This window comes from Sesamum indicum, linkage group LG7 (assembly GCF_026168435.1).
Source record: "Sesamum indicum cultivar Baizhima isolate 11 linkage group LG7, ASM2616843v1, whole genome shotgun sequence".
Taxonomy (NCBI): domain Eukaryota; kingdom Viridiplantae; phylum Streptophyta; class Magnoliopsida; order Lamiales; family Pedaliaceae; genus Sesamum; species Sesamum indicum.
This window is the reverse complement of record NC_142663.1, coordinates 8,318,647-8,374,011: the sequence shown is the minus strand read 5'-3', so window position 1 is coordinate 8,374,011 and position 55,365 is coordinate 8,318,647. Positions and strand designations below refer to the sequence as shown.

General features: G+C 34.0%; 6 protein-coding genes and 2 long non-coding RNA genes across 8 annotated transcripts; 5 read left to right on the top strand and 3 right to left on the bottom strand.

The window, feature by feature from the left end:
* Positions 1–586: 586 nt before the first annotated feature.
* Positions 587–4,965, top strand: RR18 (response regulator 18). The gene is made up of 6 exons (XM_011085713.3): positions 587–1,177; positions 2,016–2,168; positions 2,354–2,743; positions 2,836–2,912; positions 3,204–4,430; positions 4,685–4,965. The coding sequence occupies exons 1-6, from the start codon at positions 1,042–1,044 to the stop codon at positions 4,751–4,753; spliced, it is 2,052 nt and encodes a 683-aa protein (XP_011084015.1). The 5' UTR covers positions 587–1,041; the 3' UTR covers positions 4,754–4,965.
* A 936-nt stretch (positions 4,966–5,901) lies between these two features.
* On the bottom strand, positions 5,902–11,449 carry NKS1 (ubiquitin-associated protein (DUF1068)). Its single transcript, XM_011085712.3, has 3 exons — positions 11,077–11,449; positions 7,012–7,035; positions 5,902–6,538 (listed from the first exon to the last, which is right to left on the bottom strand). The coding sequence occupies exons 1-3, from the start codon at positions 11,267–11,269 to the stop codon at positions 6,237–6,239; spliced, it is 519 nt and encodes a 172-aa protein (XP_011084014.1). The 5' UTR covers positions 11,270–11,449; the 3' UTR covers positions 5,902–6,236.
* Positions 11,450–16,047: 4,598 nt separating this feature from the next.
* YKT61 (SNARE-like superfamily protein) lies at positions 16,048–22,704 on the top strand. Its single transcript, XM_011085710.3, has 6 exons — positions 16,048–16,529; positions 19,125–19,222; positions 19,296–19,400; positions 19,537–19,602; positions 20,810–20,896; positions 22,269–22,704. The coding sequence occupies exons 1-6, from the start codon at positions 16,334–16,336 to the stop codon at positions 22,317–22,319; spliced, it is 603 nt and encodes a 200-aa protein (XP_011084012.1). The 5' UTR covers positions 16,048–16,333; the 3' UTR covers positions 22,320–22,704.
* A 3,687-nt stretch (positions 22,705–26,391) lies between these two features.
* On the top strand, positions 26,392–28,048 carry UGT89B1 (UDP-glucosyl transferase 89B1). The gene has a single exon (XM_011085709.3). It carries the CDS (start codon positions 26,502–26,504, stop codon positions 27,924–27,926), a length of 1,425 nt encoding a protein of 474 aa, XP_011084011.2. The 5' UTR covers positions 26,392–26,501; the 3' UTR covers positions 27,927–28,048.
* A 6,156-nt stretch (positions 28,049–34,204) lies between these two features.
* On the bottom strand, positions 34,205–36,132 carry TIL (temperature-induced lipocalin). Its single transcript, XM_011085708.3, has 2 exons — positions 35,481–36,132; positions 34,205–34,825 (listed from the first exon to the last, which is right to left on the bottom strand). Exons 1-2 carry the CDS (start codon positions 35,835–35,837, stop codon positions 34,646–34,648), a joined length of 537 nt encoding a protein of 178 aa, XP_011084010.1. The 5' UTR covers positions 35,838–36,132; the 3' UTR covers positions 34,205–34,645.
* Positions 36,133–38,584: 2,452 nt separating this feature from the next.
* Positions 38,585–42,945, top strand: SVL4 (SHV3-like 4). Its single transcript, XM_011085707.3, has 10 exons — positions 38,585–38,715; positions 39,430–39,545; positions 39,628–39,924; positions 40,081–40,196; positions 40,314–40,812; positions 40,907–40,948; positions 41,049–41,324; positions 41,430–41,566; positions 41,672–42,152; positions 42,237–42,945. Exons 2-10 carry the CDS (start codon positions 39,443–39,445, stop codon positions 42,542–42,544), a joined length of 2,259 nt encoding a protein of 752 aa, XP_011084009.1. The 5' UTR covers positions 38,585–38,715; positions 39,430–39,442; the 3' UTR covers positions 42,545–42,945.
* Positions 42,946–45,498: 2,553 nt separating this feature from the next.
* On the top strand, positions 45,499–48,230 carry LOC110012299 (uncharacterized). Its single transcript, XR_002287398.2, has 2 exons — positions 45,499–47,416; positions 47,665–48,230. It is a non-coding gene; the product is annotated as an uncharacterized LOC110012299 (long non-coding RNA).
* On the bottom strand, positions 46,808–47,786 carry LOC148787528 (uncharacterized). The gene is made up of 2 exons (XR_016066320.1): positions 47,648–47,786; positions 46,808–47,479 (listed from the first exon to the last, which is right to left on the bottom strand). It is a non-coding gene; the product is annotated as an uncharacterized LOC148787528 (long non-coding RNA).
* Positions 48,231–55,365: the final 7,135 nt, after the last annotated feature.

Sequence of the window (55,365 nt, the reverse complement as noted above, 5' to 3'; positions counted from 1 at the left end):
AAATGGGAATATCATTTGCATTCAAGTCCCAAATTATTACCAAGATTCTGAGTAGATTGGTTCTACAGTAATTTGCCGACCAGCGTCTGGAAAGACTCCACTACCCTCCAAAGTGCATTACTGCATAGCCAAATTCTGGGGGGCAGGAATGGTATTTCGGAGGAACATCATTGATGAAGACAACCTTAGCATTTCCAAAAGAGCATTATCGGAGTTTGAATGCGGGGTTGGAGAAAGACAACGTGGGAAAAGGGCTTTGCTGTGACGTCTTGTACTTTGAGTGGAGGTACAATACATGTGTTGCCTGATGAGAGAGATGGATCAAGATCTCAAAATGAGTGTGGTGCATGGATCTCTTGGTGGACATGAGGAGCAGTGGATGAGTTCCCGAAAAGTCTTCCACTTCCAAAATTGCATGCTCCATCTGATTAGGAGAGAGGAAAAAGTTACTATAAACAAACTTTCATTATTCGACTACATAAAGTTCCATTATACAATCCCATTATATGTACATGCATATACATACATCAATCTGTATCTATATCCGTATACTACAATAATATACACTCCTTTTTTTCAGTATTCAGTAGTGTATCAGAAGGGTAGAAAAAGAGAAAGTAAACAGCCAAGAAAAGAGTTCTATAAGGAAGAGAGAGAGAGACAGAGAGAGGGAGAGAGAGAGAGAGACAGAGAGAGGGAGAGAGAGAGAGAGGGGGACTTGGGCTGAAAGTTGAAACCATTCACTATTCTCTAGCCATCACCATCATCATTGTACATATGTACAGCTTTTACTTACTACAACTAAGTCTTTACCCTGTCTCCCTCCAGACACACAATCAGGGTGTATGTTGTGTTTTCTGATTGTGATCTCTCTCAGTTTGTGTCAATTCTTCAATTCTTGATATTGGGAGAAGCTTTTTGCATCTGGGTTTTTCTTGAAGAGTTCAAGAAAGTGAGTTACTAGTGTTAAAGACTCGACTTTTAGCCCCTCTCATCTTTATATTCCTCATCTCGGCTCTCCGGATTTGTGGGCTACGAGAAATGACTGTGGAGAAAATTAGGGGTGACAATGAAAATAGTGACAATTTCCCAGTTGGGCTACGAGTTCTTGCTGTTGATGATGACCCAATTTGCTTGAAATTACTGGAAACTTTGCTCAGGAAATGCCAGTATCATGGTATGTTTTACTTCTGTTCCCGTTTCGACTGTTCTTCTTTTCCTTGATTTGTGGGACTAGTTTTCAAGATTCATTACGAACTTCCCGACTTGGCCGTTTTTCTCGAACTTTACTTGAAATCTCGACTAATGCAACTTCTTTGTTTCAACAAATCTTGGTTCAGAGTTGCTTATTTCTTTGTCATTACTTTTCAATCTTGTGAAGATTCTTTATCTGCACTTGTATTTTTATATGTATGCTCCCATGAGTCTCGGATTTCTGAAGCTGTGGTGTTGGGTAATGCTTCAATCTTTTATGAGCTAATGCTTTAATTTTAGTACATTAGGTTCTGGATTTTGTGGATCCAATTTTCAACTTTCCCAATTGATGTTCTTTTGACATTGAGAAGTGCTGATTTCAGCTTTGTTTTGGTTCCGTTTAATCTATAAATACCTACTGCCTTGGCTGGTTTTGGATTCTTGTTTTCTATTTAAACCTGATATTTAGCAAAATATTGTGTTTAACGAACTTGTGAGCAAGGTGAAATTTGTCCCTTTTTCCTGTTTTTTTTTCCTTGGTCTCAATGTTCCTTTTCTTTCTATTTTATGAATCCCGTAATTTTCATTTCGGTTATAAATGATAAAAGTTACTGGCCAAGTTCTTTGTTAGATGCTGTGGACCTCAAGGATGGTCTGTTTGCTACAGTAGAGGAATCACATTGTGCTAATCCAAGGATTTGTAGTGCACTTGTGTCTTAAGAATAAGAATCATGGTGGTCTTCAATGCGTGCATTTCATCCATAGGTATTTGTAATTAACTAAGTCAAAGTTTCACGCGAATGGTTCTTTTGGATTCACAGTTACGACGACGAGTCAGGCGAGGATGGCACTGAAGATGTTAAGGGAAAACAAAGACCGATTTGACCTGGTGATCAGTGATGTCCATATGCCAGACATGGATGGTTTTAAACTTCTTGAACTTGTTGGTCTTGAAATGGATCTACCTGTGATTAGTATGTTCCCATTCCTTTTCCTTCTCGTCTTCTTTGGTAATGTACTAAAGATTTAGACCAACTAACCTTCAGATATCCCTTTTGGGCTTTGAGTTTTGCTCCTGCCCACAATTTTGATTGATGAATTGCATGGATAATCATAAATGTTCATTATGGAATTTCTTTGTAATGCTGTGTTGTTGCAGTGTTGTCTGCAAATGGTGATCCCAAACTTGTAATGAAAGGGGTTACTCATGGTGCCTGTGACTATTTGGTCAAACCCGTTCGAATTGAGGAACTAAGGAATATATGGCAACATGTAATCAGAAGAAAAAAATTTGACTCAAGGAACCAGAATAAGTCTGCCGAACATGTAAAGTCACATCACGCTAGCAGAGAAGGTCACGGGTCTGCAACGATGGGTAATGCAGATCAGAGTGGGAAATTTAATAGAAAGAGGAAGGATGAAGAAGATGAAAGTGAAGATAATGGGAATGAAAGTGAAGACCCTGCAACACAAAAGAAGCCTCGGGTTGTCTGGTCTATAGAGCTTCATAGGAAGTTTGTTGCAGCTGTTAACCAGTTGGGAATTGAAAGTAAGTTCTTCCAACCCCCACTTACGTGATTTTGCATGTTTTTCTATATGCTTAAACCTTCTAACGTCTGTTACTTCATATATCCTTTACAGAGGCTGTTCCTAAAAGGATTCTTGACCTGATGAATGTCGAAGGGCTTACACGGGAAAATGTGGCAAGCCATCTCCAGGCACTAATTTTTTCTTCTCTGCTTCTTGTTTTTGCATTTGGTTAATGAAATATCTTTTCATCTGTCAGTAATGGACAAGAAAATTAGAATGAAGTGCTAAGTTAGTATCAGTAGTCAAGTATTCGGTGGTTCCAGTAGATTATATACTCAGTCCCAAATACTCCCTAGCAATGCTTCTAGCTGCTGAAAGTTGGTTAGCGTTGTTGGATTTTGCAGGATAGAGCTGCAAAGAATGGAGGAAAAGTTGAGCAATCCTTTGATCTTAACGTAATGACTTGTTTTACTTTGCAGAAGTACAGGCTTTACCTGAAAAGGATTAGTTCAGTTGCAACCCAGCAAGCGAACATGGTTGCCGCGCTCGGTGTTAAGGATTCCCCTTTCATGCGGATTGGTCCATTCGAGGGGCTCGGAGATTTTCGAACTTTGGCCGGACCAGGTAGACTTGCAAATGCTGGGTTATCACCTTATACAACTGGGGGTATGCTTGGTCGGCTAAATACTCCCGCTAATGTTAACCTTCATAATCTTACTCCACCGGCGCTACTCCAACCGACTCATGCCCAAAACATCACTGCTATTGGAGAAATGCATCCGATCCTTTCACCCACAAATCAAAGTCCAAGTTTATTTCAAGGAATGCCATCGTCGTTGGAACTGGATCAGTTACAACAGAACAAGTGCTCCACTGGAATCGTAAATTTCAATGCCGTAGACGATTCAAGGATGTATACAGCTTCCAATGCGTTCACGGACACAGGAACAGCAATTGGCAGCTCAACCAGTATCGTAAATGGCATCCAAGGTACTCCCGTGATGCTACACGGGAACTCCCAACAAACGCTGAGTGGTGGAGGATTTGGGTGTCACTCTTCTCACAACATGACCTCTTTCAGCTTGGAATCTCTTACTGCTGGTGTCAATGGCTCCTCTAATTTGCTGGATCCTGGTAGCATTGAATCATGTAAAGTTCAGCCAAACTCAGTACTTTCGACTGACCCATTTCACAGTCAGTTGCCCTTGAATGGCGTGAGAGAAAATAATTTCTCCAATGGTTCTTATTTACACAACAATCCTGTTGATATTTCCACCACCATGGCTTTGCCTTTTGAAGATTCAAGAGAGATGCAGTGCCAAGAAAGTTTGGTTGGGAATGTGCAGAATATTACTCAAACACCAAGCCAAAAGTGGTGTGAACAAGGGCAGAACTATTCTCACAGTTCAAAAACTACATTCGGTTCCTCAGACTCTTACATTCCTGCAAACGGCGCTGTGTCTCCCTTGAGCCGGAGTATGGGCCAGGATAGCGAAATCTTCAACCAGAAGACTGGCATGTTCATAAACAGCAGATCGACTGGAGGTGCTTCAAATCTTATGCAAAAGAATGAGAATGAAAAGTTGGCAACAGAATCAAGAGCAAGGTCGAACGAGAACTTCCTTTTGGAGCAACCAAAGTCGCGAGGATTCGTACCTCGTAGTTATGATTCATTGGATGCTATGATGAATGCTATGATCAAACGGGTATGACGAATGCCAGTAGTGATATCTGCACCAGCATACAGAACTTCACATGCATCTGATTTCCTTCGATTTCTTGTCTCTTCCTCGACTTGCACATCTTGCCTCTTATTTTAGTGCATGCATGGACGATCTTTGGTCATCACAAATGCGTTCTTTATCTTTGAAAATACTGCCTGAGACTCCCTCAAAGTCATCGGATTTTCTTTATCTGATTCTCGATCAGTATTAACATCCCTTGTTTTCTTGATGCATAGGAACAAGATGAAGCTATACCGAACTGCGACTTTGGATTTGATGATTACTCTTTCGGAGCAGCTATGTGAGGCTGCTGCCTACAAAGGCTTCCGCTAAACTTTGTCTATATGTGATCTGTCTTTTTAGTTCAGAATCTTTGTAGGATGTCTGATTTTATTCCTGTTTAGTTTTAATTTTTTTCCATCCCCAGTTGCAATTGAAAATTGCATCCTAGTTACTGTGTTGAGAAACTCGGAACTCGTTCTTAGTCGGATAAATTATGAATAAGGCAGTTCGGTAAGCACCATGCTTTCAAGTATGTTTTTTGGTCGATTATCAGCTGTGGCGGGGGCTACGCTCAAGCTTCCTTAAATGATCGAAACGTCTTCCAACATGGTGAAAATAACTAAACATTCCAAAGATCCGTGCACTCTTGGATTTGAATCTGCCCAGTTGACATCATTATTTTCATAACTGTTTGATTATTTTTAAATCGAATAATTATGTCGGATTGTAAATGTCAAGCTTTCCTTTTGTTTTTACACCATTACTCTTAAACTATTCTCATTCCAAGAACACTAACTTAAATATTGAAGGATTATTGTTAGAATTTATTCAATATTGTTCTTACTGACCTTTTTGTGAACGTAGGTTGCTTGAACCAAGCAAAAGTTGGGAAGTAAGAGCCCAGATTACTCAAGCATTGTGATTACTTGGATCTAAGTTCATAAAATGGCACATGATTTTTGCGTTGTTATGACAACACATACATGGGAAATTTTGTCTGATCATGGAAATAATGTATATTGGACTAATTTAAGAAGTTCTTGAGATACTTATTTAGAAATAAAAATAGTAGTAGGAATTTAATTTCACTAGTCTTACGTTTCTTTCATTTTTCTCTTAGAGGATGTTTGTCTAAACTTATTTAAAACATCATATAAATTCACTAATTTTACAAAATGTTTTAAGACTTGTAAGATGTTAATAAACGACATTTTGTGATTCATATGATCAAAATTGAAAGAGTTTGTTGAAATCTTAACAATAAGTTAGGAACTTCTTACCAAACAACTTCAACAGTTTATAAGCTCTCAAATCTTATAGAAATGTTTTGATCAGCTTATAAGTTCCCCAAACATCCTTCTCGATATAGAACTATGAGAAGTGCATGGTGAGATGCTACAATGAAAAGTTATCCTCAGAAAATTAGCTAAACATAAAGGAAGGCTTCCTATGCAACAAACCTTGCAATTTCTTGTAATGTAGAGCATTCAAATCCCTTATAAATTACATGGGATGCCAACAATGATATTTGTCTGAGACATATTTATAGTTTGGAGTACTTAGTATACTATCAGTGTAGCTGGGCTCTACTTGTGTGAGCCATATATTTAACCAAGACAGCATGAATATTGAATACAAGTAGCACGAAGAGAATACCAAATGAAATGATCAGAGATTTTTCTGCAAAATTTGCTTGCTCGATACTCTTTTAGTTCTCGTCTTTCCTGGATTCACATGTAGACAGCATTAGCAGAAAACAGAAATATATAAAATTTCTGTATGTAACTATTCCCCTTCCCAACCAAGTTGCCGTGCTCTTTGTTCCCACAATGTCGTCATTTTCTTCTCCTTAGTGAGCAGCACCTGGGCTCGTTCTCTGGCTCCCTCACAAGTTTCTGTAGCAGCATTGCATTTCTCGGCTTCCCTCTGATACTGGGAAGCCAATCTTTTTGCCTCACCTAATGTAATGTTCATATGATGAGAGTGCTCTTCGCCTACCGTTTCTTGCAACTTTAGCTCTTCGGACAGTAAGTCCACAAATTGCTTCTCCATCTCTTCTTTGAGATCAGGGTCATCTTTTCCACAATCTATGCCAATTGAGAATTTTCATCATGTTGTAGTTGAAAAAACTTAAAGAAATACTGAATAGAGTTGCACTCAGATGCAAAACGTCTGTAGTTACTCTCCCAGGCTTTAAATAGCATGATATCAATCCAACATTTGGAAGATTGTTACTTTATCAAATATCATGTAAACTGAACTTTTAGCCAAATTTTGATCATCTTCATATGTATCATTAAAAGGAGCTTAAAATATCTACCAAAATAACAGGAAATAAAATGAGCTCAAAACGTTGAAGCATTATTACTCAAACTTCTAATTCAGTCAAAGCGAGACCAGAAAAGCAAGCAAAGTAGGTGCCATCTTTTTAGAATCTTTAGAATAAGTTGTCGAATTATCCACGATGAAAATGAAATCCTATTTTTTCATGCACACCCATAAAAGGATGCTCGCAAGGTGAAAGGAGTAGTAAAGAGAGGAAATCTTCCTACAGACTAACCTGTAACAGAGAGATTAGCCAAGCCTGCAAGAAAAAGAAAAAACAAATTACAAAGTGTCAAAGTTGGGTTCTCTAATTCCACAAGACCAAATTAGACTGCAATTTATAAATACATCCAAAAAGAAGAAGGATAAATGGCAAGAGTAAAAGCGAGAAGAATTACTAATGTCTAGTAAAGAATAAGATACAGGATTTCGTCTATTAAAACAAAGCTGTCAGTTTAATAGGTAACTTTCAATACTTTTTAATTTATTGCTTGAAAGTCAGAGAAGGAAGAGGGAAAGTAAAGACCTAACTGATTACAGTTCTCGATAGCACAAATTCAATTTCAATTCTCTCATTTCCCCTCCCCTCAAGCAGCAAGCCGGAGGATGGTTTCTAATAACACAGTAACCCATCTTTAACAGGTATAGGGATAATTACACTATTATTCCGTGTTAAGATAGCTAAGATAATGAACTCAACTTATGCGTCCCTATACTGATTATTTCATAATTCACGGACTCTCGGCTTACAAAAATAAAACATAGCAACCAATAACCAGTGGAGTTCCATGATACTAATACTTTACTAAGAAAGCACTTGTCATCGACAAAGATACACATCTGACACAAATAATGGGCACAACAGTTTATGTCGTGATGATTACTTATTGAAATAATATTTGTCAAATTAGAAACCATGGATATAGTGGTGCATGGATGCAGTATTAGATGTCCAATAAACTCAGCTCTACATGGAAGCTAAAGTAAGTGATACTCTATCCTTTCTCTTGTGCTAAAACTTTCCTTGAAATATCCCTAACTCTATTAGCAATCAGTATATAACTCGATGTGATGAATGTTTTTCTTTTTCATATCTTGTCTTTACATTTGCATAAGTGTGTCTGTGATATTTTCATTTAGTTGCACAAGGAACCAATTCATATATGACCTCAAAGAATCGTTGTGCAAAAGGATAAAAAGAAATAACACATTGAAGACGTATAACATATGCTTTTAATATTACAAACATTACAAATACTCCCTATTGCTATTAAACATTAGACGTGTCTTTTCACTAATTCCATCAACTTGACTGAATTTCAGCGGTCAAGGGGGGAGGGCACTAGTAATATTTGTATTAAGAGCAGAGGTTTGTGTAATTATGAGTACAACCTTAACAAGTCAAGCTATTCTGTGATGAAGATCGTCCAAAAGGATGGTGCTTGAGGAAGTGAACAAACAGAAATACAGGTTACCATGCACATATGATAAGAGAAAGGATAAGAACAAGAAATGCAAACGATCAAGTAGAAAGCTTAAAGAACTATTTGGTATCAACTATCTAAATCATGAATCTGATGAAGGACCCCCACCGTTCCGGTGGTTTCTTTTTTAAAAAAAAAAAAAAAAATTCTGATGAAGGAGATCCCATTTACACATGCATTTTAACTTGCAAGAGAATAAAGAACAAACCCCACTGGATCTATCTCACACCTGTAGAACATCAATAGTATGGCTACTTATCAATAAGGTTCGCACTATACTGGCTTCCTTCTAGAATGTCATTTAAGATCTGTAAAAAGGTCATCTATACAAAGTATAAAGTGTGCGAACAAAAGCATATCTCCAAGCTAACAAAAGCCCAAAGATTACATAAGCTATTAATATCCTTGCTAATCTGTATTCTGGATTTGCATCAAAAAGAAAGGAAGTCTATTATCTCAGAATTAACCAAGGCACCCTCACTAATAACTTCTAAGGACATAGTACTGAAGTACTGGGGGACCATAGTTGCTAATAGCGCATGGCACACCATGGCGCAAGGGTCCTCTTGAGCCATGGCGCATGGCGCAATGCGTGCCTTCTTAAAGCATGGTGCACATATACAAAAATAAATTATATATTTCATACATCAATATATTTCACATAAAAATGCACAAACAATTAAATATAAACACTAGAAATTATTTTAATCATCATACTATAAAAGAAATATGCAAAACAACAAGTCTTACGGAAAACAAAGAGTTCGAAATATGCAAAACCATTAAACAAATCCTAGATAGTCAAAATGAAAATAAACATAAAATATCCATCACTCATAGTAGAATATCTTCTCTCCTTTCTTTTAGGAAAGGTGTAAAACAGTAAAACCCTAATGTCTTCCCCCTTCAGCTTATTTTTTGTGTAAATTTCTATAATTTTTCTTTAAAAAAAAAAAACTAAACTAAAGGCTGGCTTGGAAACCTAGCCTTTATTTATGCTGGGGGAAGCCCAACATTTGAAAAAACTGGGTTTCGCCCAGCTTTTTTCAAGCCCCAGCCTAAAAGGGCTGGGGCTTGCATATGGCACGACTCTGCGCCAAGAACAATGGCGCAGCATGGTGGGCCATGGCGTCACCATTTGCAAGGGATATGCCATTATATAAAAATGGCGTTGAGGCCCGCACCTTGCATTTACAACTATGCGGTGGACCGTGGAGCTTCTCATGTAGTGATGATAACAGACGACTGTCCTAATTGCTTGATTTCCACTTAAGGATAGCTGAGAAAAATAATGTATGAAATAAAAGAAATTACCCAGTGATTGAGTTCTGAAAGATCATGGAAGTGTATGCCAGAGATAGGATTCCCACGTAATCCAAAGCATAATTGACATAAATCTACATGTATAGAGCTAACTAGATTATCTAGAGGCTGACTAAAAACAAAGAGGATGGTTTTGCAACTTCCAACGTGATCCAATCGATCATTTTTACAGTCAGGTGTATTTTCCTCAGTTATGTGTCTGTCATAATAGTCACATAGAACCACATTTAAAGAAAAAACATTGTCTTATTATCCTTTCTCTTTCCTCGACCTCACCATGCTTCTCTCAAGCTCTCTTTTTATGCAGTTAGCTGAAAGCTGAAACCAAACTAGGTATCCATTCTTTCCAAACTAGATCAAAAGAGAAGTGAGACCTCCCTTCCTCATTCATTATATTTCAGAATAGCAAAGTACTTTCAACTGTCTCTCAAACTTAACTCATCTTACTAATAATAATCCCAATAGTTTAATATAGGTCGTCTTCTACTAACATTTAAGCTACAGTACTCAGACATTATTCAAGCAGCTGAGGCAACTGCCAATTCCCTGTGTATCTATTACTTCAACGTCAACAACTTTATCCAGGAGACCGATTTTGATAATCGAACCATCATACAAGATAACAGCAAGTATATTGCCATAAACCTTTTTACATCAGAGAAGTACTAATATGTTGAATGTGTGCTATAAAATCGAAAGCTTTTTTAATGCTAAGAATCTTGATCATGAACCTAGGAAAGTATATGCATGGGAAAGAGTGGGGAAATAAAGCATGCCTCTATTCATTTTAAGAACATCAACACCCTGACCCTCATTGTCGGACTGATTGGACAGTCACCTACATTATCATCAATTTTCTTGCAGCTTAATATCAAACACCCATTTAAGGAAAATCAGAAAGTTGAGTGCTAGTGGACATATGACCAATAAATATAAAATTAATGTAAGAGCCAAAACAACTACTTATCTGTACCCTAGGTAGCTCAACTAATCAGCACTTTAGTACAACAATAAGAACTTTTGTTATTCGTTTTGTTGCTGAAGTGCGATGAAAAGCTACAAAATTTGCGTAACTGGCAAACAGTTTTTGCCACTTCTAGAAATCCAAGCTGGATCTTGGTGTTGAATTCAATGCAAGCCATCGATTACCAGTAATAATGCAAGCCAAACACAAACACAACTTGGTATTATAATGAGATCCAACAGTTCTCATGAATCCCATTACCACCATGCTAGTTATAGTTCCCCAACCCCCCTCCCACCCTACTGACCCCCCTGAACAAAAGAAAAGGAGCAGCGTAACAGAAATATATACACCACCCTACGATGGAAGGCAAACATGATCTGTTGTCACACAAATTTATAGGATTTCAGCTGTTAGGGCGAGTTCATAGAAGAAAACAGCTTAGATATGACAATAGCAGAAAAAGTACACGAATCCCCAAGAACCCAGAAACTATAATCACAAACAAGAAATCAGAAATTGGTCATACCAGGAACAATCTGAAAAAGGGATTGAGGGGGAGCACAATTGCAAATGCATGGAGCACAAGCTGCCGAAACCCCTTCCAATTTCAAACCTTTCTTGAATTTAAAATACAAAGCCGGCCCAGATACACAGAGTGCAGAAACCACTGCAAAAATCACCAAGCAACACCGCAAGCAAGCCCCGGATCTCCTACTCATCTCTCTCTCCCCTCCTCAGTCTCAGTGTGTGCGTCTGTGTGTGTTGGAAGAATACGAGATCTAACAGTGGTTCATCGCATTAAATTAAATGGGCATCCCGGATCTATCTGCCCTGCAACCTATTTATCAACGCGGACGGTAGAATTGTTTACTCTTTTGTAATGGTTTGTGAAATCTTGGAAACAGTCCTCCTTCAACCCAATTCTCATTTCTCAAATATTACAAAGTACTACTCCAAGTATTTGTATTTACTTTACCTGCCCCTGTGATCCACCTGGTTAAACCTGTATTTCAAGTGTAAACACGATTTTATATCATTTTGCTCTTTTTTAATAATTTTCTCATATTAAACAAACGTTTTCATAAAAGTTATAATCTGTATTTTTCAATTTCTTTATAATATTTTCATCTAATTAGTACTTATCCTCGTTAAATATTTTTTTTTAATTTCTTCAACTAATCTTAAGAATGTTAATTTTAGAATTTAACTACAATTTATATTTTTATAATCAATTATGAAATTCACAATTACTTTTTCTTAAAAAATTAATTATTTCAAAATCTACCTAAGAAAATCTAATATTCGCTGTAATTAATATTTTAAAAATTAAAATATAGACCGAACCAAATAAATTATGGGGTTATTAGATCATCGGTCTAATTATTTGAATCAATATAAAAGAAAAATTAATTGACCTGGCCGTAAAAGCACGCAAACACACATAAATATGCATATCTTTATATTATTATAAAGAAAAGAGATGCTATAAACACAAAATGACGATTTTGACAGTGGTGTACTAATTTTTTATGATCCAAAAAATGCCCTTCAACCGATAAGATTATTAATTTATTCAACTTCTCAAATTTTATATTAACTTAACTACCCAATTATAATATTTTATTTTTATTTATAATATATAAAAAATTATTTATTATATGCACGCTAGGACGGCTAATATAGAAAAGTGTCTTTGCACTCGCAAACGGTGGTTTATGTTACCATGTCAAAAGAAATTAGTTGATAATACCCTTAAATTAATTTCTTTTTGCTTTTCCATTTCTTTCATTTTTCTTTTTTCAAAATGTGACATATTGGTTTGTATTATTATTCTTGATGTGCACAAAAATAGGTTGGCTAAAAGAGTCCTAAGCAGCCCAAGAAGAAGAAAAAATGCAAGGGTCATGATGCTCCCAAGGGGTCTAGTTCGGAGAAAGCTCAAGAGGCCTAGACAGACCTCCTCAAAAAACAGAAGTCCAACCGGCCTAATCTACGAGGGCCCTAATTCAAGAGGTCTCACAGGCTCATAAGGAGGCCTAAACAGACACCCCCAAAAAATAGGGGACCAGCGGACACCTGGCAACCCCCCTAAAGAGAAGGACTATAAACCATAATAGACTTGAAGTCCAGTTGGGAGAAGGCTCCTCAACCACCTCCCTGAAAATCTAAGGGGGACTAAACCTTATCCTTCAGAAGATTGCAACATACTACAACAACCTCCCCGAATCTGGGGGGTATCCTCCAGCTAACCCTCAAATTTGAGGAGTATCAACCAGTCACTGGAGGACTTTGCATCAAATTTGAGGGAAGGTCAGCATTATCCAACAACTTTGAGGGTATGATCCTTCGAATTCATGATCTTCTCCAACAATCTTGTGGTTGTCTATAAATAAAGCACTTTCCTAATAGGAGAAAAACAATTCCAACACTTCCACATTAACAAATTCAAAGGGACACTCATCCATGCCCTCACACGTTCATATATTCTTCACTTAAATCTACCTACTATATTTTTTACCCTTTTTACTACCATGTTAGCTTAATGGAGTATTATAATATCATACTTAAAAATTGATATTTATTGTACACAAAATCTAAGAATCTCACTTTTTGTAAGTGTTTATTTTATTTTATGTGAATTACTGTAATTTATTCGTTCTTAATTATTTCTTGAGTTGATATAATTTGCTTACTCATTTTAATCATATTAATATATTAGTTGAATCTATATATAATTTAAAAAAAAAGCCATACACCATAGAATAATGATTTAGAAAAATTCAAATTTTATATGGAAAAAAAGGTTCATGTTTCAAATAAAATTTACTTGACTAAATTAGATAATTTAAATTTTAAATATACATAATTAGAATTAAATCAATAATTATTAATTAGTTTAATTCAATTAGTTATAACTTATAAGTTAACCCAAATTTTAAGTTGAATTTTATAAAAATGATTTTTTTTAATTTTTTAAATTATTTAATGCGAATTAAGTGGATCGGATTGAAATAATGCACTCATCCTTTTCAATCTTTTTCAGTTCATATCAATTTTTAAAATGAACCGAACTGTCGGTTGATATTCGATTAGATTGATCGAACGGCCAGATTTGATCCAATTTTAAAACCACCGACGTCAATAGAATTCCATAGCCAATCCAAGACACGTCACCTCGGGCAAAGGAAAGACAAACAATTGGAAGTTGGACTCGTCACTCACCATAGAATTTAAGAATAATTACCTTCACACCCCTAATTTATAATTTATTTATATAAAGCACTCATTTTTTGTTTTTGTAATAATAAAAATTACCCCAACAACAAAAAATAAGAATACAGTAAAACCTCCATAAATTAATACTCTATAAATTAATAAACTCTCTAAAATAATAAAATCTTCCGGTCCCGACTTGGGCCTTTATAAAAAATCATCAAATTTGATAAGATAATAAGATAATAATTTTTCAGAAAATTCCTTTATAAATATTAGGTCCCATTAAAACTCTAAATTAATAATTCATAAATATTACAATTATAAATATTATGGTAATTTACTAAAATATGAAGTTTGTAATGCTTTACGCATTTGATCATTCATGGATGATTTTGCGATGCCTTTTAGAAGAAAAGACATGGTTAGATGTCATGAATTGTTTTATTTTCATATTGAGATTTAAGTATATGTTTCATCATCATGCATGAATATATTTAATTGGCTATAATAGTTATTTAAGTGCAACGAATTAATGTAAACATGTATATTTAAGTAATTTCAATGAATTGATACATGCGTCTACGAATATAATAGTTAATTGTATACAATATAAATATATTTAATTAGTTACAAAGAATTGATTGATGCATGAACATAATCAATGAAATATATATGAATTCATTTATTTTCAATACATATGTACTAAATTTGTTAAATTTAAAAAGTCTCTCTTTTAATTAATAAAATATTAATTTATCGATAAATTAATATCTCTCTAAATTAATAAAAATTCATGGTCCCAAGATTATTAATTTATAGAGGTTTTACTGTAGTTCTGTGAAATATTTAATGGTCCAAATCAACTAAGGCCCAACCAATCCCTCTTGGATGGCTAGTCTCTAATCAAAGTTGCTTGACCCAATTGAAATCCGTCTATCCGACCCGCTTACCTGGTTTGACTTCTACCTCTTTCTTTTTCTGTCAAACACTAAAAATTTAAGTGCAAATTCATATTTACCTTCGATTGACTTATTACGGGTTTATTGAATATCAAACAAATAGTTTCTCTTACCAAACTACTTTTATACATTTTCACATGATAATGCATATGAGGAGGTATCTTCATTTTATAAGAATAGTTTGGTTAAAAAAGATTTATTTTACCTACATTAAATCAGTAATAAGTAATTTCGAAATTTTTTTATTTTGTTTTGTTGCTATTTTAGTAAATATAATGAATTTTGACTAATCAATAAATTTATTTGTTAGACAAAAATAAACATTAGGAGTATTAAATATAATTTTTTAAATTATAAAAAATATACGTATAATTGCATCAAACGATAGGGAAACAGTGTAAGTATCCGTAATTAAAAAGAAAATAAATCGCCACGCAAGATTCTTACTTTTTACCTCACCTAAAAGCTAATAAAATTCTTGGGTGGGAAAAATCCGAAACTAGAGCATAGTGTCTGATTTTATTTTTGACCCATCTCCAACATGGACCAAAGCATAGTAAATATTTGCTTTGATTTGTTTTGAAAGTTCTGGTGGTGTTTTGAAATATTTTGGAACAGTGCCCCATTTATTTTTTGTCAAAATAAGTCTACACTAATTATAAACCCTACAATTAAAAAAATTATATATATACTCATACATATAATAATTATATATAAAAAAGACATGATTTGATAACGAACAGTAGTTTTTGTCTCCCACTAAACAATAGCAAACATACCATACTTATTTTATAGGAAAAAGTATTATTTTAGTCCTCTAAGTATGCCTAATTTTAATTTTAGTTCGATAACTATATCCATTTTTATTTAGGTCCAGTAACTTATGAAATTGCTTACTTTTAATCATCTGGCAGATTTTCGGACAATTTTACCCCTATGCAACTTTTGAAAGGTAGTTTTAGTCCATATGTACTTATAGGGGTAAAATTGTTCGAAAATGTGCCAGACTAAAAGTAAGCAATTTCGTAAGTTACTGGGTCTAAACAAAAATGGACATAGTTATCGGACTAAAATTAAAATTAAGCATACTTAGCGGATTAAAATAATACTTTTTTCTATTTTATATTATCTCCAAAAATAAATTCAAACATATACACTATCTCTAATACATACTTATTTATCTTTATTTTTATCTCTCTATTTTCACAAAATCACGTCAAAATAAATTAAAAATAAAACCAAACATAATTGAGTATTTTAGCAAGAACAGAACTATTTCTTGTTTGAATTCTCCCAATCGACATGAGGACGTGGCAGTAAGGTACAATCCAATTGCACAACTTTCCAAGAACGCACCGCACCGTATCTGATTCTTGAACCAGTAACCTTCCCCCTCTTGAAGCCATAATCAATCTTCACCTCTCTAATACACACACGTACAGCCAGCATGCTTACATTTCTGGGTTTACTTTCTTAATCAGGAAGCAAAGAAAGGTTCCTGTTGACATTGAATTCTCTCCCATTTGGTAGCTAGTAATCTCGTACGTTGGAACAGAAAGAACGAGGAAGGGATAGAAAGAAGAAGAGAATAGGAAAAGGGTCTTGAAGATGGTGAAGATCACGGCTTTGATGTTACTAAAATGCAGCCCGGAGGGTTCTGATCCCATTATATTAGCAAACGCTTCGGATCTCAGCAGTTTCGGGTTCTTTCAACGGCCCAGCGTTAGGGAGTTCCTTGTTTTCGTGGGTCGGACCGTGTCTAAACGGACTCCGCCGGGGCAGCGCCAGTCTGTCCAGCACGAAGGTCCATTACGATAACACTTTTTCGTGTTCTCCGTTTTCTTCAATCTGTGTTTTCTGTCTGTTAGTTTATGCGTAACTTGATGATTTGAAGGGATTATGCTTGGTTTTGATTCATGTAGGTTAGTATTCTGAAGGAACTATGTAGCTTGGTTGTTTTGGTTTCGCTTTTTGTTAATTGCTTTCTGCTAATTTATACATTTTTTTGCTTTGGTTGGGAATTGAATTATGGAAATATAGTTTGGGTACTCTGTTTTTTAAGGTTTCTCTTGAAAATGGCTTAGGAATTTTGTTTGCGCTATTCTCTAATCTGTTCTCTTTTGGGGGTTCTCAATCGCTGGAAACCTGGACCTGTTTCTGATTGATTGTATCCTTTATCTGTGTCTGATATTACAATGTAGTTGGTATTATCTCGATTATATTTGATCTTGAATTGTGGTTTATTGGCTTTTCATTCATTTTGTCCATGATGGTAATGATCAGGGGTCTGACCTCTCACCTATAAAGTTTAGCACTGACAAATAAACTCCATGAAGGAAGAGAGGTGACAGGATGAGGGAATAAAAAGTTAAACATGGAAGTCATAGAATGTCATTCTTATTGGGACTACACATGGCAAGAGACAAAGAAACATTTTTTATTTATTTTTTACCTGTAGGTTTCCCAAATTTTCCTCCAACCTATTCGGATTTTTTGAAGCAACTGCCATGGGGCTATACCTTATGATATGATTGGTTTTTGGTGAATGTTAAAGTTGATAAGAATTTTTTGCACCATGTGACATGAATTCAGCATTGGTATTAAGTACACATGTAATTTGTTATGCCTTTGAACAGAAATAGTTAATTAGTCATTTTTGGCCTTTGTTGTTGACTAAAGTTATGAGAGGAAGTGGCATCAAGCTTGCTGGAAACAATTGGTTGTCGTTAGTGAGGATAACCAATGTAATACAATTTTAACATATTTGGTAGGGATGAATGACCCATGACCAAGAGGGCAGTGGGGAAGATTATCATCTGGTTATGGCTTGCTGCTGATATCCGGAATGTGCTTGATGTTTTCCAAGATCTGGTATTTATAAATTTTGAGAATATGGTTTACTTGTTTTGACCCAGTTATTGGGGTTTACTTTTGGTAGAACCTGATGCATGGATTTAGACAAGGAACAAATGAATTTAACCTTGCCTGCTGAACCATTTTTCCTTGTTTTCCCAGATTTTTATGAAGTATGTGATGAAAGGTCATATGTTGGCTTTACAAAACATGACATTTTGATTCATTTGCAAGATAACAGATTACAATTTTAATTTGATAAATGAAATGGTCTGTTATTGGTTATGGACATTGTGTTCCTGGGAAAAAGATGAGTTTTTATTACGCAACCATGTAGGCAGGCTCTATTGGTGTATTATATTGATTTTTTGTTTTGTTTTTCCTTTTCTGTTTTTTGCCCTTTGGTTCTGCCCTTTTGTTTTGTTTTTGTGGTTTTTCCTCTCTCTCTTTTGTTTTTTCAAATACAAATTTGATCGGGAGGTTGTCTTATGAGGACTCAAGTTAGATTTCTGACTTTAAGAACATGGAGGGCACTATTTAATGAGTTCTTTTAAGCACATAAAGAATAGGAAGCACACTGCTTACACTTTCTTCTCAAATGTGGGACGGAGGTATTATTAAGCAAATTTGTATGATGTTTTGCTTTTTTTTCTGACCGTACTCAAGTTTTCTTGGGTTTTAAGTGACATGGTGCATTTTTTCACCTCACATGTTCTTGTCAGGTCCGTGCATTGACCTCTTTTAGCAGCTGTGATATGTTGCCCACTTTCTCTCTCTTCTCAATTGACTCACACATACACACTCTCTCGAACTCAATTCCAATTTCTTGAAAATTATCCCCAAATTCGAAATGTGACCTCATTCCAAGCTTTAAGTTGAACCCTCAAACACATTTGCATCTCTTACAATGTCTACTCCACAAACTTGTTGCTCATTTAAGGTTTTTAGCTAAAATTAACCCAGGGAAACACCTTTTCCATCTCAAAATCAAGATGCAAAGAAAACTGTCCAATAACTCACACAAAGTTTGCGAAACATGTTCTTCACTGTACCAAAATTTATAAGGAGGAGCACTATTTAGTTGTATAAGGTATTTGAAAAACAAACAATTTTATGTGGCAACTTTTGATTAGCTTTAGCTTTGTGGTCCTATTGTTCATTGTTTATACCAAGCTTCTGAAAGGAACCGGGTATTATTTCATTTTTATAAGAGGAACCCCACTTGAAATATACGTAGAATCATATAGGAGTGACTATTGTAACCATCACTTTGGGAAGAGATGGCTGACTAGCTCCCCAATACAGCTATCACTGGTTCCAGCTCTCCTTGAATTTTTATTTGTGCTTGATTTGTATTTTACCTACGTGTTTTTAGGTTTTCAGCATACAGAAGGGTTTATTTTGTCAGCTAACATTGTTTAAGTTCATGTCGACTGATTGTTGGTAGAAGACTTTGTGTTTATCAAGAAATTTACTTGACTTCTATGAGGCACAAATGATTCCCTGAATTTGTAAAAGATTGACATCTTGGTTATTTACGAAACAGAATACAAAGTGCATTCGTACAATCGAAATGGCTTGTGTGCATTGGGTTTTATGGATGATCACTACCCTGTCCGAAGTGCATTTTCATTGCTCAACCAGGTAGACGCTGTATTTGCACATACTATGCTGAAAGCATTTTTATTTCTTGAATAATTTGAGACTTCTTTGTCAGGTCTTAGATGAATACCAAAAGAACTTTGGCGATTCATGGAAAACTGTACAAGCTGATAATTCCGAACAATGGCCCTATCTAGATGAGGCACTGGTCAAATTTCAGGTACTTAAGTCTTTCTCCATGCTGTTGATTGGAAATTTGAGGCATGTATAATCATCAATAGAAATGATTGGTAGGAGTTTTGAGCACTCTGTCCAATCTTGCTATTCGTGTACGTTATGAGCTTCTAACTGTTTAGGACCCTGCTGAGGCCGACAAGCTGCTAAAAGTCCAGCGGGAGTTGGATGAAACAAAAATTATTATTGTGAGTATTTTTCTCTTGCTTCTACCAAAGTTTCCTGCCCATATAGGTGTGTCTCCGTGCCATTGTTTATTACCTTGATTATCATAGTTAGCTGACATTCATTGACTGGCATGATATTTTTGTTTGTCTGCTACAAGGAAAACTAAAACATGAAAAAGAGATCCTTGCTTAAGAGCCCAACAGATCTTCACCCATCAACCCGACATTGATGCACACGTCTGAGTCACTTGGCAGTCTTGGGATACCTGGTTTTGGACAAAATACTCACTTTCTGCTTTCTGATGCTATTGCATATGCATGAGAACCTGAAAGCATAGTTTTACATGAAGGAGGCACTATATATCTCTAGGTTTTGGGGGCTATTTTAGCAATAAGCGGTGATCTGTTCAATGAAATATAGGATTTGGAAATAAGAACTAGGAAACTCCATAATGGGTTAATAAGTAGTTGATAGCTAGTGCTGCAGCTTGATTTTGTCAAACAGGAAATCAACTTTTTGTAATCAAAAGCTACCCAAAATGTCTCCAATAGAATCATCTATTTTGAATAGGCCATAATTTATTCAAAGGCAAACTTGATAGGAAATAAGAGCATTACATGTTTCACTTATTTGTCCTCCTATTTTCTATGTTTGTAGAATATGTTGGTTGCATATTCCTCCTTTTCTGATAGCTAACAATTATAGCTAGTTGTTTGAAATTGATATACTACAGCATAAATTGTTCTTGCGGGTTATTTACTATATGGATGGTGCAGATACTCACTGATGTCTGCCATGGTGCTTGCAACTACTCCGAATAATATATCTAACATCCTAAGCAATAACACTTGGGCCGTTTACCAGATGTTATTTGATTTTTATATGCTTTCCATGATATTAAGTCTATTGCTGTGTTTAAAACTTTCAGAAGCTTAAGTTGAAGGTTTTTAAGTGATGGCTCATGTGTAGCTGTTTATTAACAATGGCTGTTGTATATTACAAGTTGATGTAACTTTTATTAGCACTGGCCAAGTAGTCACCTAAATGTATCGTTGTTTACAAGCTAAAAAGTATGGTCTTAAGATTGTCAGATACCTCTAACTCCTCTAACTCTTGGATAAAGTAGTGCTGTTCAATTGTTCAATTAATCTCTTATGGCATTGCTTCTTCATTCTTTTTATCCTTGTTGGTCATAATATCATACAATATATTTGGCCTTTATCTCAGCACAAGACTATTGACAGTGTTCTAGAACGGGGTGTGAAGCTAGACAGTTTGGTTGAGAAGAGTTCAGATCTCAGTGCAGCTTCTCAGGTATGTATGCCTAGTTAGATTTTATCTGAAATATTTTCCAGTCTGTGAATAGAGCACATGCAACTAGTTCTTAATTTTCTGCATATTCACTCTAAAGAATGAGCAAATGCACTTAATTTTACCTTTCATCTAATATATTTCAATTAAAAATAAATGTTGCTAGACATGCAACTTATATTGGAATAGTGTTTCTGGATTTTGAGTTCCTGGAAATTTCTCTACTGCTGTGGCAAAAAATTTTCATTATGATCCATGATGATCACTGAAGAAATGATTGGTTGGGCATCTCATATTTGCTGGGGCTGACTGCTGAAGTTTTTCGACCTATCTCTTGGTTTAGAACCTATTGCAAAGCAGTGAAATTGTTTGGCTGATTGAATTTCTCAGAAGAGGCAAAAGATACTTCTCTATATGCACAATTTTTTCTTTGTGAGTTGAGCGATTGAGGTTCTGTAGTTTTAATCTTCTGGTTTTACCTTTCATGCTAAGAAAATAAACTAAATTGTACTATAAATTTGTCTATTAAAATGAATCAACAATGACTCCACTGTGCCATTGTGTTGAAAACCAATTTGTGTTTCCTTTTTTTGTTTGTTGGAGCTGGGTCCAGATCGTAAGTCGGCCTTGTGGCTTAACTTGATCAGGGATTTTACATGGACTCATGGTTGAGCGCAAGCGCTGTTACTAGTATGTGGGCTTTTAATTACGTTTATATCTTTTTACTTTTTTAAATAAGGTCATAACAAATAGATGATAATGAACTTATATTTAGTAAAACTTGAATTCCCATTATAATTTTATGAGATTTATCATTTCACATGCCAGAATTATATATAGAAAACCTTAGCGGCTTTAAGAGCCTCTGCCTATTTTTTGTCGCCATGTCAAGATCCAAATTTGTTTGCTTAAGATTACAATTCTTCCAGTGATACATCAGGTTTTTTATGCGGTCTATCACTTTGTGTTTCACAGAGAATTTCTTGTATGGGATTCAGGTTTGGTACAGTGTTGTAGTTCTATTTTTGCTGAATCCAGTACTGAGCTTAAACCTTTTTCAGTTTTCTGAATCTCGATTTGCGCTGGATAAAACTGTTGAAAATCGAGCTATGAACTAATACTAAGAACTTGCAGCCCGGTATTGCTTTAATGTGGAAGAAAAAAATACTGTTCCCCCCCATAAATTCGGCTTTGTCGTGTTCATGGCTTAAAATAGTTATTTATTCAACAACCCTTTAGTTTTGTTTATGCTGCAGTAACAATGTTTGACACAATTTCTATATGGCCACATTTTATGTGCACTTTACGACAGTTTCCAACTGATTGAACTTTTCTTGGCCCTAATTCTACAACTTCATTGGAATTCTTGGAACAGATGTTTTACAAGCAGGCTAAGAGAACCAATCAGTGTTGTACGGTCTTGTAAATGCTGCAGACAAAACAGGATCATCTCATCTTGTTTATGGCTTACTTGCTCCATTGTCGCCGTGAAGTTTGATAGAGTTGTTCATATCTTTCCTATAATGTCATGTAGCTGAAGTTTTGGTTTTTTCGGTCTCCATCTTCCACGACCGGGTGAATTTGGAGAAACGTCGTGGCAATTGGCACTGCTGCTGTCTAACAAGACTCATCTTTGGTACTTCCTTATCTTTGAATGCTCTTACATGCAACACTCTTTGCCTGTCTGCCCTTGCTGAGACTATTACTTCTGCTTAAGCATGGAGGGAAATTATTTTGGTATGTGTTCGGTTAGTCTAAATAAACGTCTGCATTAAGGAAAAGGAGAGGAAATAAAAGTTTTTAGAGATCAATTGTTTGCAATAGCTTCTGTTTTTATGATAGGAAATTTTAAATAGATTGAGAAAGTTGCAAGTTTATATATTACAAAACTTGAGAGTATTTGAAAATCTATATCTATTTTTGTACTATAATAAACATGTGAAACTCCTAAGTATTTGTTTTCCATTGTAAAAAGACGCTCATAATGGTACAAATTAATGTATAACATAAAATCAAACATGAGTTTAATAGGTGGCAAAAGATGAATAAAAACGAACAGAAAACATAACAACGAAAATATACGTTTTTATGATTTTTTTTCTGGATTTGTAGAGGGTTAAAGTGTTGAACCCCTTCAAATCTAGCACAACCACACCATGGGAAGATGGATCTAACTCTCCTGCTAGAAATTATTAGATCCAGTGAAAGAAATCTAAATCGTTTTGTAGTATCGTTTAGTATAAATGATTTTTTTTTTATTCTCAACCTAATATGCTTCAAGAAGAACTCAAAATCATGAAAAAAGGGGGAAAAATTCGTCGCCCTTGCTGCCTTAAGAAAGAGAGCCAAAAAACAAAATTAGTAGAGATTTTATGAGATAGTGTAATAGTGTGTTCAAAAACAAAAAAAAAAAAAACTTATGTTTGAGGGTTATATATTAATTTTGGTACAGTAAAGAAAATGTTTTGCAAATTTCAGTTATGAATTCCAATAATAATTACTGAATTATCAAATGAAACTTGCATAATAATTTACTAGTATGACCCTAAACTATTCACGAAAATTTATAAATTTTATAGTATTTTTATAAAGTTTAACTTAAGTATGTTATATTTTAATGACCGTCTTGATATGTACACTATGCAAATTTACTTACACTGAAACTCAATATTGAATACTTTATAAAGTTTATGTATAGAACACTTGGAAAAATTATATATTTTCTTATTCAATTAGTAAAATACAAATGTAAAACATATTATATAAATTCTCTTATTCATATTAAATGATCATTTACTAAAGTTTTAAAGTAAGAATGAAAAAGCATTAGCAACAATTTTTTTATTTCCTTCAAAGAAAAAGATCGACAATATTTGAAACGAATAAAAAAATGAAGATATATATATTTTAAAATTATATGCTTTACAATGAAAATATATAATAAAAAACTGAAAATGGTACGAACATAACATAATAAAAAAAATTAGCAGCTGCCTTCATGCTAATAAATTGTCTGAGAGGGCCCAAAACTGAAACCAAACATAAGGTTTTTGTTTCTATCCCGTCTGTAATCCGTCTCTGAAGGCAAACTTTTTATTTGTTATTTCTGTCTCTAATTCGATATGTAAATTCTTAAATATTTCTGTCTTTGATTCCGTCTTTAAGCTCCAAGAATTTTTGTCTCTAATTGTATGACAAATTTTTTAATTTTTTTATTAATATTACTATCCTACTCATTATGCCTACAAATGAATCCAATCACTATCAAAATATGAACTTTCGAAATCAACAACAATCAATAACCAAAAAGACGCTCAATAATACAACCACCAATGATATAATCGAAGTCATTACACCATCCAAACACAACGAAGTAATATAAATATCTGAACACCCAAACCAACAACAACTAACAGTAAGTCATTATACCATCTAAACACAACCAAATTATATCAACATCTGACCTCCCAAACCAACAACGACTAACAATAACAAAAATCAAGGGATCATACAACAAAAAACAACACAAATTAAGTCATAAACAACTAACAACAAAGAAATTAACAATTTTTCCTGATTTTGTCCATCTTAATATAATTTTAGCTTTTTTTATATTATTTGCTTCGAATAATTAAATTGGCCCAAAGAAGCTCAAATAATGGGATGCAAAAATGAAGAATGTTTAGGGTCACAAGAGGGATGCAGGCCAAGAGTCTCTCAACCAAAATAATGGCCCGACCACCACCAAAGAGCCTCCACGGGTCACCTTGGCATCCACATCTGACCAGGTCAACTAGATGCCCCACATGGCCAATGTAGCTCCAGCCAAGAGAACTCAGGATTCTGGCTGCACTGCCAAGGACCCAAGGACACCTTATTTACAAAGGACGTTCTTACACAAAACATTATTCTTACCTAAATGAGGCATTTGTATCCCCATAGAATGAGGCATCTTGGCAGCCAACGAAAACCTCCCCCCGTGTGGGTCTAGACTTATCATAACTGTGGGGGGAAGTTGCCTCTAAATCTCGATTTTTTCATCCAAGGATAACTTTCAATTACACGTGCATACGAGAAACACGTGCTCTGCTACATTTAACTATTTTCCTTCGCCAACTTCCATATTGTTTCTTTTCTCGATGTTCACATTAGTGCTTTTAAAATCGGTATGAACTGATCAAAATTGATGACCCAAAAATCGGCCAAAAATCGATTTTGACCCTATTTTTTTTTAAAATTAATAATATAGTGAAATATAAATTATTTTACATACAATATATATATATATATATTAAATAAAGTAAAACATTATCATAATACTTGAAATAGAAAATTCAGTATCCTCAGTATTTGTTCATTTTTCTAAATTTACCTGATATTTTAAGTTAGTTTTATTTAAATTTGGATTGAATTATCTTTATTTCAAATCATATTACAGTTTTTATTCTATTTAATATACATATGCTATGTATAAAAAATTATATAACATATTTTATTGAAGAAAAGATTTTGTATATATATAAAGCAAAACAGAAACAAATTTAAAAAGTGAAAATTTAAGGGTGCTAATTTATTGAGTTATTGGTCTGATCGATTCAATAGAATTGAAAAAATTGATTAATTCGAAATATATTATATATATGTATATGTATTGATAGTATTTGATTGTATATCAATTGATTAAATAAATATAATTTATAACAAATTTAATAATAAAAAACCATCGAATCTTTTGGAGGAAGCAAATTCAATCAAAATTTAAACTAACAAAAATTTAAAATTTAAAATCCCACAAACTTGATTTTAAAAAAAGTTAAAAAAAGATTGGAGAAAAGGAGAGGAAAGTAGACGAAGGCTATTAGAAATAACCCATTATCCGACGTTCAAGAAGTATAAGTCAAACTTAAACACTTTAGACTATAAAGATTGAAATGCTTCAATCAAACTTATTGTCTTGCATTGAGAAAACATAATCCAAGTTAAGCATTTTGGGCTGTAATATGAAAAAACTCAAGCCTAACAATTATTTCAAATCAAATAAATAACAATTTTATAGTTTATTGAAATAAACTCAGACATACAAAAATGTATTGTATTATATTAAATAAAATGTAACATTCAATTATCTAAGTACTTTCGACATGCGATTCTCCAAACCGGAGGATCTAATAGTATCAACTTTTTCGGGAATTTTTAATTAGATCAGGTTTAATTAGATTTGAATCAATTAAATATTATTTATTGTGTAATTGTTATACAATTCAAGAAAAATAATCAATTTTATACTTTATTATATTTATTTTATAATTGTTCGATTTTGTCATACCATTTAATAAAAAGAGTTTACTGTAATTTACCTTTTCTATGATATTATAAATAAATAAATTATTTTTTATAAAAAATAATAATAATTTATTCCTTTTATGTTTTTTAAATACAAGTATATCTCAAACTTCGTGGGTTTTTCCCTTAAAGAAAGTGACCAGTTTTTCCAACTTTTTCTTAAATCTGCTTTTCACCCACTTCGATCTAACACACTTCTCTCTCTCTCTCTCTCTCTCTCTCTCACACACACAGACACACACACACACACACACACGAGGAACGGATGGCGGAGTCCGGCGCACACATCCTGATCTTCCCCTATCCTGCGCAGGGGCACATGATACCCCTTCTCGACTTCACTCACCAGCTCGCCGCCCGCGGCCTCACCATAACCATTCTCGTCACTCCAAAAAACCTCCCTCAGCTCAGCCCCCTCCTCTCCACCCACCCCCACTCCATCACCCCTCTCGTCCTCCCCTTACCGGAGCACCCAGCCATCCCCCCCGGCGTCGAGAATACTGTCGACCTTCCCGCCAGTGGATTCCGCTCTATGATGTGCGCCTTGGCCGACCTGCACAATCCTATCGTCCACTGGTTCCGCAACCACCCCTCGCCGCCGTCCGCCATCGTCTCCGATATGTTCTTGGGGTGGACCCACCACCTCGCCCGCCAGCTCGGTATCCGCCGCTACGCCTTTTTCCCCTCCGGCGCTTTTGCCATTTCCTTTATCTATTCCTTGTGGCGAGAAATGCCGCAGAGGAAAAATTACAGTGATGACAATGAGATGGTTGGGTTTCCTCGGATTCCGAATTCCCCATGTTACCCTTGGTGGCAGCTGTCACCTGTTTTCCGGAGTTACATCAAAGGAGACCCGAATTCGGAGTTTATGAGAGATTCGTTTCTGGCTAACGGGTCGAGCTACGGGTTGGTTTTCAACTCGTTTGCCGGGTTGGAAGGGGCTCATTTGAACTATTTGAAGAAGGAATTGGGCCATGATCGGGTTTGGTCCATTGGGCCTATGTTGCCTCCTGATGATGTTGCGCCCAACGAGAGAGGTGGGTCCAGCTCCACCTCGATCAGCGAAATACGTTCGTGGCTGGATACGTGTCAAGATCACAGTGTGGTGTACGTATGCTTCGGAAGCCAAGCAGTGCTGACTAATAAGCAAATGAAGGAGTTGGCTTTAGGGTTGGAGAAGAGTGGAGTCAAATTCATCCTAGCGGTCAAGGGTGCAACGAAGGGACACGTGGAGGAAGATTACGGCTCCATCCCATCAGGGTTCAAGGATCGTGTGGCGGGAAGGGGGCTCGTGATCAAAGGGTGGGCCCCTCAAGTGTTGATATTGAGGCACAGGGCTGTTTGTGCGTTTCTGACACACTGTGGGTGGAACTCGACACTAGAGAGTATTGGGGCCGGAATGCCGATGCTTGCATGGCCGATGGGTGCCGATCAATTTATAAACGCGACTCTCTTGGTGGACCAATTGGATGTCGCAATTAGGGTGTGTGAAGGGGCTGAAACCGTGCTTGATTCAGATGATTTAGCGCGATGCCTAGCTGAAGTCATGAGCGAGAAGTGGACGAAGAGGAGGGATCGTGCCGCGGCGTTGGGCAAGGCTGCGATGGATGCCGTAAGAGAAGGTGGAAGCTCTTTCAACGAATTGGGTGATATTGTAATGCATTTGTCTGAAAAATGTACAACATATTGAACTTGAGATGCATCGTGACGATTTTATCTTGATCGGAGGTAACAAGTTGAAGTTGGATGCATTTCACTATGTATTCATCATCTATGAAGACTAAAGTGAATAAAGGAGTTTTTGTTTCTCCATTCTCATAATCAAACACGATTAGCTATTGTCTCTCGCTCGATATATTTGCTTTGTTACTTTATCTCTATTTTTGTTAGAGTTCGTTTGGTACAAGCGAGAAAAATGAAAATATGAAAGGAGGATTTCTCAAGTGAGAGGATAATAAAATGAAAGGAGAAGAGAAAGTGAAAAGACAAAAGGTTTGAAAAAAATAATAGTTTAACTTCAAATTGTTTTGTACTGTTGGAAGAGAGGTAAATTTTAAATACTTCTCCTGTTTGGTAAAAAACGACTGATTTTTGTAATTTTATCGATTAATCATTTTTTTTATTTTATATTTGAAAATAAACAAGTTAATATTATACTAATATAATTTTGGTATATAAAAAATTTCTAAATCTTATTAGTAAAGATACTCTTTTCCGATTAATCATTTTTCCTCAAGTGCTTTCATTCAATTAACCCAAATCTAACATCAAGATCCAAAGATTTTAGAATTGTGTTAAATTTTGACACATCAAATTTATTATTCTTAAAAAAATTGTATATTAAATTTAATAAAAGATAAAATAAACATCCAACCATATTAAAATTAAAAGATGCTAAAATATGAAGAGCCTGAGCGATAAATGGGGAGGGTATATTTGCACTACTTGGAAGGTTGCTTTCAATTTTGGCCGCATTCCACGGTCTATTTTGCCCGCTAACCAAATATTCAATTCACTACATTTGGATGGTCCATAATTGACTCATATTCTATTTTTTTAATCTATAATAACAAAATAGGAAAATGACTTCCATATTCAATGATTAATAATATCACCGTATTAATTTTTCGTAAAATAAAAAAATATTTTTCATGATAAATACAATAATTGATAAATTACACATTTAGTACACATTTTAGGAAAATTATTGAATTTAGTACATATTTTAAGAAAATTGTGGACGCCTGATATCCGGGGCATATTGATATCTACAAATGTGGGTTATATTTGGGTGGCAACTCTCTAATGTATGGTAAAATCATACCATATGGCTGCTAGCAAAATTGAAAGAAAGGAAATTTTGTAAGTTTAGTGCATTATTAATATTAGGGTAAATTATATTTTGTCATCCATCAAAACTTTTTTTGTGTCAACTTACCATCACAACTTTGCAAAATTTACACTTTGCCATATATGATCCCATTTTTGTTGATTTTTCCATAGGAAAAACATCACATATTGTGCATATGTGAGAAATATTACATTCATACAACCTTTAAACATCACATGTGCACTGTATGTGATGTTTTTTTGACAAAAGACTTGATTGAAAAATAGTTATAAATGACATAGTGTTAAATTTTGCAAAGTTGAGATGATAAGTTGAGATAAAAAAACAAAAAAAAAAAAATTCATATTGGTACGTAACCTAATTTTGCCATTAATATCATATTGATATCTGAATAATTATAAATGACTCAATTAGTATATGAAATTTACTATTAATACCATATTGATATTTGAGTAATTATAGATAACTCAATTAATACTCAAATGTTATCATTAATATCACTTTGGTACTCAATTGATATTATGTTTATTTATTTTTGTATTATCTATTTTATGTAATGACCATTTTACGTACCCTAATTATACAATAAATAAAAAATATTAAAATTGAATAAAATTTAATTAATATATTTTGTCTTTATTTGAACCACCTGGTTTTAATTTGACATGCATTTGAGTATTATACTTGATAATAATATTTTATTAATTTATTATTTACTATTCATTTTATTTGTCAATGTATTTATAAGATAACTCATTACTTAATGATTGATTCTATTAAAAGCAAAATTCAAAATGCATTGCAACAGTAAATAAGTTGAAAAATTGCATTCTAAGATTTGAAATTTATAATTTCAAATTGAGACTTTTGATCTAAATTTAAGCTTTGCAATTAAATTATAAAGTCTCAATTAAATGCAAAAAAGTATCTTTGATGATAAAAATTATATCTCTAGGACTTGACTATTAACATAAGTTATGTAATAATGAGTTTTTGTATATATATTAAAAAATAAAGATAGTACAAAGTATCAAAATAATATAAATATAATAATCTTAGTAATCCAATATAGAAATAAAAGTCAATTGGTTCAAATTAATAAAGACAAAATATACCAATAGAAATTTTTACAAATTTTTCTTTGATACTTTTTATTTTAATATTTAAGGATAAAATAACTATTACATAAAAAGATAATACAAAAAGATGAATTAATAAAAAAACATGGGGCGTCAAAGCGATATTGATGGGGAAACTCGGGTACTAATTAAATTACTTGTAATTACTCAAGATATGAAATTTTAAAATGATATTAATGATGAAATTCGAGTACTTATTGAATTATTTATAATTATTCAAGAATTAAAGTAATATTAATGACGAAACTTGGGTACTAAAATAAATTATCCTCCAAAATAATAGACATCTTCAACATATTTAATTAGAAGAACACACAAACAAAAGAAGAAGAAAGATGTTAAACTGAAATTAACTTTACGTGATTAATTTGCAATTAATCAATGATATCTTAGTCTAGTCGTTGAGGCTAAAGTTGAGATACTATGAATAAGTTTGAGATTATGGGTTCGAATCCCATTGAATGTGTGGGTATATTAATTTATTAATTAAAAAAATACAATTTACTCCCCTATAATATGACAAACGAGCAAAAAAACTCCTTATGTAAAATAGAATAGCAAATTAATTACCCATAATATTTTAAAAAATAAAGTAAATTTCACAGGGTATTTACTCATTTCACATATTACAGTAGAAGAGGTAAATTGTATTTAACTCATTTATTAATTAATTGAATAGATATAAAAATAAAAAATTAAAAAAAAAACATTATCTAATCTTGCAATTTGGATGCAGAAAAGCGAAGAAGTTATCAACGAACATAAACAAAGTAAGAGGTACTTATAGCTGTGTCTGTGCTTTCCAGCTAATTACCTAAGGGAAGATTAATTGAAGAGCTGGCTGCATCTGCATGCATGCAGCGAGTTCTCCAATCTTGTGCATGCGTGCCGTAAACCTGACCTCGCTGCATGAGGGGTCAAGGCCATTGAATTGCCTTGGTGCCGACAGGCTGGTCATGTCAGCAAGGCCTCCGCAAGGCTATTCAATCGCCTTGCTGACATTACCAGAAAGGCCATTCAATGCCTTGTCTGAATCCCGCTGCAATTGAACTCTTTTTCAAATATATATATATATATATTGTGGATTTAAATTGTTTTTATGCCCGCAAGTGTTTTTTTTATCACAGTGTCTTCATATTCATCATTCTAAACTAATAACAGTCTCACCAAGATCAAGTGGGTAAGATTTTTGGATACTTGACTTAGAATTTGATTTTCTTTGCTTAGTTCATTCTTGATTCTCTTGCAGATATGTCGACCTTGAAGTTCTTATATATTATGATGGTCAAATATCACAAGATATTTCGTCCCTTTCTTATGATCGGATTCCTATTGGAATCACGGGGATATCTCATTCAACAACTTATTCTCAATTTTTAATGAGATTGTATCGAAAGATGCATGTTAATAGTAACGAATACTTATTGAAAGTATTCGCTAAACATTTATGTCATTATATGGGTTGAATAAACGAAACTCTTATACAAATAGAAGGCGATGACAACTTACCAGAATTCAGTTGGCTACCCTATTATGGAAGTGTATGTCGAGAAAGAACAAATTAACCATGAGGTTAATCCTCAGAAGATGAGCCAACAAAAGGGTCAATACATATCGCTTTTAACAACACATGGGGTACCTTCTTCTAATCATGGTGCCTTTGTAGGTGTTTCTATCTCTGGTTATGATTTTTCATCTGAAAATAATATTCACACAGAAGAGAATATCCCCAATGTGGTTATTGTAACACAAGGACTTGAAAATATTGGAATTCATAACAGTAGAGCAACTCTTTCACATAGTATTCACGAGACCTGTGGGGAAGGTCATGGCATTGTTAATTTCAGCATTCATTTTGAATTTTGAAATTGACCACGAGAAGGTTGTAAATGATTCACAAGCAGATAATTTTGCAAATTTTGAAGATCATGATTCTGAACCTGACGAAGTTGAATTTTCGATACCACCAGTTAATCCAGAGGATGATGATGTTAACATAAATGTCATTGTCGAGACATTAGCAACCGCTACAGAAGATATGTCATTAGGTCACAGAGCTTCACTTGATGCAACTTTGTCACCTGCGGAAAATGATCAAGTGCTTTATCGTACTATACCATTCTTAATTTGCTCAAACATTCTCGGAGGTACCGCAGACTCTATTGATGTCCCAACTTTAAAGTATGCAAAAATTTTTGATTCTCGTAAAGGCAAGCTCGATGTGTGTATGGTGTTAAAAAATAAGATTATTTAATGTCTGCCGTGAAAGATTACTCAGTACGACATGCAATGCGTTAGTATGTTGTAGTTGAAGTTCAAGATGTGTCTGGAAAGTCATCTGTAAGCATAGCACCCCAGGTATGTATGTATATATATACACATCTAGTTATAATGGTGTAGATGGGTGATTTGAGGAATAAAGAAAGCAAAGATTGGCCGGTGGATAATAATGACATACCGGGGGGATTACACATGTCATATTTATGACATGCCTCGTGGACATTGCAAAGTTTTGTTGCTTCTTTATTGTTGAGACAAGTTAAGTGCGACCCTACATATGGGATAAAGAATGTCATACAAATTGTAAAGGACGAATTAAGGTTTAATATATCATAGCAAAATGCATGGTACAGTTGGAGAATGACTCGAAAATAATTCATGGTACATGGGGGAGCTCTACATGAATGTTACCCAAATACATGGGAGCTCTCCAAAAATGGAATAAAAAAATAATAATTGAATGGGAGCACAAAACTTTTTAGTCATCAAGTGGTGCACATGTGATCAAATATGTCTTTTGGACGTTAAAACAATGGGTTTCAATTTTCATTTCTTTTTAAACTATGGTATTTGTGCAATTTTTAATAATGTTAAAATAAATAAGCCCTCAATCCAACTAATAAAACATTATAAAATATACTTAAAAGCATTAAACTACTTGAGTTCTTAATTTGAATCCGAATCAACTAATTAAAACTCTGTTAAATTCAATTCAATTATTAATCAAATCAAATTTAAACACAACTTTTAAATTCAATAACAATTCAAACAAACTCAAACACTAATGAGTTCAACTCCATTTGATTTACATTTAAAAAAAATTTAGTTCGACCCGACTCAATCAAAACCTGAATCAATTTATTGCACTTACTGTGTGATTGGTCTACAGTTCGGAAAAAATGACCAATCACACAATAAACTTGATGCACCTACTTATAATTGATTTGATTTGATCAAATTTGATGGGGAAAAAATTTTTCACCCGAAGTTGCACATTTAGCTCCTATGTCTCCTGCAATCGTCCCTTGTTTGATCTTTACACTTTGGAAAATAGAGTGATGATGAATATGTCGATCACCTTTCGACAATGTGTGAATGTAGAAGAAATCGTCGAAGGAAAATTCATAAAAGTAATATAAAAACTGATTCTGTGTATTTGCTTAACTACATAACGATCCCAGCCATGCAGCACAAACTTCCGACAATTGTGATATAGGATTGCCGGACAATCTTAACTAGGTTTTAAAATATCAAGAAAATTATATTTTTTTTGGGTTGTTCAAATTTTAAGTTCTTTATTTTCGTAAGATGTAGAGAAACACAAGTATATGTAAATAATCTTTTAAAATTTTTATTAATTAATATGTTTGGATATATATATATTATGTTAGTGTAAAACAAATAAGAATAAATTAAAAACATATTGAATTGTGTTCTTCAAAACATAGAGTCATACACAAATATTCAGAATTGTGATATCGCAACTCAAAAAAGAAAAGTATTTTGCACTATGACTTGTGACATCGTAACCCTATTTTTTTTTGTGCCGAATTAACTTTTTTTTTATTTATTTATTTTTTAAAAATGTGATGTATTGATTCATTTATTTTTATTTTTGTGTTTCATTTCAGTTTTCAAATTTTCAAACGATAGCAAAAGTGAAAACATGTTTATTCATATATATTTTCATTGGAATTATACTAATTTAACACTACAATTAAGTACAAAACACACTCTCATTAACTAATCCAAACCTATTCTGGTTCCAAACGAAAATCTATAAAAAATTAAAAATACATATTTTCCACTTAAACTGAAAACACAAACTAAAAATTGGTGACATTAATCTCAATTAAGACCAGAAAACCTCTAGCAACAGCAGAAAGCATCCCCAACAGGATCAAACCATACTTACAAAAAGGAAAAGAAAAAGAACAGAAAAAATTAGGACGAGATTTGAGGAGGAAGAAAACCAATCTTTGGAACCAAAAATCTCGAGATCAATACAGAAGTAGAACACTTTGATGTCAACAACACTTGCAATTGTCAGTAGTTTGCATAATCTGGAAAGCAAGCACATCTTCAGATTAGAGAGGTGAAGGGCCATGCCATTTATTTCTGCACAGTTTCATATTAATCCTATTTTCCCAAGATGGATTTAAACCACCTGATGCCTGTAATGTTCTTCGGGGCGTCCTCCGGGGGAGTATCAGAATGTGGTGTTTTGTACAGCTTGCTCACAAAATATCCCTCTGCTTCAGCCTTCTCAACGAGCTGATTGTACGTCTCCTCATCGAGTCGAGGCTGCCTACACAGAATCTGTGAACAAATCAAACCAGGTTTATTTATGCAGTCATCGTCAAGATTATCAGGCAAATTGTGCTGGAAACACAAAGGAAGACAAAACATAAAGAAACATTGTTATGTGTGAGTACAGGAATTGAATAGTTAAATGGTCTTTTTAGATTCATTGGACATGAGCACAACTATGATCCTTGATATTGTTCCCTAAGTTAGGGCGTGGAGCCTGTCCCTGACGTTACATGCACTTCCAGCACCCGCAGATACACTATCTACTAAAACTCTCCCATTTCCTGCACAGGTTCACAGTCTGATGAAATCCATTCCCAACACTCATGGCCTATATGATTTCTCTTTAACAAATGGATAATATGAGTTCTACTTCAGCAGATTTAGACATGAACAAATTTGAACAACTAGGACACCATGATAACCAGTTCATCAACTCTTTTGCCCTCTATCCCCATGATACACAAAGTTCAAGATTGACTAAGCATTGATGTGTCACAAGACTCTTAACAACCTAAACCCCATCAAGAAATACCATAGGAAAAAAACAGCCTGCACAAGAAATGTAGCCACTCAAAAACTTCCCACAAAACTGATAATTAACAATGTCCATGCATCAAAACAACCCAGAATTCAGTAGAAGGATCTGTAGAGACATAGATACCCAAAGATACTTCCTGGTGGGCTGTCCAATCAATGCATGCTGATAATCCCAATCAATGTACAAAATCCAATAGTCCCCAGTGACTGGAATTATAGGCAGAAATGGGGGCACATAGAATTTGACCTTGAGCTTGGCCTCATTGCTCTTGGGATCAACCTTGTAAGCAGTGCCCTTAATGAAACCCCTTTTGCCACCGCTCCAAGTCTCATTCAAGACATGAACAGTGCCGTCAGGGTTGAGAGTGTAAGTAGCCCTTGTGTCCGCACCATTACTGGGCTGAAATCTTGAAGGGAGTGATGCTATTTCATACCATCTCCCCATGTACCTCTCTACGTCCAAATCCTTCACCACTTCCATCTCTTTCTCCGCCCTTCTTCTGTTGCAAATCTTGATCGAATCTTTCTTTCAAAAAAACTTTCTGGGGTGTATTGATTTAGGATATTATTTCAGTTTCTTGATACGGGCTTTTGGAAAGGGATGAATCGAAGGTGAAAATTCTTGGGCGCTCCTCCAGGAAGCAGTGGCATTGGATGGAAGGTAACCCCACAAACGCCCCCACTCCTGAAATCCACAGTGATTAGCGATCATGCATGCGGTTGCGACTATGGACGTGGGCATTTGAGAGCCACAGCCTTAGGCGTGTATTGTGTCAAGAATCTTGGAAACCCCAGTCTAGCTCTTGGCTTTGGGGGGTTAAATTCAAATTGTGCCATTGAACAATTGAATAGGCACAATTCTTTTTCTTAATTAAATAAAAATAAAAAAGGGTGTCTTAATCTATATTAATATAAAAATATATATTTTTGACTTACAAACGACTTTATAACATCATTGCACTATTTCTTATTCTTAAGTTGTTTTTTTTTTCCTTGTTTTAATGTGATGGTTGGTATATATATATATATATATTTTAGGGATAATTACATTTACCCCTCATTTATTGTGTTTTTACACAAACTACTTATATCTTTTAAAAAATTACAAAAACTACTTCTGGCAGCTTTTAAAACCCAAAAGTGCTCATATTGACTCGATCAAATTGTAATTTATTACTTTTGTACACAAATTATCCCTGTCTTTTTTTAAAAATTATAAAACCGCCCCTGATAGCTTTTAAAACTAAAAAATGCCCCTATTAACTTGATTAAATTTTAATTTATTTTTTTAATGATAGAAATGCCCTCAGGGATGTTTTCTAAGTACCAAGCCTTGCTGCTATCATTGTAGGGGACGTCGACAGAGGATTCTCAGTGCTGACTTACCTTCTTCTATTAGCTCATGTAGACTTTATCGTTTGTGGTGGATCTTTTGGCCTGTCAAGGGATGCCTAACTTTGAAACATGTTGTATTATACCTCTATATTACTTTTTATTTAATGAAATTTACTTTTACCGGAAAAAAAAAAAGTACCAAAGGTGGCGGGTGTCAAAGTAATATTTATGGGGATGAATAATATGACATCATATATTTTTTATTATTTATACTAATTTTTAATTTCAATTATTTTAATTGAATCTCTATATAAATATACACCTTTTAATAATTAAAATATTAAATTATTCAATTAATATTTTAATAAAATAGTTACTAGATTATAAATTTAAATTAAAAAATTATCATACTTTTATAATTTTTTAGAATTAATAAAATAAAAAGATTATTTATCATCTATGTTTATTTATAATTAAATTTTATTAAAATTAATAAATTATAATAAAATAATTTATGCAATTTATATAAATCATATTAAATTATTTTTTAAAAAAATTATTCCTTCCCAACCCTATCGCCATGTCCACTGTCAATTCCTGCCTGTGCCTTCGCTCCCACCGCCCCATTGAGGCCTATGGCCTCGCCTCACTTGCACCCTGCCTTTCACCCTCCTCTACCCATCATTCGCCATCAAAATATATGTATAAATATATATATATATATATATATATGTCCAATTATATACATATTTATACATTTATATTCTTCAAACATATATACATATATATAATTTATTAATTTTAATAAAACCTAGTTATAAAAAAAAATAAAAAATAAATCTTTAAGAATTAAAAATAATTTATACGAATGTGATAATTTTTTAATTTAAATTTATAAGCCTATAAACTAATTTTTATTAATATTAATTAAATAATTTAATATTTTAATTGTTAAGAGGTATAATTTTACATACAGATTCAATAAAATACAGATAATAAAATAATTTAAATTTAAATTAAAAATTTATAAATAATAAAAAAATTATATGGGGTCATATTATTCATTCTCATAAACATTATTTTGACACCCCTCTACCATTTGGTAAATTATAAAACATCCCCGAGGGCATTTATGCCATTGAAAATTAAATTAAAGTTTGATCGAGTTAACAAGATCACTTTTATGGATTTTCAAGGCTGTCAGGAATGGTTTATGTAATTTTTAAAAAGGCAAGGTTGGTTTGTGTAATAGAACAATAAGTGAAGTAGTGTAAATGCAATTATATTTATTATATACACACATGAATAACATATTATAATGGCCAGTATTTATAAAAAGAAGCATTTAAACTACATTGTTCTTGCCGTCTTCCATCCGGCAAATGTAAATTCACATTTTGAAGGATTTTACCCTCATTTATAGATCATAGAACTCAAATATTCAGCCAGCGCTTAGTTCTGTTCTCTTTCGAAGTCCAAAGCCCAACACCCCCAAAGAATGAGATGCTTCGAAGTCATAGATAAAACAAAACTAGATAATTAATTATCCTCTTAAAATTAGTAAAGTAATACAAGCAAAATATACAATAATTATCAGTCCAAAACATGAAAAACAGTGTCAAATTACACGAGTTAAAGAACACAGCAAAGGGGAGGGAAGTTAGAATTGTTTAGTGTCTTCTAGAAGAAGGAAAAAGACAACACAAGTACACCCCCTGAATTAATGTCGTAGAAACGTTAAAAGTACAATGTTAAGAGTTTTGACCTCCCAATCCAAGAAAGAGGGAATGAGTCCAAATGGACATCGCAAAAACTTAATGCATGGACCAGCTATTAATCCGAGGAATATGTGTTGGAGCTATTAATGCGCAATTTACATTCCCTTCCTCTTTTCCCTCTTTTATTTTCCTTTACACTTTCTCCCACCCCTCTCACATTCCTTTGCAGTTTCCCTTATTTGTTTTTCTCCCATAAACTTAACCGGGAATGCCACTCTTCTCCATTTGAGACCCTCTATATATCATGTGAGTTTGATGGGATGTCTTCCCTCTTCTTTACTTCTTCTGTTCATAATTTCTTGATCCCTGATTTGGCTTTTTCTTGAATGTCAATCCAATTATAATCAACATTGTATGGTTTTGATTCCTATTTATGTTGTTAGAAAATTTTCCATGATTAGATGCATGCACGCAATAGAAAAAGTAAAAAATCATGGTGAAATGTTGATGCTCGACAAGGGCTATTCGCTGATGTTTCTACGGACAAAGCTATAGCTGAAATCATAACAAAACGTTGATTGACTGTTATTCAAAGTTAAATTTTTGCATGGATTTTGGTAGCCGTGTAGATAGTATTGGTTTTCCATGGTTTTTGAGGTATGGTTATTTATAATGGACAAAAGCAAGCCGTTCCAATGGTTTTTTTCAGTTTCCATTGCTAAAAACTGAGAAAACTGTCTTGATAATGTGGATTTTGCAAGCAATTCTACCCCTTAAACTTTTGGAAAAAGGGCAATCCTAAGGAGTGTTGTTGCTGTTTCTTTTGTTTAGGGGGAGGTTTTAATGCAATTAGCCGTGTAAAAAGCTGGATAAGAATAATCAAACACCATTGTTTTTCATGCAATATTGGAATAAACTATGAACATGCATTTGGAACATGTTATAATTCCTATGGAATTGTCCTCTTGGTTTTCTGCTTCTGGTTAGGACATTCGTAACGAATTCATTCTGGTTTTTCAGTTTGAGGAGAAAAATGATTGGATATCTACTATTGTCTATCTGTTTGTTTCAAACAATTGAAGCTCGACACGGCGTTGGGAAGCCGCCTCCTCAAAGGAAATGGATGACTCTACATGGTAGGATTACTCAGTTGCACTTGTATAGAACTAACAAGAAGAACGATAAATTATCGAAAATGCTGAATTATCCTATCTGCAGGTGGTCAGCCTGAGGTCATAGCATCTGGTGGATACTCGGGATTTTATCCTGACTCCTGCCTTGCTGCCTATGACTTAGCTACTGAAAGTAGCATCCCTGGAACAATTCTCTATTGCAATCTGCAGTTCTCAAAGGACAGTGACGGTTTCTGTATCTCAAGCATAAATCTTCAGAATACAACAAATATTGATGGTCTAGATCCTAAAGGAACAAAGACTTACAACATAAACGGACAAGACGTCACTGGATGGTTCGGATTGGATTACACCATCGATTTCATTTTGCGTAACGTGACATGTAAGTTGTGAAATAACGAAAGTACTCTACCTCAATTATGTTCTGGGCCGTGTTCGTTTCATGTACAAGTGATGAAAATGCATTGTTTTAGCTCGTTTAACATCATTGCCCTTGTTTAGTATGCTGTTTACGGTGGTGTTATGTTCTTATCCACAGTGAAGCAAAACATTTTCACTAGGCAAGGATTTTTCGATGGTGCTCCTATCGTGAAACCTTTACAAATTACAGAAGACAAGTTCAAGAAGCCTACAAGACTTTGGTTGAATATTGAGGTTTGTCTCTTTGGTATACTGTTTTATATTTTGTTATGTTTCGTAATTTCTGCTATAACAGATATACTAGTACACCACGAAAGATAAATAACTCTCCTGATCGGATGGTGGTCGCAGTATGACATGTTCTATAAGAAACACAAAATCAATCCCGAAGCTTATCTCCTAGAGAAATTCCACCCTCTGCCAGAGTTCATTTCATCCCCGGAGATTGGTTTCTTGAGGTCTATTAAACCAAAGATCGGAAACGCCAAAACGAACCTCATCTTCACGATTCTTGCGGAGCCAGCAGTAGAACCAACCACGAAACAAACATATGGTTCACTTGTTAAGGATCTCGCCATGATCAAGTCATTCGCGTCTGGAATTCTCATACCAAAAGAATACATTTGGCCTGTCAATAATGCTCGTGTTTTGCAGCCCTCGACAAGCCTGGTGCAAGATGCCCACAGAGAAGGGCTTTCCGTGTATGCTTCTGGCTTTGCAAATGATAACTTTTTAAGCTACAATTATAGCTTTGATCCAGCACGAGAGTACCTACAGTTTTTCGATAATTCTCAGTTTGCTGTTGATGGGGTGTTGTCGGATTTCCCTTCAACTGCTTCAGAAGCAATTGGTATTAGACTATTTGTTAAATGACTTTACTATGCACTTTTCGTCTCTTGTTGTCCCTTTTCATCATGTTAGTGATCTGCTCTTTCTGATCATAGGATGCCTAAACCCGAACAAGAATGCCTCCAGGACAATGCCAAGTAAGGAACATACCTCTTAACTCTTTCCTTGAGGAGAAAAACGATTTGTATCATTACTATTTCATATCAAATATGATGTTGTTTTCCTTTGCACAATCAGCTTTAATCATATCACATAATGGAGCTAGCGGTGATTACCCCGGGTCAAGTGATCTCGCCTATCAGAAAGCAATAGATGATGGTGCTGATATAATCGATTGCTCCGTTCAACTGTCTAAAGATGGCATGGCCTTCTGCTCAGATAGAGCAGACATTTTGAAAACTACTACTGCAGCCACTATGTTCATGGATCGCATTACCAAGGTTCCAGAAATTCAAGAACGCGATGGAATTTTTTCTTTCGACCTCACGTGGAGCGAAATCCAATCTTTGAAGCGTAAGCTTTTCAAAGACTGCAGAGTCTGCTACACTTGATCTGTCCATTTTTCTATTCACCTGTTCATGTTGAAACATGTTCCTTTTTAATTACATAATATTTCAGCACAAATTGAGAGTACCTTCGAAAACGAGCTAGCTAGAAACCCTGCACACAAGAATAGTGGGAAATTTGTGACCCTTTCTGAGTTCTTGGAGCTTGCTAAACAAAAGGCCGTAGCTGGAATATACATAAAAATAAAGGTGAATTCTTCCAGCGTCCACAAACAAATTTCATGCATAAAGATTTCCTTACACATGCTTTGCTGCTCCCAATTGCATATTCTAACACCTATATTTTGACCTCAGAATGCAGCTTACCTCGCGTCACAAAAGAACCTTGACATTGTGGGTACAGTCTCATCGGCACTTAGCAATGCCACGCTCGATAAGGAACCTAAGCAGAAGGTTCATATCCAATCAGATGACAGCTCAGTTCTCTTGAAGTTCAAAGACAACCCAAGTTACCAGAGGGTGTTTTACATCTATCAGCCGATAAGTGGTGCACCTGCTCAAGTAGCACAGGAGGTCAAGAAATACGCTGATGCAGTTTTCGTGCACAGAGACGCTGTTGTGATGTCTATTGACAATTTTTGCCAGAATTTCACCAATACCATCCCAGCATTTCATGCTGTTAACATCTCGGTATACGTTGGAATTCTAAAGGATGAATTCGAGAACTTGATCTTCGACTATTTATCTGATCCTTACGTCGAGCTAGCAACCTTCAATGCCCTAAAAGTTGATGGCTTCGTGACAGACTACCCGGCCACTGCAAATATGTTTGTCCGTGAGTATAATTTACCTCCTTTGTTTTCTTGTTTAATGATGACCGAACAAAAATTTGTGTTGACAAAGTTTTATAATTCTTCAGGGTCCTCCTGTGCTACCCAGGGATCCCCATACGTTATAAAACCAGTGGAACCAGGTTATCTGTACGTAGCACCACCTCCGATAACTGAACCGCCTCTCCTCAGTACCGCAGATGTGGTTGATCCACCATTGCCTGCTATAGCCAAGAATATGCCTACTCAGTCAGCTGCAGGCTCTGCTCCCACGAGCGGACCTCCATCTGCGCCTCCACCTCCGGCTGCAAAATCGTCTTCAACTAGTTCGGTAACTGTTGGTGCTGAAGGTTTCATCTTAGCAGCAATTGTGGCGCTTTTGACCGTCTTTACATAGAGTAAGCGAGGCAGCTAATTGGGGCATGGAGCTGTAACTACAACGCTAGTGTGTATGCGATGTTTCCGAAAAGCACTTGAGACATTATTGAGAAATATACATACCGTACATAATACTGAATTACCAGATTGCATGTACATATAAACAGGGATTACTAGAAGAAATATGTCATTCGGTTACGGTTATTTTATCATGTACACTAATTAACCATGATTGCACAATAACTATTAATCATTGTTACTACAAGCAATGCCAAAATATTAGTTATAGCTAAAAAATATGGTAAATGTTTGGGCCACATGATGAGTATTGGTTATCAGTGGTTAGAATTTAAATTTTCATATTGGCTTTGCTTGACTGTGGTAGATAGTATTAATTTATCATGATTTTTTAGCCGTAGTGTTTTATATTGTAGGGAATACAATTTATTCTTTTATTTTTTGGAGTAAATTATATAAAATCCCTCTATGTTGTGAAATTAGCTGTATGTATATAGTGAAATAGGTTAAAAAAAAAAAAACCCTTTGTTTTTCTAAATAATGCACACTTTCCCGCTCCCTCCCTCTGTTTATTATCATTAATGGCGTTAAACTTAAATTTGTACTAGTTATATCATTTTTTTAACAATTATTGATCTTCAATAGTGAAAACGGAATGGTCTAAACTGTAAGTAATTTAAAATTCATATTTATCTTTTTTATTTATATACATAATTACATATATATATATTATACATATAGTATATATATATATGACAACGACGATGTCATTGTTCTGGGCAACTGCGGTTGCCCAAATTTAACGCGAGTTGTCGTCGCTCAGATAGTTGTCGCTACTTTTTGCGTTGGGCGGTCTCACCATCGCTCAACTGTCAGGTGGCGATGGGCCGCTATATAAACATATATAATTTATATATACGGTTAACTTACTTATGTATATATATTTTATATCGTGGAATATATATTATATGTAGTTTATTTTAAAAAATAAGTAAAATAATTTAAGCTTTAAAATTTAAACATAATGAAATAACATTATTATTTTTGTTTTAAATACATATACAGTAAAACCTCTATAAATTAATAACTTTGGGACCATGAAATTTTATTAATTTAGAGATATATTAATTTATCGATAAATTAATATTTTATTAATTAAAAGAGAGACTTTTTAGATTCAACAAATTTAGTACATATGTATTAAAAATAAATGAATTTATATATGTTTCATTGATTATATTCATACATCAATCAATTCTTTGTAACTAATTAAATATATTTATGTATAATATCAATTCATTGTATACAATTAACTATTATATTCATAGACGCATGTATCAATTCATTGAAATTACTTAAATATACATGTTTACATTAATTTGTTGCACTTAAATAACTATTATAGTCAATTAAATATATTCATACATGTTGAATGAAACATATACTATATAAATCTCAATATGAAAATAATATAATTCATAACAACCCACCATGTCTTCTCATTTAAAAGGCATCGTAAAATCATCCATGGATGATCAAATGCGTAAAGCATTACAGACTTCATATTTTAGCAAATTACCATAATATTTATAATTGTAATATTTATGAATTATTAATTTAGAGTTTTAATGGGACCTAGTATTTATAAAGGAATTTTCTGAAAAATTATTATCTTATTATCTTATCGAATTTGATGATTTTTTACAAAGGCCCAAGTCGGGACCGGAAGATTTTTATTATTTTAGAGAGTTTATTAATTTATAGAGGTTTTACTGTATTGGTAAATCATTATAGTAAATAAGTAAATAATAGCTTAAAAAGTTGATATACTTTTCTAGTATTTTAATATTTAATAATTATTTACTGACTTGAATATTGGAATACTAATATTTTTTTGCAGGTTCTCGTTTCAAAACTTATGAAAAATTATGTCCAAAGACCTCAAGGTGGATATACGCAAATGAGCAATTTTTTGCTCACATCAGTTATACTTATTCGAGAAGTGTATGATGATTACTTGCTTATAACAACTTTTTGAGTAAATTGCAACGAGCTCCCCTAAAGCTGGCATAATTATGAATATTCTTTTTTGTTTGAAAATTCCCCCAAAATATTTGATGGAATTATGTAATACTTGGATGGAGGTATGAAGTACACAACTTTACTCTTGTTGTACTTTTTATTTTTCTAAAAGATTAAAATAATTTTAAAAAGGGGGGGGGGGGTTTAGGTGGGTGAAAATTTTTAAAAATTATCCACTTAGTTTAGATAAAAAATCAAAACAAATAAAATCATAATTCATGGTCCGTAAAAGACAATTTGATTAGTTTTTCATAAAAAATAAATAAAAATTAATGAATTGAGCTAGTTATTAAACGATTATTAAAATAAGGTGTATTAATAATTGACTATCCTTTTTTTGTTTTTCTTTTCCATCTTATCTATTCGACTTCCCTTCTTCTCTCTATTCTCAATTTTGAATTTTTGTTCTCTTCTAAAATTTCCCGTCTTTTTCTTTTCTCTCAACAATATTTTGTATTTCCTTGAATGTTTATTTTATCTATTCATATATTTATGCTTCAAAAAACAATAAGTATGCCTGAATTTTAATTAATTATGCAGACACATTATTTTAATCAATAATAAACACACACAACTAATTAATAATTTAATTGTTCACATATTTTTATAATTAAATTATATTGATATTTCTTAAAGTTAATTTTAATTACACAAACATCATTTGATCGTTATAAAATTATAAGTATATTTCTGACAGAATATTAGTATAATATATTTTAGAGTTTATTTGTATAAAATTTCACCGAAAAAAAAAGATATATAGTTGTAATTACAATTATAATTTAAAAAAATATACTATAATTTTACAAAAATATTTTAATATATTTATACGATATCACTCGTATAATTTATCCTATTTTGAAAATGTGAAAACCGAAAATGAAGCGGACAAGCAAGGGAAATGGGATTATAAATAGCAGGCGGAGCCCGGAAGAGCTATCTATATCTCATTAGTTTAAGTATGAGGCCCCTGCTTTCGTACATGAGGTGGGGTTCTTTCAAGGGTGGTTGCCCCTCTTTGTGCGAATCAGCCGCCGATGATTTTACGACTTTTTAGTCGCAAGCAAAAATCCAACAGCCCTTGTGATAGATGATGGAAATGATGATTATGCTAGAGCAATTTCCCCGTTTTTCTACTGCTTTTTTCTGGAACCCTAAACCCTAATCGGCGTCGATGTGCGAGGCTGTGATGATTTTTCGAAGCAAAAAATCAGATTTTGAGCGGACCCGTATCTTGGCGTGGCAAGATCAGAGAGTCTGTGAGATGGGTTCTGGGTTATGTTACTCGGTTCCCGTCTCATTAGGCCACTGGTTTTTGCAGCCATGGCGGGTTTAGCCCCTTCTTTTTTCTGATGATAAAAGGCGAATCTGAGCCTCAGTTCCTTGTACAAATGCATGTCTTTTCTATTTTCTTGCAAAAGGGTTTTTTCTTCGTCCAGATCTTGATGCTTGTGTGTTGAGAAGAAATCAGAAATAGAAGAAAAATTAATAACTAAGAGAGGAAATATTAGTACAAAAACAGAAGAGAAGAAGAAGAGTTGCTGAAGTATTATTCATTTGTTCGTTGTTGGAACATAACGTGGAGAGTTCTTGTGAGACTGAAAATTTTCTATTCTTTGTTCTGAATTAGAATGATACGGGACTGCTGCACATATTTCCTTTCTATCCTTTCTCTAAAGTCCACCGTATTGCATTCTGCGTCGGTGATTATGAGTGTGGAATTATTTCAACCAAAGTATGATTTGCACATTTGTGTTTGCTCTGTACTGAGCAGATTCTTTGAAGGAGGAGATGGGCAAGTTGGAATGCAAAGTTGACGCGGTGAGCTTAAATCTTGATCATAGTCGGACTTATTTGAGGACTAGACTGAACTCATCAACATGGATTTCACAGTTTTGGCAAGTTTAGATTCATCAAGACATGAAAAAGTTACCGATTTTCACTCTCTTTCGAGAAAATAGAAAAGTTTACATAGATGTTATAAAGTTTGTTTTTCAATGAAACTGAATGTGAACACTTTACATGTGTGGTAAAATGAATTCCATTCCTGCCAATCCGTACTTGATGATTAATTGGACGTGGCCCAAATACTAGTATCACGGATAGAATAAGAATTCTGATCTCTGTATCTTGAATTTATGCAACAGTCTCCCAGTCTGCACTGGGAACAAAAATCTCACTCTTGCTTGCAAATGTCCTTTCTCTTCTTGATAAAGTAACAGTGAAAAGGATGACACACAATACAAAATGACAAGAACAACCTCTGCACCTCCACTCTTCACCATTCCGTTTCTCCACCACTAGGGTCAAAGCAGGCTATCAAGTTCCACTTTCTCGGTTTCCCAAAAACAATCTTGGAATGGGAAAGAGGTTTCATTCATTACTGATGAGGGTTTTTGCTGTTTCTGCACAAAGTGTTGCTCAAATGATACACGATTTCTCTACATTTTCCTTACAAACGAAGAGGAACAAGAAGAGAAAGGGAAACACCAAGAACCCTTCTGCTATCTTTTTCTTGTTATCTATTGCTAAGTCGATATTGCCAGAGCAAATTCCTTCAAGTTAAGATTGTAATGTCGAGGCTTTGATGATCGCATCATTCTCCTAATCAGATCTTGATCAAATCCGTAGCTTGGCTTGGCAAGATCAGATGGCCGGTGTGATGGGCTTAGTGTAGTTTTACTCTTTGTCCCATCTCAGTTAGGCAACTGATTTCCGCAGCCATGGCGGAACAAGCTACCATTTCTTCTGATGATACAAGTCTACCTGAGCCTCGGATTCTTGCTTGCATGTAAATTTCTTCCTTCATTTCCCTTTCCCTGCAAGAAAACATCATTGCGTTTCTTCCTTCTCCCTGTTTCGTTGACAAAGAATAAATTCTTTCTGAGAATTATTAAAATAACGTATTCTTCTACCAGAGAAAAAACAGAACTTTTAATTGTAGAAGTATATATAAAAAGTACAAAAAATCTATTTTCTTTTTCTTTATAAAATACCACATTTCCAATTCCTGAGAATTTACCAAAGTTTACTATACAGGTTTAAAATAAAAACCCAGAAAAAATATTGAAGGAGGCTCAGATCTGTTGTCTTGAACTCAAGCAAAGAGAATGCGGCCGCGCCATGGCTGCAAAGCCACCGGTTGCATGCGATTAAAAGGAAAAAAGACCTAAAATCGCAGGCCATCCGGGTCGCCCTGCCAAGATACGGGCTGGGTTTTCTCTATGCCCGATTCATCAGCTCAGAAAGAATCAATAAAAATCATCACAGCCTCTAATACGTCGAACATCATAAGCCACGGCCGTCGCCGCCGCCGCCGCCACCACCACCACCGTCAAATCGACAAACACACGCTAATTGCAGGTACAGCACAGAGGCTTCATTTGAAAACAAGGGATAATTATTATTTCTACTTCATATTTTCTTTTCAAGGGCTGTTGGCACTTTCTTAGAGTTGAATCGAAGAAATCACGGGGCTTAGAGAGAGGGGCAACCACCCTTCGAAAAACCCAGCATCCTCTCTGTAACCCTCATTCTTGTCTTCTGAGCTGATGTAGTTTCTTTGAATCCTGGAAATTGAAACATGCCTAATGACTCTCTCCTTATATTTCTAGTTTTGGGGCAAATATGCAATTATCATTCTAATTTTGAGGGCTGCAGTGTAAATATTTCATTATAATCCAACTATTTGGGATAAAACTAGGATAGTCTAATCCCAAATTCAACAATTTGGGCTTTTCAGGCAGACTTTTAGCCCACGTAATTCATGGATTAAGAGGGAAAAACCCTCTCTATTTTTAAAAATTATATATTCAAAATTAATATTGGAGTGTCCAAATGATTTGGATAATGAAACAATAATCAAATCAAATTTACACTTTTACATATTTAATATTTTAGAATTTTAATAGTTAATTCGCTATAGTATCTAATTATATTTTGTAATAAAATAAGGCCTATTTTAGTTGTTTGTGCTAGTTAGACAATACAACAATCAATTCGTAGCACTCATTCAAATTTTAAGCTTTTGTAATTTCCTACGTTTATAATTGATATGTACTTGTATTCAAGTTTAATCGAGTAATTACAAATAATAGTGATATAATTGTGATTTTGATGAAAGGATGAAACGAGAATTTTATCCTCGGCATAACAATTTATTAAGTGAAATTAAGTTTAGAGAGAAAATTTTTGAGAGAGAGTGGGTTATGAATTGTCAAATCAATATATAGTAACTTAGTTTAAAAATAATATATGACATATTTATAGTGGTACTGAGAGTTTTATGATGTAGTAGGCTATATGTATTTATTATGTGACTTGTATATAAAAAATTATTTTTTTACCCTTGTAAATAAATGAATATACCAACATATACATCACATAGCTCCCCTACTCCAACTCTCAATGAGTTATTGGGATGAGTAAGTCATCCGAGAGTAAGACAACACAAGAAGTGTTTAGCGTTTGATTTAGTTTAGACAATTATTAAGTCAAATATTGAACAAGTTAACAAGTCCAAAAGTTATGACCCAAGCATAATACTATTATTGAAGGTGCCCAAGTCGTTGGGTCAGATGATGGGGAGGAGGTGGTGGTGAACCGCGACTAGTTGGGATGCTTGAGTCTGCGTGTTGGAGCTCAAGGAGGTGCTCTCGACTTTGGGAGGAGGCATAATGTCGCGTTTGTTGGGTTTTGAACCCAGGTTAAAAGGTTTAAAAGTGAAGATTTCAACTATCAATTATTTTTTATTATTTTTTACTCTCACTCTCTTTTAATAGAGGCTACTCAGAGTAATGGCATTTGTTTCAATCATTCTTTAATTGAATTCTCTCATGTGTTTTGAGGGATTTCGATGTCGTTTTCAAGAGATAAGATCCCCCATTACACTAGAGAATTTTCATGCGTTGTGGAACATGGCGATCGATCGCTAAATTATCTTCCTCTATCAATGGTGGAAGGTATTTTTATTTTATCCGTACTTGGGGAGTAAATTTTAGAGGGTTCGCCTCTTCTCGGCTTTAAGATGGGCCAAGAAGAGTAGACAACTCTTACTTGTAGTGACGAAGCCCCCAAGTCCCTGGGAAGATGGAGCAAAACTTTTTTTTAATTATTATTATATTTTTTTTTAAAATTATACAGATGTTGCCTCAAGGAATGATTTTATCATGATTCATATAGTCAAAAATTTTGGTATGTAATTCGACATTTAGTGCTTGGGATGAATTTCTTCTGACTCACATGGTCAGACATTTTGGCATGTAACTCATTAGTATGTTGCCTCAAGGGATGATTTCTCACGACTCAATTGGTCGAAAATTTTGGTATGTAATTCGATATTTAGTACTTGGGATGAATTTCTTCTGATTCACATGGCCATATATTTTGGCATGTACACTCGGCAGTATGTTGCTTCAAGGGGTGATTTTCTCCCGACTCATATGGTCAAAAATTTTAGCATTTAACTCGGCGTTATTTTATACTTGGGATGGTTTTTTATTTGACTTATATGGTTGGAAATTCGGTATGTTAAATTGTCAATATTCCATATTTAAATATAGTCATGACACCTATTCAGTTGTTGTTTTGTTCTCTTATGACTTATTTTTGTCGAGTGTTGCCTCAATGAATGTTTTTGTTTATGCATCGAAGTTAATTTTTTTACCAACTTTAAAAGGGGGGCAATACGAGGCCAACATTATTTGGGAGGATCTTAGAGAAGTTTCAATCGAACCCCTGGGGCAACTCTTTGTTGCCTCAAGGAACCTCTCAAAACTCTGAGGATCTCCGCAACTGAAAAATTTTAAACTTCGATAGGAAAATTAGTTTCATTATTTAAGTTTGAATTACAAAGTCTTAGGGGAAGTTAAAAGGGGAGAAGAGTATGTTGTGCTCCTCCTCACGCTTTCTTCTATTATAAGTGAATAACCAAAAACTACTTTTTTCCGCTACGCGAACTTAAGCTCCCTCTTTCATGGAGAGAAAGTCTCTTCCTGCTGGTCCTCTTAAGGTCATGGGATGACTCCTACTGTGTTAATATTATCGTCATGAGGAATTGAATTTGATGTTAGCTCTTGAAGTGGCTCACTCGGCCCGCAGTCAAATTGGGTGTGGTAATAGTTGACATATTCCTTCAAGTGTGCCTGCTGGATCAGTTTTTTAATCTCATTTTGGAGGTGATGACATTCCTCAGTTGAATGCCCCATGTCACGGTGGAACCGACAATATTTGTTGGACACTAACCTTTTGGGATTGTCTTTCATTTTTCTTGTCTATTGATAATCAACCCTTGTTGCGCCGCCACAACTAATATTTCACCTCTGGGTGCATTTAGTGGGTGTAGTGCGTGAACCCTATCGGCTCCAGGTGTTTGTGTTCTTCTTTCTTCTTTGGCTCTTTCTCTTCCTCTCTGCCCTTCCTTTTGATGTTAAAGGAAGTGTCTGAAACATTGGATATCCTTAATTCTAATATATTTTTATGATTGCATTAGCAAGTCTTCTAGAGAGCTAGGGGGTTTTCTGGCTATAGATTCTTTAAATCTTCCTAGTAGCAAATTTTGTTGAATAATGTTGGCCAACAACTCATAGTTGACATGTGGCACCTCATGTACTATCTCTATAAACCTTTGAATATAATCTCTTAGCTGCTCATTTTTTCTCTAGCGAATGGTAAACCAATATGCAGCCATTTTTTTTACTTTCTTATTCATGGAGAAGTGATGCATGAAACGTTAGGTCAACTATTTGAAGCTGGATATAGTTCCTGGGCTACTGTTGAACCACGCTAGAGCGCACTTGGAGAGCGTAGTGCGGAAGACCTTGCAGTAGGTGACATCGCGCAAGTCATACCAATTAATTTTAGCATAAAATTTGTCCAAATATTCTTATGGGTCCCCTATTCCATCTTATTTGGAAAGATTGGATACTTTAACGCCTGCTAGAAGCGCTTCGGCTAAGATTGTGGGTTAGAAAGGGTTGTATCTCTCTCTCTCTCTCTCTCTCTCTCTCTCTCTCTCTCCCTTTTTCTTTCCATCTAATCTTCTTACTATGAACAATATGAGATGATTCGTCTAAAACAACCCTCAGAGTTCTTTCTTTTTTTGAATGATTAAAAAATTCATATTTCAAATTATAGTAACTAAATAATAAAATATAATATAAATATTACTTTATTTTTTGGGATTTTTTTCAAAAATATTTGAGTTCTGAATAGTTGTCAAATTACATGTGAATTTAGAACTTCTGTTTCTTATGAGAAATAAAATGAAATATTGATCCACAAATTAATTTTATTTTAAAATTTTTATTTCAACAAATAATTTAGAGATTATTATTGTTAGTTTTTTAATTATTCACAAGCTACAATATAAAAATAAAAATAACTTAGAAAAGGATACCCTTAATAGTCTTTTAATAATTAATTTTACTTTATAATCTCTTCAACTAAATACTATATTATATTCTCACATAAGATATCATAGATAAAATACTCTAAATCATATAATAGAAGTTGGGATTAATTATCATTCAATTTCTCATCCCACGCAATCTCATCACACCTAATCCTATCGTATGAACCAAATGAGCCCTATATTGTATATGGATCCTTATAATTACCATCACCTACAAGATTATTGCACTTCTTTTTAGCAGAAAATGGGTTCAAAATTCTACTTCTATATATCTTGGTACCTTAATCATGTTATTATTGGAAAATTCTAACTCAGATCGGATTTAATTGAATCTGAACTAATTATATAACAAGTGTGATACACTTACCGGTGTATAGTTTTAAAAAAATAACCAATCACTTGACAAGAATGTCATACTTACTCTGTAATTGATTTGACTCGATCGAATTTGATTTAAGTAAGAATTTTCAATTATCACAAACTGATTATATCACCATTTCAAGTCCTTTAGATCTAGACCCCAATTTTTACAACGAAATATGCCCGCAAGCTCTGCCGGCCATCAAACAAGTTGCGGAGGAGGCTATGCAACATGAGCCGCGCATGGGGAGCGTCTTTGTTGCTTCTGGATTTTCATGACTGCGTCGTCAACGTAAACTCGATTTAATTATTAATTTGCTTTAATTAATAAATATAGAAAAAAATGTAAGTAATCTTTCTGTGATAGCAATTCATCCCAATATTTTTTAAATTACAATAATTTACCCTTTTATATTTTCTTAAATAAGGTAAATTATTTTTTTTTGAAAAAAAACATAGCTATAAATTGCTATTTTTTAAAGGGGAATAATTTGTTTATTTACTACAAACTGATAAATTTACTAATTATAATTAAACAAATTACCCCACATAAAATAGGGTTGTGATGCATCAGTTTCTCCGTACGACACAACCAATCTTTCATTTAGAATATTTGGTTTTAGCGATTTCAAAAGTAAAAATTGGCAATCCAAACAACTCAGAAATGTTTTTTTTTTTAATTTAAAAGCTAAAACGTGCTTTTGAAAACCTCCCGCAAACACTCTCTAAATCTTTTTTTTTTTTGTTTTAAGTGAGAGCGATGAATTATTATTAATTAAAATAAATCAATTACAATCGTTCAAGTCGAATAACAATATCTAACAAAAATTATTACAACAATCATACTCCACCACATAATATTACATAAATTAAATCTACCCAACACTTAATATTATTGTAGAAACAAATACCCCCTCAAACTGAAAAAGTAACTTTTGGAACTAAAACCAGGCTTCCCAAATATTTTCAGCCACGATTGCATGTTATTTCATCTAATTCCAGATGGCCTATTTCTTGAATACACATTTAAAAAATTAAAATAAAAAAACACACTCTACAAGAAATTAAACAATAATAATATAAAATTTAGTCACACGAACATGCACTCGATCCGTGTACAAATACACTATATATATATATAACATATTTATTAAATTTACAACTTTTTAGCAAAATGTAATTAAGTAAAATAAAATAGAAAGAAAAAAGCGGATGAAAGAAAATTCAAATATGTAAAAAGAAAAATGTGGATAGTATAGTGGGATAATAATAAGTGTTAAATAATTACTTAAACAAAATAAATTAATTAATTAATTTAAAAAAGAAAATAAAAATAAGAAACAAAAATTCCAGGATCTTGAATCAACAGAGGCTCAGATCTGCAGTTTCTAAACAGGTCAAGAGAAATTGGCCACGCCATGGCTGCGAATATCACCGTTTGCATGAACCACAAGCCATCCGGGTCGCCCCGCCAAGATACGGGCCAGTTTGTTTCTCTATGACCTGATTCAGCAGCCTAGAGAGAAGCAACAAGCACATCACAGCCCCCTTTATTTGATAGATAACAGCAGGCGGACGGAAGATGAATGACAGACATATGTATGCAGTATGATCGAAGAAGGGGCGCAAAGCGCAACCCTAAACAATAATTAATTTCCCTTTCTTTGTTTATTTTTGATCAAGGGCTGTTGTTGTTGCTATTCTGACCCGAATAAATGGGGTGAAATCACAGGAAGTACAGAGAGGGGTCAACCACCCTTTGAGAACCCCAAGCCCCCCTGTAATCCTCATTCTTCCCTTCTCAGCTGCCTCTCATTCTTCATCACTGCCTTTGGGCTTAAATGTGGGAGATGTGTTGGTGGTGGTGTTTTTCGTCTGCCCATCCTTTTACAGGCCTCGGGAACTGGAGTGGTTGAGTCCACGGGCAAGAGGGGCAGCCCTGGTCGGCCACCTTATATGGAAGGGATAAATTACATGATATTTTCTTGAAATTGATGTAATTATATGCATATTTATGCAGTTTAAGGAGTTATATTTAATATTTGTGTACTTTTTTATCTATAATTTAATGATATAAGTCACGTGTCTAACATATTGCTGTTAAGTATTTTTTATTGGAAAAAAATTGAACATTTTATTAATAGTAGCATTTCACCTACTTGATTCACTTGTGAAAGACATGATTCTTTGTGTTAATTTTATTTCGCTTCAATTTATAGAAATATGAGAATAATATGATTCGATTTTAGTGAGAGAAGAGAGACATCGCCGTGTTTTTCACCTACTTGCCTTATTTTAGTGTAATTTTTAAATAATTTTTAAAAAAGGTGTAATTTTCTATTTTTAAAAAAGATTTACTTGTAATTAACACTACTAATTATCTAAGAAGTGTATTTTGAATTACTCAATAATTGCATTCTATTTAAAAATTATAAAATCTTGGAGTTATTAATATGATATTTCGTTGTTAAAACGAAATGAATTATTGTGTGATGTTGGATGAGTTTAAGGATAATTACACTCTCATTTTCTGATATTTGGTGTAATTATACTTAAATCTCTTGTAATTTGATAAATTACATCTAACATTTTTTAGATTAGTTTCCATCTAACAGATAAATCCCTCTATAAGTCAAAATTAACCGAAATTGCTAATATTAACAAATATATATATATATATATATATTTACCCTCAATTAATTTATTACTGACTTATTGCAGGTCAAATAAATTTTTTTATAACCAAGTTATTCTCATACGTCTTCACGCATTAATGTATGTGAGGATGTATATCTCAACATCATAAGAGTAATTTAGTCCGAAAAAACTTATTTGACCTACAATAAATCAATATTAAATCAATCAAGAATAAACATTAATATTCATTCAATTTTTTCATTAATATATGAGCCAATCCAATAAATTCTAAGTAATGAAATGACTTATTTATCAGACGAAAACAAACCTCA

Excerpts from the sequence above, each read along its gene's own strand:
- TIL (XM_011085708.3), bottom strand. The coding sequence starts at position 35,837 with ATGGAAGTGGTGAAGGATTTGGACGTAGAGAGGTACATGGGGAGATGG. Across the intron at positions 34,826-35,480 it reads CCACCAGGAAGTATCTTTGG|ATTCTGTGTAGGCAGCCTCG; the intron begins GTATCTATGTCT and ends ATTTGTTCACAG.
- NKS1 (XM_011085712.3), bottom strand. The coding sequence starts at position 11,269 with ATGAGTAGGAGATCCGGGGCTTGCTTGCGGTGTTGCTTGGTGATTTTT. Across the intron at positions 7,036-11,076 it reads CCTTTTTCAGATTGTTCCTG|GCTTGGCTAATCTCTCTGTT; the intron begins GTATGACCAATT and ends TTTTTCTTGCAG. Across the intron at positions 6,539-7,011 it reads GGCTAATCTCTCTGTTACAG|ATTGTGGAAAAGATGACCCT; the intron begins GTTAGTCTGTAG and ends CAATTGGCATAG.
- UGT89B1 (XM_011085709.3), top strand. The coding sequence starts at position 26,502 with ATGGCGGAGTCCGGCGCACACATCCTGATCTTCCCCTATCCTGCGCAG.
- YKT61 (XM_011085710.3), top strand. The coding sequence starts at position 16,334 with ATGGTGAAGATCACGGCTTTGATGTTACTAAAATGCAGCCCGGAGGGT. Across the intron at positions 16,530-19,124 it reads CCAGTCTGTCCAGCACGAAG|AATACAAAGTGCATTCGTAC; the intron begins GTCCATTACGAT and ends TTTACGAAACAG. Across the intron at positions 19,603-20,809 it reads ATGAAACAAAAATTATTATT|CACAAGACTATTGACAGTGT; the intron begins GTGAGTATTTTT and ends CCTTTATCTCAG.
- RR18 (XM_011085713.3), top strand. The coding sequence starts at position 1,042 with ATGACTGTGGAGAAAATTAGGGGTGACAATGAAAATAGTGACAATTTC. Across the intron at positions 1,178-2,015 it reads CAGGAAATGCCAGTATCATG|TTACGACGACGAGTCAGGCG; the intron begins GTATGTTTTACT and ends TTGGATTCACAG. Across the intron at positions 2,744-2,835 it reads TAACCAGTTGGGAATTGAAA|AGGCTGTTCCTAAAAGGATT; the intron begins GTAAGTTCTTCC and ends TATCCTTTACAG.
- SVL4 (XM_011085707.3), top strand. The coding sequence starts at position 39,443 with ATGATTGGATATCTACTATTGTCTATCTGTTTGTTTCAAACAATTGAA. Across the intron at positions 40,197-40,313 it reads GACTTTGGTTGAATATTGAG|TATGACATGTTCTATAAGAA; the intron begins GTTTGTCTCTTT and ends TGGTGGTCGCAG. Across the intron at positions 40,813-40,906 it reads AACTGCTTCAGAAGCAATTG|GATGCCTAAACCCGAACAAG; the intron begins GTATTAGACTAT and ends TTCTGATCATAG.